This window comes from Papaver somniferum, chromosome 9 (genome assembly GCF_003573695.1).
Source record: "Papaver somniferum cultivar HN1 chromosome 9, ASM357369v1, whole genome shotgun sequence".
Classification (NCBI taxonomy): domain Eukaryota; kingdom Viridiplantae; phylum Streptophyta; class Magnoliopsida; order Ranunculales; family Papaveraceae; genus Papaver; species Papaver somniferum.
The window spans coordinates 105568680-105640768 of NC_039366.1; the positions used below are offsets into that span (position 1 = coordinate 105568680).

The 72089-nt window shown below is 36.5% G+C and overlaps 4 protein-coding genes across 7 annotated transcripts; 2 read left to right on the forward strand and 2 right to left on the reverse strand.

Annotated features, from left to right (window-relative positions):
• The first annotated feature begins 10993 nt into the window (after positions 1 to 10993).
• On the forward strand, positions 10994 to 11356 carry LOC113312380. The gene has a single exon (XM_026561132.1). The coding sequence runs from the start codon at positions 10994 to 10996 to the stop codon at positions 11354 to 11356; it is 363 nt and encodes a 120-aa protein (XP_026416917.1).
• A 12296-nt stretch (positions 11357 to 23652) lies between these two features.
• On the forward strand, positions 23653 to 29001 carry LOC113310027 (probable inactive receptor kinase At5g58300). Of its 3 annotated transcripts, XM_026558568.1 has the most exons (4): positions 23653 to 24107; positions 24804 to 24865; positions 26228 to 27580; positions 27972 to 29001. In XM_026558568.1, exons 3-4 carry the CDS (start codon positions 26302 to 26304, stop codon positions 28598 to 28600), a joined length of 1908 nt encoding a protein of 635 aa, XP_026414353.1. In that variant the 5' UTR covers positions 23653 to 24107; positions 24804 to 24865; positions 26228 to 26301; the 3' UTR covers positions 28601 to 29001. The 3 variants fall into 3 exon arrangements, with proteins under 3 accessions (XP_026414353.1, XP_026414355.1, XP_026414354.1); XM_026558570.1 differs by lacking the exons at positions 23653 to 24107; positions 24804 to 24865 and adding an exon at positions 25375 to 25799; XM_026558569.1 differs by lacking the exons at positions 23653 to 24107; positions 24804 to 24865 and adding an exon at positions 25956 to 26114.
• A 100-nt stretch (positions 29002 to 29101) lies between these two features.
• Positions 29102 to 31662, reverse strand: LOC113312381 (pentatricopeptide repeat-containing protein At5g56310-like). Its single transcript, XM_026561133.1, has 2 exons — positions 31539 to 31662; positions 29102 to 31415 (listed from the first exon to the last, which is right to left on the reverse strand). Exons 1-2 carry the CDS (start codon positions 31660 to 31662, stop codon positions 30238 to 30240), a joined length of 1302 nt encoding a protein of 433 aa, XP_026416918.1. The 3' UTR covers positions 29102 to 30237.
• Positions 31663 to 31666: 4 nt separating this feature from the next.
• On the reverse strand, positions 31667 to 37736 carry LOC113310029 (binder of USO1 and GRH1 protein 1-like). 2 transcript variants are annotated; one of them, XM_026558571.1, is made up of 12 exons: positions 37566 to 37736; positions 37095 to 37382; positions 36495 to 36554; positions 36273 to 36335; positions 36033 to 36095; positions 35750 to 35812; positions 35544 to 35606; positions 34679 to 34741; positions 34536 to 34598; positions 34360 to 34419; positions 33832 to 33972; positions 31667 to 32447 (listed from the first exon to the last, which is right to left on the reverse strand). In XM_026558571.1, exons 2-12 carry the CDS (start codon positions 37302 to 37304, stop codon positions 31959 to 31961), a joined length of 1338 nt encoding a protein of 445 aa, XP_026414356.1. In that variant the 5' UTR covers positions 37305 to 37382; positions 37566 to 37736; the 3' UTR covers positions 31667 to 31958. The 2 variants fall into 2 exon arrangements, with proteins under 2 accessions (XP_026414356.1, XP_026414357.1); XM_026558572.1 differs by having other exon boundaries at positions 37104 to 37382; positions 37566 to 37734.
• Positions 37737 to 72089: the final 34353 nt, after the last annotated feature.

Below are 72089 nucleotides of genomic sequence, written 5' to 3' on the forward strand. Positions count from 1 at the left end.
GTTCGACAACTTGTATGGACAAAACCTAATATAATTGCAAGTAGACCAACTGAATGATCCTTGACAATATGTATATAGAGCTTATATCTTTACCTCTTCTCAATAAGTATGTATACAGACAAGGAGTCTGTGAATCTGATTGCTAAGAATAGTACTTGGACGATCTCAAAAATTAATATCCAAGATCAATCTAGTTGAAACCAAATATATAATTGGAATTCGGCCTAGTAATAAAACTTGTTATCTTTCTTTCAAGATATGAATTCTACAATAAATGAGTCTAGTAATCGATCATAATTAGATGGACGTAACTACTATGTTTGAATACGTATAACTTTCATAAATCCAATTATAAAGATAAACAATATAATGTGAAAAGGGAAAAACACAAGACACCAGAAATTTTGTTAACGAGGAAACCACAACTGCAAAAGAACCCCGGAGCCTCGTCCAGATTTTAAGACCAAACTGTATTAAGCTGCTACAGACACTAGCCTACTATCAGAATTCAGACTGGATTGCAGTTGAGACGAATCCACCCTGTAAGCGATTCAGTTAAAGTCGCGCTCATTACGTCTCTTGAACCTCGCAATGCTCTACTAAATTGATTCCCTTAGCTGAAGTCATTTACATCCTAAGAGTTGCTTCAGCCAAAGTGAATACTTTTGGTACCAATCTGCCTCTGACAGATAAGCCTATTTGATTTCCATTTAGATCAAATATCGAGGCATGAAAATCTGTTTGCAAAAGATAAAGCTACCAAACCTCACAATCCGTAACACTCACTTAGACGAGAAGCCTGGACCTTTTACCACCTCTCAAGAACAATCTTCAAAAGATCAATTAAGATAAGTTTTCAGATATCTATCTTGAGGAATCAAAAAGTCTGAGATGGAGAGAACTTTGTGATTACCATCTATCTTGCCTGAAAGAGATTATGAAAACATTGATAACAAAAAAGAAAGATTATGATACACGAAATATAAGGGTAAAGATAGTCGGACATGGCTTCACGAATCCCCAATGTGAAGTCTTTCATTCGTAGACCTAATTATGTTTCTCAGAGGAAGCCTAGGTAAATAGAGGAATATTCCAGCAATCAACTAGGACACAAAGCATCAGGGATTGATTTTCCTAGTTGATAGAGCATTTCTATTGACAGTTTTCCAAGACCAGGGGTTGTTTAGAATTCAAGCTAAGATAACTTGAGAATCAAGCATACGCCTTCTCGTTTAGATGAAATACTGGTTAGGGTTTCAATTAAACATGTGAGAATTAAGTATTGAAAATACAATAGAATAATATGCATTATGGTCCGGTTACGGAACCATGTACAATATTTGTTCAGTTTGGAAAGTATGCCATAAGAACTAAAAACAATTTAATGTTCATTTAAACACCTAAGAATTTAATCATGATGCACGCACATGAGTGTTTGAGTGAGAAATGAAGTCTTAGAAGTGTTCAATAGAGTTCTAGCAATGCTAATCATATTTAAAAAATAAGTCTTTGAGCATCTGTTAAATTCTGCTGGGACCGTTGGTAGAACGGTCGTGAACCGTAAGGCTTTTTCACGAGTCAGGGTGCTACGGTTCGTGAATCGGGTTTGCCAACCCTACTAGACTTCCGAACTCAATTGATCGTGGTTCGTGAACCGATTTCGCTAACTGCAAGCCTATTATACCAACTTCAAAATTCAGTCACAACGGTTCGCAAATCGGGCTCGTGAACTGTTCCCAACTAAACTCACGGTTTGCTAACTGGTTCACCAACCTTCCATGTATTTCTGAAACTCATATATCTATAGTTTGCGAACTGGTTTGCCAACTTACCCTAAGCATAAATAACAGAAGTTATGAATTTCTCTCTTTTGATGTTTGAAACATTCCCAAGTGATAAAATCATTTGCATGGGCAATTTTCATTTGAACTACAAATTAATTCACAAACAATAATTGCTTAGAACTAATATCGTTAAGAACCGTTGAACATATTTACTAAAATCATATTTGGAGATTTTTAACAAGACAAGCTTGAATCGAAACTTCTTCTTTATAAATCTACTAGAAGTCATACGACATAGTCTCAACAGATATAATGGTAAGATAATGAGTAAAATAGAATGGTTCAGTCTTCACACACCTTATACAGAAGTTTTCCAAATGTCTTCGTCGAGCTTCAGTCTTCAAGGGTGATGTATGATACCCAACTACCAAATTCTAACCTAGTCTGAGATTTAACTTAGTAGACCAAAAATCAAGATATAGTTTTGATCATCTATCATTGACAACAAGTTTGAGAAAAAATTGTGGGTTCAACCAAGAATTTCTCTAACTCCGTTCTTAAAGCTAGATACTTCCTTAAAACTGATTTCTTGAATGCTAAATATCTTAGTACTTTCTCCTGGACTTGGAAATGCATGCATACCATTAAGGAGATGATTAAACCTTTTATCTACTGGATTGTGGGGGATGGGAAGATTATTGACCCATGGTGTGATAAGTGGATACCAAGTTCGGGTTCTGCCAAACCTAACCCCTTGGTCCTTCCAGACCTTAGTGTTTAATTTTCTTACTTCATTAATTCTGAGACTAGAACCTCGAATATTAGTATATTAAACACTCATTTTGATGATGCTTTTGTTAAGAAAATTGTCACTATTCCCTCAAACCAGTTGTGCACTCCTCATAGGAGGGCTTGGGAGCTTTCAAAGAATGACATATTTTATTATAAATATGCCTACTTGGGACTTAGAGGACTTATTTCTTCCCCTTGTAGTAAACTTTGGAAGTGCAATTCGGAAAATTAAAATTTCCACATCGTATTCAGATTTTCATTTGGAAAGATGCTACGAATGCTTTACCTGCTAGAATTATACTTCATTATAGAATGCCAATGAGTTATGTTGACTGTACTAGTATGTTGTTATTTTATGTCCCTTTGCTAGTCATGTTTGGTTTATGTCTTCTTTATCTGTGAACACTAATGTTTTCATGAATACATCTTTTATAGATTGGTTTTTTTTCTTCTGGTTAGTTGACCCTGCTTCTAAGTCACTTTTTCAGGTGCAATTAAAGGCCATGTGTACTTGATGTACTTATCTACAGTTGGTTGGTCATTCTTCTTTATGATAAATTACCAGTCACACACGCTTGTAAGCTTTTTTTTCTTCATCATTGTTAGCTTATTGGAGCATTAGAACTTCATTAGTTCCACGAAGCTCCAAAGTATCCTTCTTGGACTTGGTAACTAGATCACCAACTTGACTAGAGCCTCCCGCCTCCATCTTGATAATTCGTGAAATGCTAGGGTTTGAGTGAGACAATGGCAGAGACCGGGCAGTATTTCTTATTTTAGTATTGTGATTAGAGTTAATTAATGGAGAATATATGTTATATATGCTAGAAAATGTTATATATAGTTATTATCAAGGAGACAAAGTATTTTTACATGGAACTTAACTGATATAACTGCCTATTGACCATCCGGGAAGAAAAAAATATATTTTTATCTTGTAACTACTCTTTTGAAATTTGAATAAATTCAGAATTTGCAAAAAGCGGGTTCTTCTAATGCACTGGCTCGGAATAGAGTTGAAGAGGAACAAGGTTACTCTTCCACCAACCAAAAAACCAATGATTCCCACACATATGATACTTGCTTCCACTATCATGTTAAAATATGCAGCAAACACTATGACCATAACATACAGTAAGGCAAACACCATTAGTAACAAAACAAACTGTAAACACATTGGAGAAACAGATTAAGTTATCTACACATAATGTAGTAAGACAAAAGAAAATAGTTATAAAACAGTGAAGAAGTAAAAATTGATCAACACTAAGATGCAGTCAGTTGATGGATCAAGAATAAATAATTAAACATAGGAACATTACAAGGAAATAATAAGAAAAATAACGAAATATTGTAGAGAAAAATCTATATTGTTAACTTTGATAAACTTATTTTTTTATATAAGAAATCAAAAATCTATCCTTGGTAATATCTGTAGGAAATATCATGGGGAAATGAGAGCGCTACCCTTAGGCTCATAGGCTTCTGAAACATCTTCTAGATAAATTATCCTTTTTTTTAACAAAAAAAGAAGGAAAAATAATAATAATAACCGAAATATTGTGCTAAAATCTTCTGTAACATTTGTTGATTCTGAATTTATGAAACTTCCTCTAGTGGATGTAGGTGATATCTCATTTTGTAACTCATCAGGTACCTCTGTTGTAGTGACCGAATATGTAGTAAAAAAATAGTAATGCTACTTTCTTCTTTAGTAACACATCCCAGATATTTAGGAGATTCTCGTGACAGTGTTATTGATCTCTAAGTAGTTCTTCCGTTGGATGATTAATTTTCTCCACTTCTTCGGATCCCAAAACCTAATTGCCACAGCAGGAAATGGATAGGTCGCTCGAAGAACATTCCAATCACTTTTATGACGTGTACTCCCCGATGCATAGGTTTACATAAATCAATTTCTACACTTAGCATTTACATTTTAGATCTAAAGAATGATAGCCAACGAATCAAAAGCTCCTGAATGAAGAGATAAGAAAAGGAAGCGGCGCTGAAAGAGATGTTATAACCTTAGTTAGTCGGATTTACTATCTTTTTTAATATAAGTTTTCTTTAGTTTATGGTATGAAGTTTCATTTTTCCTATGATTGTTTGATAAGAATATAGGTATCGATATTCAAGTATTAGAAAAATATTATAATAAATAATCATGGAAAAACTATGTCTTTAATATAATTGTAATATCTTAAATATAATTTATTTTCCCGTTAACTTAATTATAAAACTACATGTCTCATATGTTCAAAAAAATAATAATTAAAAAATCAATTGATTTGAAATAATAATAATAATAATAGATATGGGTAATACTAATAAGAGAGAAAAATGAGACATTTCTATTAACTTTAAAGATGATTCTTGTACCAATATATTTCCTTTATTTAATTGAAGATGAAGTGATGAACGTGCATGGATATTTATAAGCGTATTGTTGTTTGTTTAGAAGATACGCAGATACAAGTTTCATATTGCTTACTACTGATAGGAAAAGTAGTATTTGTTTAGTTGTGTCGTTTTAATACCTTAATGTATGTGCTTTGTCTGTTAACACTAGCTTAATTATAAAAATATATCTCATATATTCAAAACAAAGTGGATTTAAAAAATAATTTACTTAGAAATCAAAAAAAAAAAAATTGTCTTAGATATGGTTAACTATTAATAAGAAAACAAAAATGGGAACTTTTTTTTTAAAAAAACTTTATAGATGATTCTTGACCCAATGTATTTCCTCTATCTAGTCGAAGATGAACAAATGAACCTGCATGGATATTACAAGCTTATTGTTATTAGAAAATATAGATACGAGTTTCATCTTGCTAAGAAAAATGAGTTTATCGCGTTTTAGTCTTTCAGAGCATTTCTGAATCTTTTGCAAACTCGTTATCATGTTATATATCTTCATTTAGACCATGGAAGGAAACTTACAGCTGGGTAGTTCATAGAGAGATTGGAATTCTGTTATATGTTATTCGCCCTTCTAGTTTGGTACGAGGGATTTCTCTCTTTGTACACTTTGCTTTCTTTAGATTCCATCGTAAAGATGTAGTTGGTATAGATTCTCCATCCTCCAACCTGTTAAAACCACCATGAGTCATTTTTCATCCATCACTATCTTTGAAATTCGTTTTATTATTTGGGTTTCCATATGGCACATTAATATTTTATGGAGATGATTAAAATAAATGATGTTTAGTTTGATGAAGTCATGAATAAGTTATCAGCAAATCGTAGGAAAACCAAGGTGTTAAATACTGTTAGGGAGAATACTCGGTTGAACCTACAGGCCTTGGTATGTCAAGTGTGTTTTCAAATTTGGATACCAAAACTATTTCTTGATTTATCATATTAAAGTCAGCTTCAGTTTGACTTTTTTTTTCCGGTTAGTTGACTCTGCTTCTAAGTTACCTGATGAATGTCAATGTATGTTTGTTACCATCTTATGGTCCCTTTGGAGTAGTAGAAACAATCTTGTTTCTAATAACATTAAGGAGACTCATCCTATTATTATCAATAGAGCCAGAGCTATGCTTTTAATTAGGAAACTCAAATTGCAGATCTGTTATGTTATTACTATTTGGTCTTACTGACAAATGGATGCCCCCAGCCTTTGGATGGATAAAATGTAATATTGATGGTGCCTTTGATGACACTTATCTGGACTATGGTGTAAGCTATGTGATAAGGGATTTTTCGAATAAAGCTTCTTTTTGTGCTTCAATAGTATTTGAAGTTGAATTTGCGGCTGAAGCTGAAGCCAGAGCAATTTGAGCAATTCTGAAGAAAGCGGTGGAACAAAAACTTACTCACATAATTATTGAAAGTGATGCAAAGGACCTCATTGACCAATTTTCAGCTGGAAGGTTTGATGCAGATCCTAGAACGGATGCTATCTATAAGGATATTCAGTTTTTCTGCTCTTGTTTAGAGGCTTGTTTGTTTACTTTTCAACCTAGACTTTGTAATTTTGTTGCTCATACCTTAGCATATAGGCTAAAACAAACAATTCTACTATGTACTGGTATGTACCTCCAATTTGGCTTCTACCAATTGTTGAGGATGACCAATTTGGGTTTGTAGTACTGCAGCAATCACGATAGAGAAATCAAACAACCTCAATAGGGAGCTCATAGTCATGGCCTCACGGGTGTTGTTTGTGGGAATGGAAATTACAAGCACATCAATCTTCTCACAGATGCGGATCCTATATATCAGTTTGAAATGGAAACACAACTAAGTTTTGGGTAGGGGTGTGCAACGGACGGACGGTTGCGGATTAGGGGTCACCCGCAACCAAACCGTCAAAACTGCGGATTTGAAAAATCAAACCGTGACCGGCCCAATCACCCGCGGATTTTACATCCGCGGATCCGCGGATTGTGCGGTCCGGTTGCGGATTAACCGCGGATTAGGGATAAAAAAAAAAAAAAAATTTGTGCATGTCTTTGGCATGAGGCCCAACTCTCTCTGACTCGCAAGTAAGTTGTTGGAAAGGTCCTGAATAAGCAAACAATTAGTTGGGCTTACTTGACATCAAAAATAGGTCCTGAATAAGCTATTGCAATTAGCTGGGCTTAGTGACCATCACATTCAATTAGCTGGGCTTAGTGGCTTATATCTAATGGAGAAGAGTCAGATGCGGTGCGGTTGAATCCGCGGTTTTCAATATTCAACCGCACCCAAACCGCTAAAACGTGCGGATTTGAGAATCCCATCCGTGTCCGGCCCATACGTCTTGCGGTTTGGGTGAAATCCGCAATTTTGCGGACGGATACGGGTCAAATCCGCGGTTCCGGTTTTTATGCTCACCCCTAGTTTTGGGAAGAGAAATTGTCTTACAGACAAGCTTCCCACAACTGGGCTAAGAGTAGTAATCACATGGTCCCTAGAGCTGAACTTAAAAAAGAAAAGTAAGAAAATAACCAAATAGAGTATCAGTTTCTCCCATTAACTTACACACTTAGCCCAATAAACCCCAAACGAGAACAATCTCCAAGCAAGAAAAGAAACGAATCTAGTAAACCTTAAACCCTACTGATAGTTAAAGAAAATAACACTTTAATCTTCAACGTAGATACCTTCTCCACCCAAACTAATCTCGATCCAAGAAAACAATAATTCTAAAAAGGTAATTAAAATTCTTAAAACCTTAAAATCTTAAACATAAACTCAATCGGAACAAATAAACACCAAGTAAGAAAGTTCGGTGTATGGTCATAATGTTGGATACCAAGCCTAATGTAAACAAGACAAATAAAAAGCTTAAGAAGTAAATCTAGAGTCAAAAGAACAAACCAACCAACTAGTGCAGCCAGAGAGCAAAATGGGATCGTTAAATATTCCAGGTACCTACTAAGTTCCCAGCGGGGTGCTCCGCCAAATGGATTATTAACATAGCTACCAGTACTAGGGAACCCTCCATCTCCATTCTTCCGACCCAAGCCAACCCTAAAAGAATTTGGTTTTGCCTTGAGAGAGAAGTTGTAATTCTGATCCAAACTCTTCCGAAGAGGTCTACATGGAAAAATGATAGAACGATTCAAAGAGTTCCGATATATAAGAGAATTTGAATTTGATGATGAGTTTTGGAAACAAGCCAAGCGAGAAAACGATGAAGAAGTCATTGACGAACTCAAAAAAGAAGCTATTGTGAGCGAATCGGATGTGTATACGCTGCTGACGAAGAATAACAAGGGATAGTCAAAGAATATTTCTATGGATTTTTATAGATTTTTATTTTGAGTGAGTCCCAGAGATTCTTTGGGAACCTAGAGAATTCTAGTGATTCTCTGAGAGAATTTAGAGAGTCTTTGTGACTTGTAGAGACAAAAATGAGATTTGTGGGGATAAAAAAATGAGACTTGTAGAAAATTTATGTGATTTGTAGAGACAAAACTGTATAGTATCCTCTGATTAATTCCAAACATTACCAATTTTTTTATTATTCACGTTACAGTAATAATAAAAGTGTCATGACCACCTAATGAAATATGTGTCAAGTGCCAAAATAAATCTCATTGTTGTCCTATGCCTAAATTTTCATTCATTGTATTCCACTCGTCCCACATTTTATTTTCTATGCTATCTCACCACTGATTTTCTATGCGGAGTTTTCGAAAAAACTTAAAATTGGAAAAAAAAAAAAACTCATAACTTCTAAAATATATATTTTAAAATCGATGTATATCACAAAAACTTACATAGCCGATTTTAAAATATATATTCTCCAATTTAAAAAATCACTTTATTCCACATTTTATCTTGATTACCCCTTTCCAAGTGGCCCTTAAGTGTATTACCGCACACAAGGAGAGAGAGAAAATGGTTCACTCCCAAAACCAAAAAATCTCCAAATTTCCAAATCTCCCGAAATATCACCTCTTGAAGAGAGATTTTTACCATGCCTATTTTCAAGAAAAAGTCACTCCAAATCTCTGAAAACAACAAATCAATGATTTTCAAATCCCCTACGAATAACGGAGTGTTGGAGTAATTCTTATGAAATCCTAATCCAATAACATGGAGTTTTAGAGAATTTAAACGACTTGAAAAAAGTCTCTAATTAATAACAAGATACATTAAGAGACTCTCCAAAAATTTCCATGGACTAACAGTAGATTTGCGAGCTTCTTACGGACTCCCCAGAAGTCATTCACAATCTCATTTGACTAACCCCGTAATAGAAAGGACTACTACGTGCGACGATTTTATATACACACATATCAGTGTGGGCCTTGTACTGGGCTTGCAACCAGACTAGAGAGGTTCTTAAACGATAAAAATTGACAAAAAGTTCCATTCATTTCTCGTTGAGTTGCAGTGCCTGTGCCGTAATCTCCACAAGTTAAAAGGTCCTTTGACTTAATTAAAGTACTGCCTTAGTCTCCACAAGTAATTTTCAGGCAAATAACACGAAAAGTATAAATAACACGACGGCCAAATTCTCATCAAATTAAGGGAAAGATGGAGCCAGTGAAAAATGTTTGATTTTCTAGTTATAGTTTGTTTTTGTGTATCGAGGTCAAAATAACTTAATGAGCTCAACTTTTATCATGGTCCATGGAGCCCGGAGGACTAAATTATTCTTAGACAAGCAGTCGAGCGTGCAGCGTACCATATGGCTTTGCTAGTGCTGTTGTCCACATTGGTCGTGTAAGTATAACTTGAACATTTGTGCGAGCGTTAGGACCTTGCTCCAAAGTGTTCGACATTCATGGCCAACCCCCAACATGAACTCTAGTATAAAAATAAACTTACTGACCTTTGCCTTCCTTGCATGCAGCTATGTATTAGCCGCCATGAACGAACAGAAATAGTGGAGAAGTCATATACAGTAGCATTTTTTTGTACTAAATGGTTGTGTACCCTCTTATCAACCATTTGGAAGGAGACCTTGTTGAAAGATACCAAACTGAGGTACTAATAGTCAATCCTTCTTTTACGAGTGGAATATCACACAAATAATAAGTATGCGAAGTAAGGACTATCTGATGTAAGTGAGGACTATCGTACATGGCAAAGTTGAAGTGACGTATTGGGTGATGTCAGCAAAGTCACGAGTAAAGTGTGATGTTCTGTGCGAAGTATAAGCTGTGCGAGAATAAGTGAGTGTAAATGAGCGAATGTATAGCACAATGATTCCGAAAATAGTGGATCTCTTAGCTGTCATCCACTATGAGGAATCACTATATAAAGGAAAGAGGTCATCATATAGGAGAAGGATCTTTTAGTGTGTGTAAGACAAGAAACTATGAGAGAGAAAGTTTATTTGGAGACCAAGTAAAGTCATTGTTATCCATTGTATCCAATTATAATCATTGGAAATTAATAAAGAATTCATTATGATTACTTGAGTGATTGTTTAGATACATTGGGGTGTGGTTGTTGGTTTTCCTGCAACTACATTTTTGGCGCCAGAAACATCTTTGGTGATAAATCCTGTTAATAAGTTACCAAATCTTCAAAAGATAGATCTGAAATTTTTGGAGAAAGTACAGAAGAATAATAAAGAATCTATGGAGAAAGCAAGAACCGTAACAATACAAGGAAGAGGTAGAGATATACAACGTAATTCTATAACTAAAACGTCAATCTCTGATGCAAATTTTCAAGAAAGAATAACAGGTAGAATTCACAAGCGAAATTATGAAGGAAGGAAGGTGGAAACGGTGGAAAAAGAATCTTCATTAAAAGAATGGGAAAAAGTGGAGATTACATTTGCAGCAGAAGAAATTCCAGCAGAAAATTTAAAGATGACAGATCCGTTGGTAATTACAGTCACAGCTGAGCGAGGAGAAAACATTGTAATGAAGAAGAAATCAGAAAAATCGGCGGTTGATAGAACACTGATAGATACAGGAAGTGGAGTTGAGGTCTTATTTTATCGCACATTCTAAGCAATGGGATATGAAGATGCAGAGATGACACATCCAACTTACAATGTTCATGGATTCAATAAAGCAATCACAAAGCCAAAAGGAGAAATCGTGATGCGAATATTACTGGGAGAAGTGGTAACAAAGATAACACTGTGTGTGATTGACATAGAATCACCATACAACATGTTATTGGGAAGACCATGGGTGCACGCGATAAAAGTTGTAGCATCAACACTACATCAGTGCATCAGGATTCCAATCCCAAGTGGTATAGGTGAAATCAAAGGAGATGTAACGAGTGCGAAGATTTGCAATCAGGTAGATGTAAGAAATTATGAAGGGAAAACAAAGAAGCGAAAGGATCGCTGGAGAAAAGAAAAATAACTCAAAAAGGAGGAAGAGTTTCGGATATACATGATCAGAGCGAAATAGGGAAAAGGAACACCAAGTGAAGCACCAACGAAGGAAGGTGAACAGATTAAGATGATTATGGAACCAACACCAATGGGAGAACTGAAAGCAAATTTTACCGTAGTAGAACCAACGAAAGAAATAAACGTTGGATCTGAAGAAGAACCAAAAATATTAAAAATAGGAACCAAAATGGATAAAGAAGAAGAAGAAGAAAAAACGATAAATATCTTGCGAGAACATAATGATATCTTCGCGTGGAGTATGGAGGCAATGCCAGGGATAAATCCGTCTGTGGCATGTCATAAATTGAATATTAAAAAGAATGTAAAGCCATTTAAGCAAAGAATAAGGAAGGTCGCAATTGATTATCATCCACAAATAGAAGCGGAGTTGCAAAAGATGCTGGAAGCGAAATATCCAGAATGGATAGCAAATATGGTGGTAGTACCAAAAAAGAATAACGGGATACGGATCTGCATAGATTTCACTGGTTTAAATAAAACGTGTCCGAAAGATAGTTTTCCTTTACCAGATATACCTCAAATGGTAGAATCAGCGTCAGGAAATGGAAGAGTCTCAATGTTGGATGGATATAAAGGTTATAATCAAATTCTTTTGGATGAAGAAGATCAAGAACATACTGCTTTCTTCGCACCAAGAGGTTTATACTGCTATACGAAATGCCATTTGGATTGAAGAATGCGGGTGCGACATATCAGAGAATGGTGGAAAAAGTATTTGAAAAGTGGATACATAAAACATTAGAAGTCTATGTCGATGACATGTTAATTAAGAGTAAAGAGGCGAAGGATCATGTTGATGATTTGCGAGAAATCTTTGAGCAGATGCGAAGATTCAATATTAAGGTGAATCCAGAAAAATGCGTATTCGGTGTATCATCAGGGAAATTCTTGAGTTACATAATATCCAAGAAGGGAATAGAAGTTGATCCAGAAAAACTACAAGCAATTAGAGATATGTTGTCCCCTGCAACAGTGAAAGACGTTCAAAAGCTAAATGGATTAATAGCTTCGTTGGGAAGGTTTATCTCACGTTATTCGGATAAGTGTAAACACTTTTTTAGCATATTAAAGAAGGGGACCAAATTTGAGTGGACGGAAGAATGCGATAAAGCATTGCAGAGCACAAAAAATTATTTGGTGAATTTATCCATTATGCAAAAGGCCAAACCGGGAGAAGAATTGCTACTCTATTTAGCATCAACGTCGCATGCGTTAAGTGCAGTATTATTACGCTCGGATGATGGGATAGAAAAACCAATATATGACATAAGTAAAACATACAACTCAGCAGAGAAAAATTATTCAAAGATTGAAAAGCTAATTCTCGCATTGGTGTATGCATCATTCAAGCTTCACATTTACTTTCAAGCTCATAAGATTAAGGTATTAACGAAGGTACCAATTGAACCAACAATGAAGAATTCAAAAAGATCAGGGAGAGTTGAAAGGTGGAATGCACAATTAGGAAATTAGGAAATTATGAAATTGGTTATGAGATTTTATCTTCACCAAAGTCTCAAGTTATCGCAGAGTTCCTCGCAGAGTTTCCATTAGAAGAAGATGAATATGTAGAAGAAATGATGGATGTGGATGAAGACTACGGGAATCCTAAAGACTTATTAACTGATCGGAATTCAAATAGATTGGGAATATTAGTGGATGGATCATCCAATGGAGAAGGGAATGCTATTGGTATTATATTCATTTCACCAACAGGAGCGCGAATGGCTTATTCATTCAGACTGGATTTCGCATGCACAAATAATGAGACTGAGTATGAGGCAGTTGTACATGCACTAAAGCTAGCAATTGAAATTAAGATAGAATATGCATGAATAAATAGTGACTCACAGCTAGTAATTCGCCAAGTAGAAGGTACATATAGTACAAATGAACCATCTTTGCAAAAATACAAACAGTTGGTTATGGATTTAGCAACACGAATTCCAAAAATAAGTTGGAGACACATAGGCAGAAAGGACAATAGACTCGCAGATGCATTGGCCTTCATACCTTCCATGTTAATAGATCCAGTTGAAAGGGACATAACAATACAAACACTCTTTTTACCATCTATAGAGAAATGAGAAACAACTCAAACAGATGTGATGACAATAGAAGAAGAAAGTGTGAGCGAAGATAAAGATTGGAGAACTGAAATCCATTTATACTTAGAGAAGGGAGAAGTAACAAGAAAAAGGTTGGAGGCACACAAAATAAAAATTCATGCGACGAATTATGAATTGAGGGAGGGCATTCTTCATAGAAGATCATTCCTGGGACCTTCGCTCAGATTCTTACGCGAAAAGAAAGGATAGAAATTTTAAAGGCATTACATTATGGAGATTCCGGTAATCATAGCGGAGGAAGGTCACTCGCATATAGAGCAAAGATATAAGGCTACTATTTGCCATACATGCATGAGGATGCGAAACAAATCTCAAGAATATGTGAAGAATGTCAACGTCATGGCAAAAAGATATATGCACCCGGAGCAATGCTAAATTCATCAACAAATGCGTGGCCCTTTGGAAAATGGGGGATCAGCATTGTTGGACCATTTATACAAGGAACGAGACAAAAGAGATATTTAATTGTCGCAACAGACTATTTTACAAAATGGGCAGAAGTAAAAGCAGTTCAGCATATTCGTGATAAGGACATATTCACATTCATCTTTGAGAATATTATATGCAGATTTGGTATTCCTGCACAGTTAGTATCTGATAATGGAAAGCAGTTCGAGGGTGAGAATATAGAAATGTTATTGAATGTGTTCAAAATTCAAAGCGGAAAATATACTCCTTTATATCCACAAAGTAATGGACAAGTAGAAGCAACAAATAAAACGATCACAGATAACTTGAAGAAGAAGTTAGAAGGGCACAACAAAGGATGGTGCGAACAAGTACATAATGTCATATGGGCTTACAGGACAACAAGGAGAGAAGCAACAGGGATATCACCTTTCTGTTTAACATATGGGGTAGAAGTCGTATTACCAACAGAGGTTATCATTCCAACAACAAAGAAAGAAGCTTGGGAGAAGAATCTAAGTGCAGATCTAATTCTAGCAAAACTTGATGACTTAGAAGAAGCAAGATAGGTCGCTTTACAATATATGGAAAATTATCAACAAAGTCTAGCTCGAGAATACAATAAACGTGTTAAGATAAGAGAATTTCAACCAGGGGAATTGGTGTTGCGAGAAATCCCAATTTATCAGAGAGGGGGTGATGGGAAATTAGAAAAGAAATGGGATGGACCCCTATATAATAAAAAGGATAGTTGGAAATGGAGCTTATGAGTTAATGGATCCCGAAGGGCGAGATATGGGTCGAAGATTAGATCGTCCTTGGAATAGACAATATTTGAAGAAATATTATCCATTGGAGTTTGCGAATTTCATCGCACAAGTTAACACATGTGAGAGGTTAAGAATATGAATCCTCATCTTTGAACAAGGATTTAGTATTTGATTCAGTAAACAAGTTTGAAAAATTCGCTCATATTTAAGAAACTCTTTTTAAGAAAAAGGCACATGTAAGACATCAAAATAAGACCTTAATAAAAGGCATCAGAATTAATTTTTAATCAGATAGACTAGGAATTTGAATATGGCGTGCAACCTAGTTCGCATACATGCAAGAGGCAAAAAAGTAAGACCTATCGCACGTCATAGTCGGAAAACCTAGAAAGCATGACTCAAGGGAAAGTTATACCGACCCTGGAACTTGAGTCATGGAGATTTGGGGTGAGAACAAACGAAAATACCCATCCGGGAGAGGTACCTTAAATTTTCAGTCTAAGATAATAATCTTGGATTGAGAGACTAAGGTGAGAAAGTCTCTCCTAAGGAGTGCAGAAACTCGATCAGGGCGCCGAGGTACACTGTTGAGTCAAGAGTTCTCGGGGCGTCTGGAGCGTACCTTGCCACTCTTGACAAGTCCTGACTATGATGCACTCGGTCCGAAGATACCCCACTTAGGATGCGGTCTCGCAACCATAAACCTCATCGGTAGTGGGATGTGAGACTGCGAAATCAACTGGTTGTTGAATTAACTGGATGGGAAGAGCCATAATCTTAACCCGGTAGAGGTAAGCTTCCTTGAAGGGGCAATCAAGGGGAAGATAAGGACGACACCCTCCATTAGGGAGCTGAATTGTGTCAAAAGACGTAAATGTCATAAGACTTTTTACTCAAGGGAGTATTAAGACTTATCATATTTATGCGATAAAACCTGAAGAGGAAATAATACAAGAAAAAGATAAGATGAGATCAATGGGTCGATACACTAAAATGTAAAGACCGCCTGCGATCTCATCACACAGAAATAAGGCAAGATAAGACCTTTACATATGAAGGCAAGATAAGACCTCATGAGAAAGAATATATACAAACTAATGACTGTTTTGCAGGAAATTCAAAATTCATTAGATCCCACACTTGTTTTATACAAGAAATATAATAAGAGGCAAGTATGGGAATTAAAATAATAAAATATTATCTTCCTTGTAACAAACAAGTTCAAAATGTATTAAAACAAAGAAGGGAAATACTGGATGAAAAGAAAATTGAACATGTTCAGCAGCTACATTTTGTTCGACCAAGGATTTTTTAGCATCAGTATTGGGCCCAAGATTCTCAATTTCAGCATTAGTCTTATCAACAGACTTGTCCTTCTCAATTTGATCCTCTTCATCCTCTTGATCATTCTCATCATTGATCACAAATTCATAATCACTATCTGGTTCAGGGTACTCTTCATCTTCGCTTACATTAAGAGGAGGAATCTTTACTGCATGAAGAGAGTTGCTTAGAAGAATTCCATTAACTACAGATTGAGCACTAGCATGAGCCTTGTGAATAGCTACCCTTTCAAGGTTTCTACCATTGATCTCTAAAAAAGATTGTTGATGTGCGAGTCTTCTTCTCGCTCTGTCTCGAGAAGTAGAAAGAGAAAGTTCAAGGTTCGCATGAGATACTTCCAGGTTCAAACGCTCTTTGCGAACTTTGGATAAATCAGATCTCAACTGAGCAATAGTAGATTGATGTGACTTTTCAAAATCTGCGAAGAATAATAAACTATCAAAATTGGAAATAAACCTCGCATTAATGAAATTCAAAGAAATAGTTAAACAATAACAAGGCAGTCAACTCTAGCTCACTACCTTCGCAGAATTTAGAAAAGAGAAGGGTGTTATTCTTCATACTTTCCACAGCTTTATCAAAATCATCACCAACTGAACCATTAAGACGGGAGCGAATCTTCTTTTCATCAGCAGAGAGTGACTTTTTTTTTTCTTAAGAGCATCATAAGATTGCTTTAATTGATTATATTGTTCTTGAAGCTGATTCTTCTTCACAGTCAAATTTATTTTACTTTGAATGATTTTTTCATTCTGGGTCTTTAATTCCTTAAGTGATGTCTCATGCTGTACTTCAAACTGAACGAAGAGCTAGCGCTTGATCTTCGTTTATTTTCTGAAGAATTAAATATTGATGCGAAAACATTGTTTCTTTGCTTAAGAAAGAATGCTTCTCCCTAGAAAGAGTATGATTTTCTTCTGACAATGTTTCATACATTTGATCGGCATTACGTGACAATTTAGAAAAATGGAATATTTGACTATTTAATACTTCAATTTCTTGAATGAGATGGTTATTCTCATGGGTTAGATTATTAATCTGATCAAGTGAATATGAATGTTGATTATTTAGTTGGTTTAACTGAGTCTGCAACTTCTCGTTATTCGCTTGAGTATCCTCAGCAAGATATTGAAAAGTATATCTCTCCAAAACTCGCCTCTGATTTAAATCTTAATAAATGCATGAAGAAATTTAAGGAATGTTGGTAAGCGAAGAAATATATCATAAGGTACAATAAGCAAAGGAGAAAAAGTCACCTCTAAGTTCTTGGTTTCGGTTGCGAAGGTTTTCAGCCTCAAGATTTGCAACTTGAAGTTCTCCCCTCAATTTCTGGACCTCTTGAAGTTCTACTTTCAACCTATTGACTTTATTCTCCAAGGAAGCATTTTGTTGCGAAAGTTCCAATTAAGAGCAGCTAGATTCAAAACGCCCTTCGACAAGAATCATTCGACGATGAGAATCCTAAAGAAGAAAGAAGATAAGGATAAGAGGTTAAGATATTAAAGTTGGGCCAAAACATGAAAAAGGGGACTTACCAAGACATCTAGAGCAGTATGGAAGCTTGGATCAATTTGAGAATGGATCTCATCTCTTGTAGCTCTATCAGAGAGAAATTCGCACAGAAGTTTACTGAAAGCAGAGCAAATGTGAAGTTTGCAAGGGTTATTAGTAGAGGATTGGGCAGAGTTGATGATGTCGGACAGAGTTTGGGAAGCAAAATTCACACTATCCAAAGCTTTTTTGCTAAGAGAAAGGGAATTTAATAACATAGAGGAAGATGAAGAAGAAGGGATGGATATAGAAGGAGAAGGAATTGTAAAATTTGTAGGGAATGATACATTAGCAGAATTTGGTTGAAGATCAGTATGGATGAATGAAGAAGAAGTCTGATTCGCACCTGATGAATTCGCAGAGGCAGTAATAGGGATATCTTTCATCCCTTGATCAACATCAGTTTCCTTTTCACCAGGAAAAATTTCTTCAAAGGTGACAGAAATATTTGCATCAGAAGTTTGAATTGGGGTGATAGAGGCATTAGCATCAGAAGTTCGAATTGTTGCTAAAGGGGTGACGTCTGCGACATCAAAGTCAAGAATAGAAAGATTTGACTTCATTGTTGTGGGCTTGCGAACTTTCTTAGCCTTTGGTTTCTTGACCCCACCCATCTCACAATCAGAAACCTGCGAAAACAAAGTAGATAAGAAATAGAGGCAACAATATTGTTTAGTTACAATTGGATATTTCTTACTTCTTTGTTCTGCGAAGTTTTCCTCTTATGAGATTCTTTATTTGTATCATCTGAAGAAGAATTAGGGTTTGGAACGGTTATCCTCCGGGCGCTTAAAGAAGAATTTTTCCTGGAATAGTATGGGAATTGGGTTAATTAAAAAGATAACAGTTACAATCAAGAATCATGATTATCAGAAGAATAAAAGGATAAATCTTGAAAGAGGAAAACAAACTTTGCATTTTTATCCATGGCAACAGTAGCAGAAGAAAAATAGCAGTAGAAGCAGAAGAACAGTGCAGCAGGAATGAAGCAAACAGCGGAAAAAAGAAAAAATTTAGTGAAGAAGAAAAGAAAAGTTTATTCTTCTTAAAAGAAGTATATAAATAGGTGGAAGAGACGACCGGTTATAAACGGTTTGAGCCGTTAAAAAGGTGAAGGATCGACACGTGTGAATAAATAAACTGAAATTCCGGAGGAATGTCGGCAAGGTAGAATACGAAAAGATATACACATGCGATATTATAGGATGGAAAATTCTCATATCGCTCACTCCACAATGTAAGCGAAATGAGAAGAGGAAAAATGTAGGAGTGGAATATCGCACAAATAATAAGTATGCGAAGTAAGGATTATCTGATGTAAGCGAGGACTATCGCACATGACAAAGTTGAAGTGACGCATTGGGTGATGTCAGCAAAGTCGCGAGTAAAGTGTGATGTTCTATGCGAAGTATAAGTTGTGCGAGAATGAGTGAGTATAAATGAGCGAATGTATCGCACAATGATTCCGAAAATAGTGGATCTCTTACCTGTCATCCACTATGAGGAATCACTATATAAAGGAAAGAGATCATCATGTAGGAGAAGGATCTTTTAGTGTGTGTAAGACAAGAAACTAGGAGAGAGAAAGTTTATTTGGAGAGCAAGTAAAGTCATTGTTATCCATTGTATCCAATTATAATCATTGGAAATTAATAAAGAATTCATTATGATTACTTGAGTGATTCTTTAGATACATTGGGGTGTGGTTGTAGGTTTTCGTGCAACTACACTTCTTAAAGAATCTTAACTGCATTAAAAAAAATAAACATTTCAAGAATTTTATGTGTATTCTCCTTGAAGTAATTCATGAATTGTAAATATCGAGTCCTACCTAATATAAATATGAACCGCTACATTTATACATAACCTGCACCCATGTGCTCTTTTATTCTTTCCCATTAAAGAAAAGGTCTAGTCGTGGTTGTGGCCCTAATTAGCAATTCGGGATTCGGCAAACGTACGGAACGGCAAACGTACGAGTATTATACGGTTTTGTAAAATCCAAATTCGGTCCAAAATTCGGTCAACGGGACGTGATTCGTCATTAATTTGGAACGGCATACGTACGTGTATAATTCGATTTGTAAATGTGAGTTCGGCTCTGAAAATTCGGTATCTATATATAACAAATAATTTGTATTTATAAGGTCATAGACCAATTTTTATGCATGTGTGAGTTATTTAAGGAAAAAATAAACTCAATATGATGATATTAATAATATATACAACATTGGTTATCCAAGAGGACGTCGTATGGTGGTTTAGATACTTGGTTAGTGAGTTTGAGATCTCTCTCACCTTCACCTTCAAATTTGTTCAGTCGTTTTTGTTTCTTAAAAATTACAACACGTCTAATATTCGGTCGTGTATGCTCGGGAGGCAGTAAAGCCCAAAAAATGGAGTCTTTGAAAAGTAAAAGCTAAAGAATTTATGGCGAATTATGCGGACGTATCATTCGGGATACGTAAAATTCGTGAACGATTCGCGAATAATCCGGAAATGCCACATAATACGTGACTTAGGTTCGGAGTTGCAAACGTACGTGAATAAGACGGTAAAATTCGTGATACGGAAAAATTCGCGAATGATTCACGAATCATTCGCGAACTTACTAACTAGGGTTGTGGCTATCAACTGAAAAGCTATGGATATTACTTAGAAGTGTGCTCTTTTTTTACAATGGCTTCACCAATGTATTTTTTGATCTCCTTTTTTGAGAGAGTGAGTCTACTCTAGCAGACTTCGGCTCCAGCATATTCGACAACTGGTTTATCTACTTGTAACTTAGAATTTCGGACAATAACTCAGTGGTCAAAGTTTTTGTTGACTAAATATAGTTAATACTGACATCGCTCAATTCCATGGTTATATACTCCAAAACTATTAAGAATCTCTTTGTCAGAAAACTTAAAATTTTAGTAGTAATTCTTTAAAACTTTGAAGAATGAAGAATCCCTTCAAGGCTTCTACAGCTTTTACATCCTTATTAAAGAAGGGTTTACTGCCTAATTACATGTTGGTACGCTACCAAACACTATCTTTCTCATTAAGCTAATCTTATAATTTCTTGTTAGGATTAATACAAGTTGAATTAAAAAACCTTTGCATGACCCTCGAAGTTCTCATAGCCTCTACCAGACTACCCACCTTACAAGTCAGAAATGATTATTCATTATGTCTCGACAGAGACATTCGATATAATTATTAGTATATGCAGAGAGGCTCTTAGCGTCACTCAGAACTTAGAGACCAGCTGCCTAATAACAATTATAAAATTCAAAATTTGGTTGGAGAAAAATGGGCTTCCAAATTTGTGTAGTTTAATTATAGTGTTTCGTAGGAGCTGCAAAAAAGATTTACGTATACCCTATCATTTCTAAAATAAATTCTCACTAGTTTCTTTTCAACTATAAAGAGTGCAGTTTATGTTTTGAACTTAGTCCTTGTTATGGATAATTAATTCTAAACCCTATCCTAAGATAAAACCTAAAGATAACAAATTAGCTTTTAGCTATAATTACAAGTAGTTTTTGAAGATTAAGTATAACCGTTCCTTAATAAAGAATGGTTTTTTAGGGACCATGGTTTTTTTTGAGGGGATCATGATTTTATTAGGCCACCTTCCCTATAGTGATAAGGGGTGTCCTAAAATGTTGAAATGACTAACCTACTCTTAACCTAATTTAATTTAAAACCAACCTAATAACCACCTATATATATAACCACCACCTCCTCCCACCACCACCGCCCACCATCGCCGATTACCACCATCGCCACCTCCGATTATCACCACCACCAACCACCGATTACCACCACCACCAACCACCGATTACCACCACCACCACCTCCGATTATCACCACCACCAACCACCGATTACCACCACCACCTCCTCCCACCACCACCACCACCGCCTATTTAAGAAATGTAACAACATCAATGCAATCACAATTAAGTTCTGTTACATGATAACTTTATCGAGTATAAAAGACGCCAGCCGCAGCCTGATTCTGCCATGGGACCACTCCGGAGGTATTTTCCAACAAACCCTTCACTTTAATTTGATTTTGATTGCTTCAATCGAATATAAATCATCAAAATAGGGTTTTAGTAGGAGTTACAGAGCCATGTTCGTTTAGGCCGATTTTCCAAAAATACCCTAGTTTACTAACCGAACTTCTTGAAAATGAAGAACACGAAGAACAGTTCGGTTCTATTGGATTTAAAACTAAGTCACCGAACTCTCTTTTCGGTTGTTTCGCAAAAAATTTTAAAACTACAAAGTAACCGAACTCCACCCTTAGAACCGAAAAAAAAATAAATCCAGTCTAACCGAACTGTGTTGTTGTGGCCACTATCTTGAGTTCCAAAATAACCGAACTTAGCCAATAGAGTTCGGTTTTTTCGCGAAAAATTTTAAAACTACAAAGTAACCGAACTTATCCAATAGAGTTCGGTTGATTCGCAAAAAATACTTTTAACCAAACTCCTTGTATTAGAACAACAGAAGTCCATAAGTTCGGTTCCTTCGCAAAATAAGGATATCACCGAACTTTAGTTTACGAAAATAATGAGAAGTCCACAAGTTTGGTTCGTTCGCAAAAATGTTAAGTTTTCTTTGTAACCGAACTCTACCTTTGAAACTTCGTAACCGAACTCTACCTAATTCGCCAAGAAATAAATTTCGTAGTAACCGAACGTTTGCCTAATTGCATATATGCATATATAAGCCCAGTTCGGTTGATTCGTAAAATATATTGAAGTTTGCGAACCAACCGAACTTCTAACACTAGGTTACTTTTAACCTGCAGTTCGGTTGGGAACTTGGTTGCGTTGAAGTTTGCGAACTAACCGAACACACAAGATGTACCCAAATAAATTGTTAAGTTCAAAGTTCGGTTACCTACCATTTTATCTTAGGTAACCGAATATTACACTGTACGACCAAAACCTCCATTAACGAGCGAGTTCGGTAACCTGCGTGTTTGGAAAACGTAACCGAACTACACTTTCAGGTGTGTTCGGTTACATGTTCTTGACATATGGTAACCGAACTGACCCAAATCTACATAAAATTTTTCATTTTTTTTGAAAGTTGGGAGCAATTCAACCAACATTATCTAAGTTTGAAGCACACCTGGGTACCCAAATACCCTTCCTCCGGTTGTGTTTGGTAAAATCCATCGGTTTTCATGTTTTCCTTCTTCATCTTCTCTAACTTTACTCTCTCAATAATTCTACTTCTTTAAAAAAAAAAACATCTGATTTTTTAATCTCACTAATTATCTTTAACTTAATCATCTCAGTAATCATTACACTAACTATTATTAACACTAACTAATCATCGCCCAAAATTAATCAGGAGGGTAATTTAGGTATTAATATAAATATCCAGATAAGGGGTGACCTAAATTTACTTCTAATGTCTTTACCAAAAAAAAAACCATGGTCCCCATAAAAGCCATGGTCCCAAAAAAATCGTTCTTAATAAAGATCACCTATGTAGATGGACAATGACCCAAACTTGCTTACCTAAAATTACTTTTAGCTATAAGTACAATTGCTTACCTAAAATTCAATCGGCCAATAGTATTTGAGGTCCGTCGTATTAAACAACTTTTTTTTTTTTATCTAGGACCCTCCTCATATTATTTTTGGTGGTCCAGATTCCAGAATCGCAAATTACTGAAACAAACAAGAAACGCATTGACCCTTCTTTCTACTTTTAGTCTGTAACTAGTAATTCTACAGTCATAGTCAACTTTTTACTGTGGTACTGAACATGCCCAGTCAGTGTTCTTCTGCGAGCGAGATGAGGAAATCAATGGCACTCATCGCGTTGTAATAAGTACGGCCCACAGCATTGATGATCCATCCATCTTTATAGCCTGCGACCTGCGTTGTCAAACCAGTGATGATGATGAGTAAAACCGTAAACTAAGGGGTATGGTAATGTTGATAATTTTAAGACAAGGAGGGGTATTTAAATAGTAAATCATTAATGCAAGATTGGAGTAGCAGTAGCTCTCACTCAGCTCAGTACCAGCCAGCTACCTAGTCGTTCGATATAACCTAATTCAGTTATTCTTTCTGTAAATTTCTTGTTTTCTTCTTCTTCGTCTTCTTTATTCTAGTACTCACACAATAATTACCTCTAGGGAGAAAAGAAAAAACCCTAGAAGTAAAAAAAAATAGGATCTAAGAAAATGCAGTTAATGGTGATGGAAGTCTGAATGCGCGAGTTTCTAAAATCTCGAGATTGAAGTTACTTCTCTCTCTCATTTAGTGAAATCATAAGTATTTTTGATTTCACCAAAATAATTTGACATTTTCGAAGCTTCTTTTTCGTTACTCGATTCAAAAGACTTTCAAGTACTACCGAGAAGAAATTAACAAAGTGTTGGAGATTAGTTATCTCTTCGACTTCGTTCTTTGTTGTTTGAGCTTCAATTTCAGCTCAAAATTGGTGAATGCATCAAAGTTCGCGAGAATATTAAGGTTTGTTAGACATTAATTCAACAATGGTGTATTTATTTGTTCATTTGCTAGTGATTCTTCGTAGTAGAGTCTAATTTTTAGTTTATTAGCTTCCATACCACTGATTTACTATGGAAAATTTCAAAATCTTTGATGAGATTCTAGTCTGATTGTTGTTAATTTTGTGGTAACTTAAGAATTGAGTCCTCTGCTACACACATTTGTTGTTGCTTTTCTTTTTGTTACTTTTTTTTTTAGCTCAGTGGAATTGTTACTCTTTCAAGCTTTATTCTCCACGGAGATTCTTTTAATCTTTTAAAAAGATTATGTAGGTTTAATGCTTCGTTATGCTTTCTGATACTCTTTTTTTTTTAACAGCTTTAATGTTTTATTCTCTGATTTTTCAACTTTCTTTCTAGGTAAATAAATATTATCTGAAAGTTTTATCATCAAGTACTGTTAAGAATTTTAAGTCATAAAGAGCAATAAATGAGAAATCACCGCCAATGTAGTACACACATTCATCAGATGATTCAGATCTTACTCTTAGTTCACTACTTCAATGAAACTTTTTCAGCAGAAGAAGCTGTACAGAAACCATTAATGCTGAAACTTAGAGTTCTTCTTGGAGAAAATGTTGGGGGGAAATTGAACTAGATCTGATTCTGATTAGTTCAATTTCAATCTTTCACCATCTCTAATTTTTTGTTCTTACAGATCTGCTGGAACTTTACTAATGGCGGGTCCTAGCAGAAGAAATTCCGTCAAGATTTTCTCTGGTAAAGTCACATTCTATTTCTCATGTATAAAGAAAAAATTGTTGGGGAATTAAATTTGAATTAATTATTAATTTATTTTTGTTGGATTTAAAATACTTTATAAATTAGTCATAATTAGGGATGTGTGTGAATGTGACTAACATTCACGTATCGTGCTGGTTAACTACCTGGCTGGCATACATATTCAAATCACTTCTTTTGCATGCTTCAATGTCTGTTACTGTTTGTTGTTCAGTCAATTAGGGAGTTGGGGAGGAGTGGTTATATGGTTCATACTGGGGTCATGTTATATATGACGTTGGGTAGGAATTTAATATACATCGGTAGGTGAATACATCCTGGAAAATGTTTTGTTTGGATTGTTTTCTTAGCTAATTGACATTAGTGTTCATTTAAAGTTTGTACAAAGGTAGGAGTATGCCTTTTCTTTTTTAAAGAAATAAAGTTGTTGGATTTTTATTCAACTTTTGTAATCAGTATACTTTGAGCCTTTATATGGTGTATTAGTCGTCTGATCTTTATTAGAGAGAAAAGATAAGATGTGTTTATAGAAAAGATAAGATGGGTTTTCATGGAAATGACTACTTTTCATTTCAAGTGTCTTTTAAGCTGAATTGATAATGAGACATCCTCTTCTCTGTAGTATGATGTATTACCCACAAAAGGAATTTCTGTTTGACTCTTTAAGAAGTCAAGAGTTATTCAATTTGGTCCTAGAGATAAAATTATATCTTGATTGAGTTTTTTGGGTTGCTGGATTACTTTTGATTATAGTTTATATTTGTTTGTAATCCATAAGAGTTGGGGATTTGTTTTCTGTGCTTTCTGCTTCTAATCAAGACGTAACCGACAGTTTCGTGGGGTTTTCGCGATGTAATGTTTGGATTTCTCTTCAAATTTCTGATGTTAAGTGGACTGAGTAAAACAAGAGAAGGTGAGAAAGAATCTCCTTTATGAGGAAGTTATCATGGACATAAAGACAGATTAAGATGGCCTACTACCCTCGTAATGTCGCTTTTTTTCTTCCACATCTTCCTTTTTTCCTTTTGTGTCTTCTGTGACTAATATCTGTATAAAAAGAAATATGTTCCCTTTCTTTCAAATGTTTGCATTATGAAGCTTTTAGTTCACTACTAACATGACTAATAGTAGTTTCTTTTTACTCTCATAATGGATGAAGAAGCAATACTTATGTCGCTAACATTGTTTTATAATTCCAGAGAATTGCACCATACTTGTTTCTTTTGAGGTGTTTATTTTCATGTTTACTTCTCTTTTCCAATTTTTAACGCTAATCCTTCTGTACTTTCATGTATTTTCTCCATGTTAATGGTTATGTATCGTCTTTTTCTTTTGGATCAGGGGAGCAGCTGGATCTTGTGTGACATTCTCCCTTAGACAGTCACTTCTATAAACCCCGTCGACGAGCGGGCCCAATGAATCATCCGACTAGCAATCCTTTCACTTTCCTTCTCCTGCTACTGTCTCTCCTCGGTGCGGTCATTGGTGACTTAAATTCTGACAGACAAGCACTTCTTGACTTTGCTGCTGCAGTTCCACATGGCCGAAAACTCAACTGGAATACTTCTACACCCATCTGTTCGTCATGGGTTGGTATCACTTGTACTTCTGATGGCACTCGTGTGATTGCCCTTCGCCTCCCTGGTGTTGGACTCGTTGGCACAATCCCTCCCCAGACTCTAGGAAAACTTGATGCTCTCAGGATCTTAAGCCTCAGATCGAACCGTCTTAGTGGGAGTCTTCCTTCCGATGTCTCCGCCCTTCCTTCACTCATGTACCTCTACCTACAGCATAATATCTTATCAGGTGAAGTCCCTAGCTCCCTCCCACCTCAGCTCAACGTACTTGATATCTCCTTCAACTCTTTGACGGGTAAAATTCCATCCACAATCCAGAACCTTACTCAGCTTTCTGGACTAAGCCTTCAGAATAACTCCTTATCAGGGCCTATTCCTGATCTTAGCCTTCCAAGGCTTAAGCATTTGAATATTAGCTACAACCACTTAAATGGATCAATTCCATCTACTCTTCAGAACTTCCCCAACTCTTCCTTTGTAGGAAATTCTCAATTGTGCGGACCACCTCTCAGCAAATGCATTACTAACCTCCCGCCTTCGCCTTCTCCATCACCACCCCCATCAGTAAATCCTCCTCCCCACGAAAAGAGTTCCAAAATGAAACTTTCGACAGGGGTTATCATTGCTATAGCAGTTGGGGGCGCTGCGGTGCTGTTTCTTCTAGTGTTATTGATCGCATTTTGCTGTTCGAAGAAAAAAGATAAAGAGGATGCCGGTGGAACAAAAGGGAAGGCTGCAGTTGGTGGAAGGAGTGAAAAGCCCAAGGAATTCGGGAGTGGGGTAGAAGAGGCTGAGAAGAACAAGTTGGTTTTCTTCGAGGGCTGTTCTTATAATTTTGACCTGGAGGATCTATTGAGGGCTTCGGCTGAAGTGTTGGGTAAAGGAAGCTACGGAACAGCATATAAGGCAGTCTTGGAGGAGGGGACAACTGTAGTTGTAAAGAGGTTGAAGGAAGTGGTGGTCGGAAGAAGAGACTTTGAACAGCAGATGGAAACAGTAGGAAGAGTTGGCCAGCACCCCAATGTTTTACCTTTACGTGCTTACTACTACTCCAAGGATGAGAAGCTCCTTGTTTTTGACTTTGTTCCTGTTGGTAGCTTGTCCTCGATCTTGCACGGTATGCTTTATACAATCTTCATCTTTTCCGATCTCATTTTATCCTCATATATGTCATGCTCTATATATTTACAAAGCAATGTGAAATATGTAGTGCTTGCGTTCCTTCGCATTACTATGACCTCATAATTTGTCTCGGCTAAATCAGTAGAAAATGAGAAAACATGTCATTAAGAAAAAGTCCATGACACCTGTTATACCAACTATTGTTATATCAAAATATAATCCAGTAGTAAACATAACTTTGACGAAATAATGATTGATCACCTCTATCTTGAAAGACGATTTACTCTCAATCTGCATTGTCATAATATGCAGTTATCAATTTACGCATGCACGTCAAGTTAATGATTCCATAACTGTCTCTTTCTTGCTCCGAATGCTACCTATAGGAAACACAACCACTGGAAGAACTCCTCTAGACTGGGACTCAAGGCTAAAGATCGCACAAGGAACTGCAAGAGGAATTGCTCACATCCACTCTGAAGGTGGTGGCAAATTCACCCATGGCAACATAAAATCCACCAATGTCCTTCTCAATCAAGACCTTGAAAGCTCTGTTTCAGATTTTGGGTTAACGCCACTTTTGAACTTTCCTACCACCCCATCTCGATCAGTAGGTTACCGTGCTCCTGAGGTAATTGAAACCCGGAAACCAACTCAGAAGTCAGATGTTTACAGCTTTGGCGTTCTTCTCCTTGAAATGCTAACAGGTAAAGCCCCACTCCAATCACCGGGACGAGAAGACGTGGTTGATCTTCCAAGGTGGGTTCACTCAGTAGTCAGAGAGGAATGGACAGCAGAGGTTTTTGATGTAGAGTTGATGAAATACCCAAACATTGAAGAAGAGATGGTTCAATTGCTGCAAATAGCAATGGCCTGTGTTGCAAAGGTGCCAGACATGCGGCCGAAGATGGATGAAGTTGTAAAAATGATTGAAGAAATCCGACAATCCGAATCCGAGAACCGTGCATCCTCCGAGGATAACAAGACCAAAGATTCAAATGTGCAGACTCCATAAATAAAGTTCTCAAAATTAGTTTCTGATTTGGTGTCAGATTCTTACTTCCACTTCAGGTATCCTTTCTCACAAATAGTAGCGGTATGATTCAACATATGCAATACGTACATGATAGCGGAACATATGGGTGTGGAAAGGTCGGGATCTGTGCAACCGTGTCTATTCCGTTAACATCTAATCTTGTTTGTGTTTTCTCCTCCTATTTCGTATTATCTGCTTGGTAAGATTCCTTTCCATGATTTGTTGTAAAATGCTCTAATACTATTGTTGAGTTGATTGCTTATCAAGCTGACCAGAAAAAATTACTCATTTTCTGATTTCCATGAAGCAACCCATTTGATGATTTTCATATCTCTGTAATTTTAATTTTTAGTTCTATGAGAAGATTGAAAAGACTTCGATAAAGACTGCCATTAGAAAAAGGACAGAATGTTTTTACATTGATAATAATAGAAGTTGTAATTGTAATACATAATGCAATGCGGTTCACATCTAATGATTGACCCAAAAGTTCATAGGCCATAGCTACCTTTTAACGAGTGATTTTTGACCATCCACTACCACTAGGGAACTGAGCAGTGAGCACTGGTTAAAATAACATGCAGGCAGGCCATATGACCTACTGCATTGTACTTGGTAACTAAAGGTTATAGTTTTATTAATAGGAAAGAAAATAGGCATTACAAAGATTCATACCTACCAACCATGATTACAAATGTCATTGACTTCATTAATCAGTACATCTGCCCCTCTCCCTTTTTTGTGTGCCATAACCCTTTTATTCGAATATCACCCAGCAAACAGCAAAGAAAATAAGAGGCTATGTCTTCCTACCTCTATCTTCAGCCTTTCTATATTCCCATGCTAACAACTCATGCAACAAATTATCTGCTTGCACCCACTCCTGGTCAAAGCTTGCCAAGAAATAATTCCAGATTTGTCTTGAGAACTTAAAAATGCAACAGCATGTGACTAGCAGTTTCTTCTTCTTCAGCACATAAATAGCTATGCTTTTCCATGATATTACAACCTCTTCTGTTGAGATTATCCCCTGCTGGGATGGGATTGAGTAATACAAACCATATGAAGAAACATGTTTGTGAGGAAAAATATCCTGTGACATATTTTCAGATGTATGTAACCAATCGTAAATAGATTTTTGACAGTAAAGTTGTGACCTGAGGAGCTGACAATTGTATCTTTCTGATGAGATAAAGATGGAAGCATTGACATCAGTCTCATCAAGTTTGCAGTGTCCATCAGTTCCACTGAATTTGGAATCTTCTTGTATCTTATGTTCCAGCAAATGTTAACAATTTGGTCTTTAATCCCTGCCTTCCTATTGACTGCCAATCTGTAGACTCTAGGGAATAAATTCTTTGGTGTATCAGCTGCTGCCCATTTGTCTAGCCAAAAGTATAAAGAAGAACGGTTCCCAATGTTTGCTGCTGAAGTCTTCTCCGTCAGATGTTTACGCTTTTGAATTCCTTTCCTTGAAAGACCCTTTTCCATAGAGTATGTTTCTCATATTTTGGAACCTCCATGTCCATTTTGCCAACAATGCTTGATTATTGTTCTTTAAACTTCCTGGTGCCAAACCCCCTGTACTCTTTAGGTCTACATAACCTTCTTTCCATTTAAAGTATGTGCTTTCTGGCTAAATCCATCCAGGTATCCATGAAACCCCATCCCGGTATCTTCGTCGAAGCTTTCATCTTTTTCCTTAGCTTCAGTTCATCCTCCCAACGTCCAACACCTGCGTACATGCTAGACAAAACATCGTAAACCCCATGATTCTGAGGTTCCAAATGGAGCATCTTCTTTACTACTCTCTCTGCAATTGCGATGTTCCCATGATTCTTACATGCATCCAATAAAGCTCCCAATACAACTATATCAGCTTCACAAACCATCCCACTTATTAACTCCTCAGCTTCAAGTAATCTCCCACCTTGTACAAGAAGATCAACCATGCACCTATGATGTTCAATCTTGGGTTCATTTTCATGTACCTGCTTCATAGACAGAAAAATATCCCGACCATCCTCAAGCAAACCAGCACGGCAAGTGATATCATCGGGCATAACTTTTTCCTTCCCCATCTCCTTAAACAGCTCAAGAGCTTCTACAGCATGCCCAAGATCAGCCAATCCACATATCATGGCATTCCATGTTGTAGTATTCCGCTCTGGTATTTTGTGAAATAAACTTCTAGCCACAGAAATCTCCCCTCTCTGAGCATAAATGTCAACTAAAGCAGTTCCCAACATTAAACCCACTTCAGTCTGCTGCTCAGATTTCAAAGACAAAGATCGAGCACAGGCACAGAGAACCGGCAACAAAGTCTCACCATTCGGCTCAACTCCTTTAGCAAGCATCTGATCGAATAACAGTAAAGCCTCATTCGAGAAAAAGTTCCGAGCGTACCCACTGACAATCATGGTCCGGATAATAAAGTTCCTTACAGGAACTTCTTCAAACAGCTTTCGAGCATCACTCATATCGCCACAAGCACCATAATAACGAATCAAGCTATTAATAACATACAAATCCAAATCTAACCCAAACTTAATAACCTGTGTGTGAATTTGTTTACCAGAATTAAGCAAATGACAATCTGTTTGAGTTGGTTCAAAGAAGTACTTTTTCCTGCAAGAAGAGGAAGCTTTTGAGGTGTTTGTGGATGAGAAACTAAATTCTGGGCATGAAATGATGAGAGAAAGTGGAGTGGAGGTCTCTTGACCAAAAGACGCAATTTTGACAGGAACATCAGTGACGCAGCGGAGAACAACTCTCCAGATTTTGATTATCAGCACTCAGCAGCAACCCTATTAGCCTTGTTACTTGTAGCATAAGATTCGCTCAAGTAAGTTGCAGTATTATGTTTTCGCACTCTGATATAGCTCCTTGCAATTGGCGAGCAAAAAATAAAAAATACTTGTACTAAATTTTTGTATTCTGGTGACTGAAACTTTCAGTGTGGCTGCAATTTGCAAATGTACCAACGCAGTAGCTTCCAACTGATAGCTAAAACTTTCAAGCGTTGGAAAGAAGATAACCATTTCATCAGTTCAGTTAATCACTGTGATATCAGAAAGATGATCCATCAAACAACAAAAAAGGTTCCGTCTTGGACTGTCAAAAGTTTTCAAGAACAAAAATCACAATTAAGTACTATGTTACATTTTCTGTGGTTCAATTTGTGTAAAAAAAATAACAAATTAAAGGTGTTGGTTAACAGGCCCTATAATTACTTCTTTGGGTTGAATCTTTCAATCCCCACAAGAGGTTATTTCATCTTTCTAACAAAAATAAATATAAGGGAGTTTTCAAATTCAGTCCCACGAGGTATCAACAATTACCTGCCAGAACTAGATGTATTTTTGTCAACCAGGTCTGCACCACTGATGTATCTTGCAAAAAATGATATCAGCCTGAAAGGGGCTCCAATCAATGGAGCATCTGATAGTGGGATACCAGTCTTTTCATCAGACTCGGTAGCTTGTGACTCCACCTCCTTAATTTCATTATCATCCAAGGGAACTTGCACAATTTCCTCAATCTCACTCGCTTTGTAAGGTTCTCCTGATGATTCTTCGCTCTGGCTTACAGTAACAGGTATAGATTCCATCTCTCTGTTATTAGTGGTATTCTGTTTGTCTTCGTTTTGATTGCTCAACGAAGACCCCAAAGGCACAACAGATTCAGGAGCTCCCTCACTTGACTCTGGCACATAATCAGGGACAGCGACTGTTTCAAGTAATACTACTGCCGAGTCATGATTAGGAGGAATTGAAGAGGATTCACCATGGGTACTCCCGTTATCATGCTCGTTCAGTTCAGTCACCTATATAAAATAAATAAATAAATCAGTGATGAATAAACAAATTCAGTAATATTTTGTCAACCGATGAATATGGTGGCTGAGCGAACAACTATCATCATGCTGCCGAGTGTTATACTGTTACAAGATGGAAGGCCTACATCATATAACTACCTAGCCATGATACGACATTCCTCACCTATCATGTTAATGGAAAGGAAATCATTCTACAATTTTGTGCTCAAGCCTAAGGCCCCATTGGGGTGCTTTACTTTCCTATAGAAATGCTTAGTAACCAACTTTTAGTCAATAGATGACATTCTGGAAAATGCCTTACAAAATGCTTGTGTTTTGGCCCAGCTTATAGAAGCTACCAAAAGTAGCTTCTTAAAGCAGCTTCCTACTATTGTTTTGAAGATACTAAGATATGACATTAACAACACAATTTGGCTGGTTCGTAAACTCGTACAACTTGTCAACCCACATTACCAAACATGTAAGTGTGTAACTGCTTTCTTTCCACAGCATATCACAACACTGCTGAAATATAATTTTTCAGGTGCCATGGCACTACCAAACTCAACCCTGTATTGCGGGCAATTTTGAAAAAAGAAAACACTTCTACTGTGCTGTGTAGCGCTACGTTATGAAAACAAAGCGGTTGACTTTATTTGGTAAACTTAATTGGAAAAAAAAATAATTGGAAGAAAAAAAAGACATAGAATTGGTGCTAGGTCAACTTAGTTTTCAAAAGTATTTTTCTTTAAAAAAAATAGACAGCTAACAAGATACTCAAGAGCAGCTTCTAAAAGCTGGGCCAAAATGGAAGTACTTTTCATAAAAAGTGCTTACTGAAAAGTTTGCCAAACACGATTCTGACCGAAAATCAGTTACAAAGCACTTGCATATGAAAAACAGTAAACTTAAACGTCCGAAAATCTCTAGATCTCAAGGAGTTATCTTGTTAGGCCAACTTACCAAGTTTTGGGTAATTTAGACTATGATAAAGTGTGTATTCAATTTTTTAAAACCTTCAAGAGTTCACGCCAAATTTCATGAAACACTGCTCAATGCAGACTTACGCTTCTTAAATATTGTGCATATGACGATTCGTAAGAAAAATCCCTACCCAGATGGCCAGATAACCTCAAATCCCAAAGATAATCAGAGTAGAATTCTCATCAGCTTATAAAAGCATCAATTCTATTCCAACATTTAGCCCTGAGCATGTAATGCATACATGGTTCATGGATGATACAAACACTAAATGATATCGACTGGGCAATAAGGAGCGCCTTAGAAGTCAACAAACTATCGTTAAAGGGGAACCTAGGATCTTTCCTTCAATATAAGAAATGTAACACTTTCATATTGTCAAAGATGAGAAAAAATAGAAAAAACACTGTACCATCTCTGAAGTTGAGGCAGCAGCAGCAGCAGAAGAACCCTTTGCAAGGGTTTGAATTTCTGACTGCAGAACAGATACAGTTTCCTTCAACTGTTGGTTCTCTTGCGCGAGATAGTCTCGGGATTCTTCCAACTCCTTCACCTGCCAGGCTTTGTTTTTAATATCCATATCAGAAAACATTGGAAAATATAGAGTCTTAGTGTCAAGACTCAACTATGGAGGATCATTGACAACATTCGCACTACTAGAACATTTCTTTTTGAAGTGCAAAATTTAATTACTAATACTTTGCTATGTACTTAAGATTTCTCACAAGTTTTGCACCAGGACTTCTAGTTTACTTTTAGACAGCAAATAAGAAACGGGAAGGGCTTCGGAAACAGGAAGTTAATAACCAATGCCATTGACATGATAAGAATACAATCGCCCATTGAAAGTGTACAGCTCTGTGTATCTATGTAAATACTTACAATCTGGAAATCTAGCAGTGGCACATACAAAACTTGTTCCAAATTATTAGCTATGTACCTTTGCTTGTATCTCCATCTTATCCGCATCCAGTCTAGTTAATGTTTCCTGCGCTAAGTTCTGTCAAGACAAGGAAGCCTCTAAGTTAATGTTGAACTTATTTGTGGCCGTCTTCTAGTTGGACATTAAGAGCTTGAATGGGACAAACAAAGCATCTAACAATGAAAACTAATTACCTCCTTTAAGGCCAATGATTCTCTATCATTCTCCAAGTGCTTGATTTTCTCCTCCAAAGTGCCCTGCAAGTGAATTTCCAAAACACTTTCATGACTTGATTTGGTTGGGAACATAAAATACCGTTGAAAAATGGATATTTTACCTCCTTACAAGCCAAAGATTCTACATCACTCTCCAAGTGTTTGATTTTATCCTCTAAAGCAGCCTGCATATCAATTAATTTCTAATTGGTCACGAAACGAAAAACACACACAAGGACACAAAAACATGCAGAAAACACAAAATGCTTTATAGCCAAGTCATTACTGCCAAGTCGGAACTAAAGAAGAAGAAAAATGCAATGGGAAACCATATAATGTGATGCTTTATAGCTGATCAGCTAAGTACTGCAAATTATAAAAGTTTACATGATAGATCTCTGTCTTTTATGAAAACGTATAGCCAGAAAAGCTACAAGGTGCATCTTTGGAGGGTAAGGGCATTTGCCGCTTTTCAATTTCACAGTTCTTTGTGGTGCTCAGATTACAGAATCCTTGGAAATGCAAAATTATGTCATATTATCACTCGAAGTGTGTCTTGCTCTTACCCCTGAATGTGTTTTATATGGCTTCAGTGAATAGCGACTTCTAACTTATGACAGTAAGTGTAGCTCCTGAGCAGAGCTGGGCAGAGCTGAGCAGAGGGGGAAAAAGAGGTCTATGATGCCGGATAGGAAAATTCAAAATTGGTTATATGTTGTATACCCTAACAATTCTGCTAAGAAGCCTACCAACTGCATCTTTACTCCAACAACTAAATCTAAAACAAATAATAGGAGAAGTTAGAGCTGGTACCCTTACTGTGAGGGAGACGCGAAAAACCCTCCCAAAAATTATCCAATATTTAACTAGTTATGTATTTATGCTGATTCACTTTATCAACAAAATAAAAGGAAAGGCAAGGAAAAGATGGAAGAATGATATGGAAAAAAAATCAACGAAGCTTCTGAAACAAAAGACAGTAGTTACCTCCTTTTGAAGCCAAGAATCTTTTTCACTCTGTAACTGCATTATTTTCTTCTCCAAAACATCCTATAACGTCATCCGACATTCCAATTAATGACCCAAAACTACAATCTTACCAGATCCACGAGAAAGCTACTCATAGTACTAAAAAATAATTCATATACATAAATATAACGAACTTCGGACAGAAATAGAAAGAAACCAAATACCTCTCTCTGAACAAGTGAAGCTTTCTCATTCTGTAATTGTTCAATTTTGTCATTTAAGCTCGCCTGCAGAAACCCCAGACAGCCATTAGTATGGGGTAAACTAAACCAACTGGAATGACGAGGATATTTGACGAACTTGATTTTCCACATTTCAGCAGTATCAGAAACCATGAAAAGATATCCCTCATTCTTACCAGATTTATGAAAGTTATCATGATACTGGAAATCATTTATGCACAACAACAAAACGAACTTCAGATAGAAATACAACGAAATGAACTACCTCTATCTGAACAAGTGAAGCTTTTTCATTCTGTAATTGTTCAATTTTCTCATTTAAGTTCGCCTGTAGAAACCCCAGACAGCCATTAGTGTAGGGTAAACCAACTGGAACGACAAAAATATTTGAAATAAAGGATATGAAACTTGATTTTCCATATTTCATATATTTCAATTCAGCAGTATCAGCAACCATGATAATATATCCCTCATATTAACTTTTCTATTAATCGTAAAGCATTACCTCCCTCTGTGTGCAGGAATCCTTTTCAATCCGTAACTTTGTAATTTCCTCTTCTAAGTTAGCCTGTATAGAACCAAGTTTGTTACTCTCGTCATCTCATGTTGGAAAGGAACGCCAGATAATTAATCTTAAAGCCAAATAAATCAAACCATATATATCTAGCGCATCTGCAGGAAACAATATATATAATCCATGTAAATTGAGTTAACATAACAACATTACCTCCTTCAAACTCCATGAATCCTTGTCCAGTTGAACTTGCTTTAGTTCTTCAACGCATTTCTAGAAGCCAAACCAAAAGCATTAAACCAAGTATAAATGGAAAACAAATTTTAGCGGGAAAAGTGGTCTGAAATAAAGGATGTCACAGGTTCCCTGATGTAAAAAAAGGCGTGCCTCCCTTAAAAATAGAGCTTGTTTCCATTTTGAAGAACAATATCAAACATAAGCAAATGAAATCTACGGAAGAAAAAACGTACAAAAATGGAATTGGAATAAATCTGGAAACATTTATTATAGCATTGTAATTTGTTCATATTCAAGAATAACCATGTACCTAAGCATAAGGAAGCCGTTCCAAATGCAGAACAATTGAACTGTTGAGACAAGTAGCAGGCTCTATCGAAATGATGTTCTCCTAATATTATGGATACACAACTCAGTTTATCATACTTGTATTATATCCTTAGCTAGTGCACCGGTTTTTGAATCAATATATCAATGTAATCTTATGTACTCAAAATTACTTATATGCAAAGACATCAAGAATGTTAACTCTAAAAATAAGAATATATAAAACTGATGTTATTTGAATTTCCATACTTGACTTACATTTTCCGCTCCATTACTGTGATGCATGTCTAGTCTTCCATCAGATTCCAGTGCCACAGAAGAAGTCTGAGAATCAGCAGTCCCTGATGTCTGTGTACCATTATTAGTATTCTGCTCCACAGAAGTGGTTTCTACATCTGGAGTTTTATTTTGTTTTCCTTTCTTTTTCTTATTTCTCTTCTTCTTTTTATCTTCTTCCATCAATTACAACACTTCAATGCTCTTGCTCTTAAAATATTGATATACCCAAAATTAAGTTCGTCAACTTAGAATATAGATCTGAAAACAAAGAAAATAACTTTAGACTCGCTAAACAGAATGCTATAGATTTATCGAATTTTCAGAGATGAGAATCAGAATCCCTAAAAAAAATGCCCTAGAAATTCAACTGTATCAACCGAAACGTATAGAAAAACTAAAGGGAAGATATGAAAGTGATTTAAAACGAAATCTAATACTTACCGAATCAAATGTCTTTGCGTAGAATTTCAACTTTGCAATTCGTAGATTTCCGTTTTCCGTAAAACAATTTTGTTTGGTTTTCTGATCAAAGTTTTTCTGGTCTGGAGTCTGGAGATACTAAAGACTTTGGGGGCGAAGTGCATACGGACAAAAGAGTTTCAACGGTTTACATTTGTAAAGTCGTGATTCGTGAAATGAGTTTTTTTTGTTTTTTTGGCAATCCTGTTAAAGGGGTGGGTGGTTCCATTGGAGGGGCGGCAAGGATGATGGCAATATCCCTATTATTGGTTAGGGGTGTTCTATAGAGGTTGTTAATTGACTAGATTATTCTTTTCATCTCAAATGGACTAATTTATCCTTACTTTTTTGGTTGAAAAGAATGAATTATCCTTCCCCATTATTAACTCAATTGAATCTGAAAATCAAAACAGTTTTTTTTTCAACTTTACTTCTTCTCTTCTCCTCCTCTCCACCATTAAAACTGATTTTTCATCGTCCTCTTCGATTAATCGGCGATTTGAAAAATTGATAATCGTTGATTGGAAACTATATTAGAGATGCCGAAGAAGAAGGTTGACGAAGATTGTAGTTGTTCTAATGAACCAAATCCTCCATTAGGTCAAGAACATCAATTTGAAACTCCTCAACCGTCAAAATCAAGCACAATGACTTATTTGAGGTATGTTTCGAAAAATCCGGTTAGGATTTAGTCTATTGTTTGATTTAAATTAGTTTTATATAAAAAATTAGGGTTTTGGATCGAAATTGAAACTGAAATTTGTGTGTTGCATGTGAGTTACGGTTGATAATTACTCCAATTTCAACCGTAACTATGGTTTTTGTTGATGATACGGTTCGTAATAACTGAAATACCAACCGTAAGTTCTTGAATTTATGAGAAATTGTTCAGTTACGTTTTTTTTTTTTGCAACCGTAAGTAGCTTACGGTTGGTCTAGTGTGTTGAGTTACGAACCGTACATTGTTCTGTAACTTTCATTTTGGTTCTACGGTTTGTAATTCCATCAATGTTATCAACCGTATTTGAGTTACGACTTGTAACTCAACATTCATTACCAACCGTAGAACATCCTGTATGTTAGTATTTGGCCAAAGAAAACTTACGGTTAAAAACTAAGATAACATACCAACCGTAGAACATCCTGTAGTTTAGTTACGGTTGATCTCGATTCACTATTTACCAACCGTGTGAGTGGTACGGTTGGTCTCTGTTCATTAGTTACAAACCGTAACTATGCAGGCTCACCATTTTGTTTTGTTTTTTGTTGTCTATATTATTTGTTTTACCCTTAGTAAATCAATCAATTGTAATGCTTGTGTAGGAAGAAAAATAGAGGAAATGACTTAACCCCGATTGATCATACGCCCACCCCTCGCGGTGACAAGCATTTAGGGGTTAATAATAGAGGGATCCACGAGAATGAGAAGAAGATGAAGAATAAGTTTGAAATTAAGTTGAGGGAACAACCTGTGGCTGAATCTGGAGTTGAGCTAGAAGGAGTGGAACATAATGATCAAGAAGAGGTCGGAGTCGAAACTAACCGTGAAGGCAACAAAAATGAAATTGTGGAGGAAGAAACTAATAATGATGAAGATGAAGAAGAATTTAAAGGAACCGATGATGATGGAGAGCGAGGCCCTAGATAAGTGTTCAATCTTATTTGGTTATACCGGTTCCTGGTCCGCAAAAGTTTGTCAGACAAGGGTATGTATTTTGTTACTTTTCTTAAAACATTCATTATTTTGATACATTTTGTTTGTTTATTTCAGTTCACCATAATATGCTTATATTTTTGTATATTTGTTTTCTTAGGACCATGCAAGATGCATTAAATTGCTCAAGCGTCAAAGGGGTAAACATTGGCCATTAAGTCAAGAATGTGCTTCGGTTCGCAATCTAGTGGCTAGTACAGGACTAGGGCCTGGAATTCTTCACCTTCAATCGGAGTATGATAGTGTTGTGGTCTCTGCCTTCAGGGAATGATATTGGCTTGAAACCGATACGTTTCATTCCATTTGGAGAGATGAAAATAACACCGGACGATGTGAAGCAAATTACTGACCTTGAAGTTGAAGGACAATCTGTGTTTGAAGGTTTCGACAACAACATGTCTTGGACTGACCTTTATATCCTTGTTCAAGAAACAATTGGGTGGGAGAAAGATGAAACTGAGATGGAGTTTCAGTTGGCTGGTGGTTATGACCCTGCTGAACCACATAAACCAAAAATCATCAAAAAGTTATTGTTGAAGAATCTGAGGACCAAGTTTGAAGGAACAACAGCAAAGGAAAGGGAAGGTCAGGTGATGGATGAAACAACAGTTAGGCGTACAGCCACAACGTATTTGTTGTATTCTCTTGGGACCGTATTCTTTCCCGATAACTCGGAAAATAGGGTCAATGTTCATTATCTACAACTGTTGAAGAATTTGGACAACATCAAAAACTATTCGTGGGCCACTGCAACCCTTGCATATTTACTTGACAGCCTAAGAAAGGCCTCTAGGGTTGGAGCTACTGAAATTGCCGGGAATGTTGCGCTTCTAATGGTAAGTTTGGTTACATTTTTCTTTGTTTGTTATATTTTTAATCATGTGTCAATTGTTTATACTTAATTTATTTTTTAGGCATGGGTTTATGACCACTTTCCGAGCCTGAGACCTCCTACTGAGTGGGAAGAACATGATTATGGCCCTACGGGAAAGAAGTTCAAGTTCACTGGCAGATAACTAAGGAACAAAGAGGAGAAGCTCATTCACATGAGGGAGAAAATAGATGCTTTCACTGTTGAAGATGTTATCTTTGACCCTTATTTGAGGATTGAAAATGGAGTTGATGTTCGTAGGTTCACAGAGACCGCATGTTACAATGGACCATTGTATCATCCCACAGGTTACGTTATGACCAATCCTCGTCGAACTCTACGCCAAATTGCTCATATTCAACAAAGGGTTGTAGAGGAAAACTTCAAATTATCCAAGCAAGGATCCGAGACAAAAGGCCCCACCATTGTGCTCAACTACAGGCCAACTCCAACGGTTGATGCTTGGAACAACCGCCATGAAGAAAGATACCAACTCGCAGCGGGAGAGGCAATTCCTTGTAACAACACGAAAGAAGCCACTGCTGATTACATGGGTTGGTATTCTCATTTTGGTCATCCATATGTGATCAATAATGATCCGGAGGCCCAACCATATATTCAAGAGGCTATGGCTCAAAGGAAGGCGGTCGACGAGACTAAAGAGAAAAAAGGTACGTAATTATGTTATCCTCATGACTTTGGATTTTAAGATTAATGATTATTATGAAATAATCTCTTAACACTCTTTTTGATATGTGAATAGAAAGAGCGAGGACAAGCTTTGGCAAATAGCATGACTTCATGCATCCGTCGTAATGGTGTGCTTAAAGCTCGTGAACAAAAGATCTTGCAAGACCAAATAAGGAACATGCATAATCCAAACATGGCAGAAATGTATGAGGGGTTGGTCAAGGACGAAAGAGGCTTAAAGAGGAGTAGAAACTCTCTTGGAGGTGAGGGTAGTAGCCGTCATCAACCTTCATCTAGTAGCGAAGAGACAAATGATGAAGAGGTGGTGCACGGTGTGGGTACTAGCCAAAGAGGTGGTCGTAGTCGCGGTGGTCGTCGTGATGGTCCTAAAACTCGTGGTGGTGGTCCTAAAACTCGTGGTGGTGGTAGCACCAACAAAAGGGGTCGTGTTGGCCGCCATGCTTAGTTATGGATTTATGTTAGCTTACGAAATTTAGCATATGGATATTAATTATGAATTTGAAGTTATTTGTATTAGTTATGGATTTAAACTTATGGATATTATCTATGAATTTGAAGTTATTTGTGTTAGTTATGGATTTAAACTTATGTATGTTTGTTTGTGACAGTTTTTGTTTGAAATTTTGAGTTACAAAGTCAATTACGGTTGGTAACTATTTTTTGTTATGAACCGTTGCACAGACTGGAATAAGCATTTTTTACTAACTTAAGTTACGATTCGTAAAAATTTATCGAGACGAACCGTAGAGAAAGTTACGATTGGTAACTCTTTCACCCTGACCAACCGTAAAACATCCTGTAACCAATAACTTTGATTACGGTTCATTTTGAGTCACAGTTACCAACCGTAACTCTGTATATTTTGATTTTGACAGGTTTACGGTTGGTAATCTTTCCGGCTAAGGAATCGTAACTCTGGGATTCAGTTTTCTCTAGAGGTACGGTTTATCATCTCTAAACAATTACGAACCGTAACTTTCGAATTCAAAATTTTACGTAGTTACGGTTCGTTATGTGATTACATTCACCAACCGTAACTAAACTTTTGACAAAAAAAAATAGTTGTTTGGTGCTTACAGTTGCACTGACATGTCCTTGTGCAATCCGAAAATATAGCCGTTGAGACCTTCAACAACTTCATTTTCAAAAAATAGATCCGTTATTGAAATGTCCTTGCACTAACAACTTCATTTTTTTTTGTTATAAATATATACTTATCCTCCTTGGTAGAAGTTACACTTCCACATGAATCATCTCTTACCTTAAATTAGATTATGGCTCTAAACCCTGAATTCACTTTGGAAGAAGATTTATGTATTTGCCGCAACTTTGTTCTATGCTATCCAAAAAGAGGGGAAGAACGACGTCGATGTGGTTTTGTGAGTACAAGTTATTTGAGAACTCTTTTTGAAAACTTTTTTTCCGAAGCATGTAACCCTAATCACCGCGATGGAATTATGTTGTATGTTCGATATGGAACTATTCGGGATAACGTTAAAGAATTTATGGCATTAGTTCGTATTATGGGTGAAATACGATTAAGTGGTGAAACTGACGCTGAAGTTTTAGAGAGCTATATTCAAGAATGGAGAAGTTGGAAAAGGTCGAATTTTCAATACTTACCTCATTTCAACATCCTTAAAGACTTCTATCGCACTCGTAGACCCGGATATTAGTATCCTTTTAGTTTGCATGAATGAATGAGTTGTAATGTCATTTATGTTTATAATGGTTTGATGGTTGTAATGTTGGTTTAGTAATAAACATGGTTTAATAGTTTTAAATTACTTATAATTGCTTTGTATTTGGTGTCAGGGTCAGTTACGGTTAGTAACTATATTATCGATACCAACCGTAAGTGCAAATGGCAGTTAAAATTTGTTTCTAAAGCTAGTTACGGTTGGTAACTGTATTATCGGGACCAACCGTAAATGCAATTGACAGATAAAATGTGTTTCTGGAACTACTTAGGGTTGGTGATTGAATCTAGTTACCAACCGTAACTTACTCTGAAACCTTGCCAATCATATCACATTTAGTCAAAATACCAAAATACAAAATATAAAATGTATTTCACCAAGACTTGTAAACATTTAAGCATCCTCTTCGTCATCGGTCATAACTATGAATTGCTTCGGTATAGACATCATTATGGCATTCCATAATTCAATCCTTTTCTCAAATCGATTGCACCAAGTCTTGGGAGTTCACCGTCACAAACAAATTCCCTCCACAATGGAGGTAATGGGCTTCCTTCATGCAATCGGAGGCCGATGTAATGATTTCCTTCCACATGCCCCATGACAATAGTTTTTGTTGTTGACAAATCTTCGAGAAACGGGATTCTTGTTGGTGCAAATGTATGGCTCATGGTTTTGGAGATCAAATGAATGACGCAATTGAATGCGTTGGAGAGTAGTTGGCCACATATAGGCATGCGCATCCAATATTCGCTTGTCAAACATATATTGTCGGTTAACCGCCTTTCCATTTTTGCGAAGCTCTCATTTAACACCTCATCAGTTTCGTCTCTTTCAACTCTCATCATCGGCTTATAGAAGTGGCGGTAACCACGTAGTTCCATTAAGCATTTTTGCCTTACGTAAGTAACTTGGTCACAACCCCACCCTATCGCGTCTTCAAAGGGTCCAAGTTGCTCCACGAAGACGTGGTAACCACAATTCCCATCACCATGAACATCCTCCGTGGCCTTGATATGATCACGAATAAAGTCGGGAAAAAACGAAGGTAATATTCATAGCGAATGTGATAGTTCCGTCTATATCGGCCATTCTCATATCTAGGTGGTGGTTTAGGCATTATATATATCGTCTCCTTCTCCTTCTCACCGCTTAACCGATTTTCTTCAACCATCGGACTCTTTCCATTGTTCCTTGCTAATTTTTTAACACCAACTTTACCAGCAAGTCTTTTTATTGAGCTATCTTGGGAGGAAACCTCGGGACCGACATAGGAACCTTTACCTTTAACTCCATCATTTGTTTTCCCACTTTCTTTACAACCATTTCCTTTAACAACCACTTCCTTTGAAACCTCGGTACCGACATAGGAACCTTTACCTTTAACTCCATGATTTGTTTTCCCACTTTGTTGTTGTTTAGAGCGAAATACCGGACCTTTTCCTTTAACATCAATTTTGCTTGTTGCACTTTCTTGAGTAGGAATCTCGATACATTTTTGTTGTACGTTTCGACGGCTTGGTTCTCCTTTATCCGCTTGACCTCTTTTTCGTTTGTTTCTACCTTGAACATCATCTTCTTCCATATCATCCTCCGCTTCATATTCCTTTCTCAACCATTCATAACCCGAAGGATCTCTTTTCTTTGATTCTTCCGCCAATTTCCTTGCTTTTTTATTTCCTACGTACCTCTTTTTTTTGGTAGGAGGCCTCCCCTTACTATTCCCCTTTGGTGGTTCCTTGATATCATACGTAAATTGTGGATATACGAAATCTCTCAAATTACTCAACCATATTTGCCTTTGGCCTTGGCTTAGTGTAGCATATTTCTCGGCTAGAGCTTGACCAATCTCGGTATCGGCAAACGTTCCTCCAAATTCTTGATCAAAAATTGTTTCACGGAATGATAATTGTTTCCAAAAGGGATCAAAATCTTGAATCGGGATCACTTTGTCTTGGTATGTGGCTATAACATGCCGACATGGGAGTCCCAAACTTGTCATGTTTGGACAAACACACTCTTCTTCATAATCCCCCAATTCATAATGTTGTACTTCATACATTATCTTATCAATAGCGCGGTGCGAAACTTGGTGTGTAATTCCCCTTAGCCACTTATTGTCTAACCATTTGGTGTGTTGTTTACTTTGGCTTTTTGAAAAAGACTCTGTAACTCTATCATGATCACGGCGGAAATACGAATCCATGGCTTCGAATAGCGTAACTAACCCACCATTACAACTATGAAGTTTCTTCTTCAACCGGTTGTGAGATGACTCCGCCGTACTTGTAGCTTGGTTGTCATAGTGCCTATATTGGTTAGTGAACGCCGATACGAACTTCTCTTTGTGCGGATCCAACCAATTATCCAACACTTGGATAACCTATTTTCCAATGAGACACTAATATACGAGCTATATCCTCATATTCATCCACGGTGATAGAATAGGTCAAGGCTCTCCACTCCGTTTTGAAACTTTCCCATTTTAGTTCCGCCAACTTGTCATCCTTCTTAAATTTCTCTTTGGCATCCTTTTGTTGATGTAACGGTAGTTTCTTTATTCTATCCATTTCGCTTTTTTTGGTTGGACGTGCAAGGCGCATGCACTTAGTTTCAATACTTTTCCACAAGTGGAACGTGCAAAGAAGGTTATGAGCTTCCGGGAAAACCCTCCTTATTTCATTCAACAAAGCTTGTTCCTTGTCGGTAATAATCACCTTTGGAGTATATCCCTCTACGTAGAATTGCTTCACTTGGTTTAATGCCCACACATAGCTCTCTTCGAGCTCATCTTTCAAGAAGCAAAAACCAACACTAAAAGGAGCATTGGTAGAAGTTTGCCTGACAAAGTTCAACAACGGCATCTCAAACTTGTTGGTTTTGTATGTGCAATCCATTAGAAGTATTTGATGAGAGCACCGTGCCAACTTCACAAACTCAGGATTAGCCAACAAAAGATGTCTTATTCGTCCTTTCTCATCATCATCGTGGAAAACCGAGTAATTATTCGCCTCCCCCAAATGCCTTAATTGTTGCATTTCGTTCCTTTGTTCCCATTTCTTAGTCTTTAATTTTGTTCTTGCGTTGTAGATGTTAGCCAAAGTAGAAGCATTTTGTGGGTTTCTTTCCTTTAAGTGAGCGAGGATATCAACGGGCTTCATACGAATTTGTGTCAGTGACTCTACGATCTTCTATTCTTCTTCGGTAAGGCGTCCAGCATACGAATGTGATAGCAAACTCTCCGGTATAGGGTGGTTATGACTACCGCATACAACTTTCTCCAAAAACTACCTTTTTGCCGCGTTCCTTTTAAATTGAAGCTTGAAGGGGCATCGGTTTCCTCTTTGCCTTTGCTACTTGCACGGTACCCTTTTTTGCATGACTTCTATGTTGTCCACTACACTCGCAAACCATTTGAAAGGCACTTTCACTAGTGGTATCATTACAAACTATGATACACATAATCAACTTGCCTCATTCTCTAGCCCAATGCTTTGCATCATCTTTTTCCTCCCATGTCAACTCGGTTAAATAGTGAGAGCTAGAATCTTGGGTGAGAATTTGATTTGCTAAAGGTTGTTCATCCATTAGGGGAGGTACACTCACGATCTGGACAACAATACACCCACATTAGTCTAAACAAGAACAAAACGAAAATATATATAAAGTTACGGTCGGACACGACAAGGAAATACAAACCATAACAGAGATACGGTTCGTAATTACAATCACTTGCAAACCGTAACACAACTACGGTTGGTAATGGACCTCCCGTAACAAACCGTAAATAGGGTGAAATGAAAATGAAAACATACAGATCATTATACGATCGGTAAAAAACACAGATCACAAACCGTAACACAATTACGGCTGGTATCTATTTACATATTACCAACCGTAAGAAGTGCAGTAAATACTGCCATGCACATGATGAGTTACGGTTGGTAACTACTGAAGAACGTAACCAACCGTACTGAAATTACGGTTCGACTCGAAAATTTTATACTAACCGTAACTGGTATTACGATTGAGTTTTTCCCCAAATTGAACCAGTTACGATTGGAATTGGAAACTTTACGAATCGTAACATTCAATTACGGTTGATAACTAGCTAATTACCAACCGTAAGTTCTTCTGAATTTTTTTAAAATTTGATTTTTTTACGTACTTTAGAGAATTCAACAAAAAGCTAATGAGAACTAGTTTAGAAGTATACCTGGTCATTTTCAGTTGCTGGTTCTTCACTTTGTGGCTAATTTCTTCAATTGGTTGAGATTGACCTTCACTATGGGTTAAAACATCTCTTCCATCTAAGAAATACTCCATATCAGGATCTCCATCAAGGGGTATGTAGTATTTGTTTTCTCTATCGTATAGAGATTCACCCATCTCAAATTTGCCACTAGAATCACTCATTTTGGTTGAGGGAATCAAAATCTAGGGTTTCACAAATATCACATAAGTTTTCTTTTTCTTCTCCTCTAATTTTTTTTTATAACTCTAAAAATCTGATTTTAGAGTTATTGTAAGTGAAAATTAATTAACAACACTAATCTTGATTATCATCACTAATCTTGATTATTAATAATAAGGGTTAATTGGTCATTTCCATATTTTTTTTGATAAGGGGCACTTGAATTACCACCTAATGACCCTTTTTGTCTTATTAGGTTTGCCGCCCCTCCAATGGAACCACCCGCCCCTTTAACAGGTCACTTTTTTGGGTCGTGTTACGGGGATACACAATTTTTGAATGATGGACTATGAGGATCCTGATGTATTCAACGAGTATATAGCCTTAGCCGACAGGCTCGGGTAATCTTCGAAAATTTCATCGTGATGGGAATAGATCATTGCAATGACCTTTGTCGTGACCAGACTACCGGACCCTTCAACAATGTTGAGCGTTAAAACCGTCATTGCATCAGCATCTGGTGACATGCCCATCTGGGTGGTAAGCCATATACATGGATTCTTGTTCATGTGTACGGGCCAGTCATCAGGGTCAACTTAGACGATGGTCATACCCTCAGCATGTGAACTTGTAAAATCACCAGTTGGCAGACTTGCTCTGCTTTCTGGGCAGGGATAAAGTGAATATGCTACTCTAACGGTCGTGAATACGTAAACCCAACTAGAGCGGTGTGCTCACTCCATGTTCATCACAACACGACACGGAATGTGTTAAGGATTACTCCTACCAATGGGTGGGTTGCGCCTAGGCCTGCAGGCAGCCGGTGTAAAAACTTTAGCCGCATCTCTAGAGATAAGATCATTATGCGTTTTATCTTCGCTCGACCTGGTAGTTGTTACTGGAAAACGAGATTCAGTTCTCGGTTCTCGGACTATGAGGATCCTGCTCATGCCTTTGTGCAGATTGTGTCTAGGAAGGCAAGCCGGCGTAAAAATTTCACGATTTATAAAGGGGATACCAGTATTATTTGGGGGTGATACCAATCCATATAGGACAAAAAATTATTAAGCGATCCTGACCGTCAGATTTCTGAATTGGTATCACCCTCGCTAATAGTGGTATCCCCTTCATAAATCATGAAAAACTTTACCACACTTTTATGAGATAAAATTTCTAGCCTACCCGGAACTTGTTCCTTTACAAACGATTTTCGTTATCGATTAACAGACTATGCGATCTTGTACGATGGAGATGTGATCGGCGTCCGGACGTGCGATGGGGCTTCAAGCGATTTTCCAATCAAGATAGGGTTACACCAAGGATCAGTCTTGAGTCCTTATTTATTTTCTATAGTGATGGTTCAAGTAACGAGGGACATACAAGGTGAGATCCCATGGTGTATGTTATTTGCAGATGATGTGGCGCTGATTGGAGAGTCCAAGACAGAGGTAGAGGAGAGACTAGAGTGCTGGCGATAAACTCTAGAATCAAAGGGATTTAGACTCACTAGGACCAAGACCGAATATCTGAGGTGCGACTTCAAAGATTTCAGGCCCGGTGATGGGGACGTTTTGCTCGACAGACAACTAGTGCCTAGGAAGGATTCTTTTCGATATCTGGGAATGTTCCAAAGCGATGGTGGAATTGAAGAGGACATTCGGCATCGGATCCAAGCAGGTTGGGCGAAATGGAGACTGGTATTGGGCGTCTTATGTGACTGTAAAGTCACCCTAAAATTGAAAGGAAAATTCTCCAAATCGGTGATTCGACCGGTGATGTTGTATGGTGCGGAATGCTGGGCGACGAAAAACTGGGACATCAGAGTCAGATAGCTCCATGCAACTGAGATGCGTATGCTGAGGTGGTCATGTGGGCATACAAGGCACGGTCGAATCAGGAATGAATACGTACGCAAGAAACTGGAGGTACCACCAATCAAGGAGATGCTCACCTAACATTAGTTGCGCATGTTTGGGCACCTGCGGCGAAGACCGCTTGATGCACCGGTTCACTTAGGACGCATCATCAGTGCAAAAGGTAAAGTGAAATGTAGAGGCCGGCCGAAACTTACTTGGGACGAGTTTGTGAAGTGGGACCTGAACAAGCGAAATTTAGCAAAGGAAACGGCGTTGGATAGACACACGTGGAAGAGGTAGGATTCATGTACTTGGACTGATTTTTCCCCGTTAACTACAGCATGTTTGCGCACAGTGTTTTCACTCAAAAGAATTTGTCTTGGGTACTCGTGCTTCTCTTGTCCTCATTGACCTGAGTTGCTAATTCTACTTGAAAGTTGTTGCTCGATGGAAAATATGTGTTGGCGTATGAGTGGTGTTTGGTTCATGTGTGCATGTTGGCTCTCCGCTCCTAGCGGTGAACCACAAGCCCGATTACCTCTTCAGTCCCGCCTCATGTTTGCCTTCGGGAAAGATCCATTTGGCTCATGTGTTGCCTACCTATCAAGAAGGTATTGATGATTTCCATCGTTTGTTGTTATATTTTACCTCGCTTGGAATGATCTGTCTCTGGTGCTCATGCTTCCCTTGCCTTAATTGGATTGAGTTGCTAGTTTTACTCGAGAAGGTTGTTGCTTGATGGAAAATACGTATTGGCGTATAAGTGGTGTTTGGTTCTTGTGTGTTGGTTGTCTACCCGCTAGGCGCGACAAATGGAAAGCCCGATTACCTCTTCAGCCTCGTCCCATTTTCCTTTGGTAAAGTCCTGTTTGGTTCATGTGCCTAACTATCAAGAATGTAGCGATTATTGTCCCACGAAATTGTGAACATGTGAAACCATCCTGGCATATTGTGAAGGGGGAATCTTCCTCGCATCTATGCAGGATCGTGAAAGAGGGGAATCCCCCGTAGCCCTGCATCCCGGGAAAGGATGGGGGTATATCCGCCTTAATGGTCGTGAATGCGTAATTCCATTGATGTGGTGACTACCATATCCTCTGTACCAAAAACGAACCCGGAACGGAATATGCCAAGGATTTTCTCCCTCCTTAGTGTGGGTTGTGTCTGGGCAGGCAAGCTGACGTAAAATCTAGTCATACTTTTATGAGATAATTTCTCTAGCCCTACCCTGACTTGCTCGGAACAAAAGGACTTTCGGTTTTCGGTTTACGGACTATGGCGATCCTAGACAGAGGTCGGATGAAACTGACCTGAGATGAACTGGTCAAATGGGAACTGAGCCGCCGGAACTTATCGGAAGACTTGTCATTCGTGGAGAGCAGCGATCCATGTAAAAGAGGCATGTGAACTAAACTTGGACATAGGATCCACCCTTCAACCAGTAAACGTGTAAAGCCATCATGACAAATTGGGAAGGGGGGACTCCCTCCCGTAACTCTACAACTAGTAAGATTGTGAAGGGGGACCCCTCCCCCCTCTCCATAGCCCTGTAGCCGGGGAAAGAATTAGGTGGATATGCTACTTTGATGGTCGTGAACGCGTAAACCCATTACAGGGGTATGCACATTCCCTGTACCAAAACGAACGAAAGTGTCGAGGATTGTTGCTCATGCTTGTGTATTTTGCACAACCTGTACCCAAGCTTGGATCATAGGAGTAGATTGTGTCGAGGCTTGCAAGCTAGCTTAAAATTTGTTATACATTTATGAGATAAAATATCTAGCATACCCGGTATTTTTTCCTGGACAAAAAGATTCAGTTATCGATTATCGAATCATGGCGATCCTGGTTTTGGAGGAACGCAATTCTGAAAAGTTACTATCTGATTATAAATTTCAGTTCGTTGATATTAGTACAGTACAGCTTCATGGTCTTCCCATTAGTGCTCTCACAGTTGAAAATGCCTCGCTCGTTACAACTAAAGTTGGTTCTCCGTATCTTATAAGTCCATAAGATGCTGCTAAATGAGGAAGATATGCTAGGGTTCGTGTCAAACAAGACATTAAAAAACCAATCAAAAAATAAACGAAGGTTACTTTGGCTTCAAAAAAGGTGGTTACAGTTCAAGTAAAATATGAAAGGTTGCCTAAATTTTGTTATTATTGCGGCATGTTTGGACACTTGATGAAGCAATGTCCAATTTTATCTCTAGCTTTTGATAAGGTTTTTGCAAGTGGATCTGAGGAATTCTTTAAGCAGATGTCTGACAAGAGCAATGCTAGATTCTCTTCTGATATTAAAGCCATTCCAAAAACAAAAATTCCTTCCATTCAGATCCCCATTGAACCAGAAAAAACCACCATTGCTAAACTTCTCATTTTTGTTCATCTTGATCAATCACAAACACCATTGATTATCATTCCACTGGCATTTACGGATTTTACACATACTTTTAGAGCATAGCTCGGTTGAACCCACAAAGCGTTGATATGTCAAGTTTGGTTGTCATATTTTAGTGAATCAAAACTCAATTAAAGAGTCGCTTTATTATGTACTAGAGACAACTTCGTATAGGTTAGGCTAGAAAGATTAGGATTATAAGATATACAAGTATTACTCGAAGACTTGAAGAATGTGAAGAAGTAACAAGCTACATCGACGACATCATCCTTCCTCTTGAGGTTAGTAATATTGTGGCTTGAATTGTTTCATTCCTAACATATCTTTCAAGTCGTGCTATATTGAAAATATAACTGCGAAGCTGTGAATGATTATACTCTAGTAGACATAGTGTTGAGGAATTAGAATACGAAGTATAACGCTTATCTTTTAAACTTCATATATAAGACATCGACATAATCGTATAAATGCTATTGTGATTATGTGTATGGGTAAAGGTGAAGATTTCATCCTAGGAAACAATGTTTACATTTATTTAAAGGAAGTATATTCATGAACTTGTTTTATGAATCGAAAGGGAAATCACTAGGCATATTGGTATTGTTATTCATTGCATATCTTTGGATTACCAATATGTGTGAGTTAGTAGAACCGATCATAACTAGTTATGTTTCTTGGTAAACTAGTCACAATGCCTGACTTATGTATTGGTATGACTTTTATTAGTATAACCGATCCTTAGTAATCACCTAAGATGGTATGATCGATATTTGTAATTGGTGTAACCGATCCTGGTAATTGGTATGAACAATCAAAAAAGAGTTGTGTAATCGATCCTTGTAATTGGCGCAACCGGTCCTGGTAATTGGTGTAACCGATCCTAGTAACTAGTGTAATCGATCACATGTAATACCATGAGAATATGGTAACCGGTCCTGGTAATTGATGTAACCGATCCAGGTAACTGATATAACCGGCCCCAGTAATCATATTAAGGTAGAGTCGATCCTTGTGTTTGGTAGAACCGTAAATTCATGATTAGTGTGTTTGATCAATCACATAGTTATTCTTTGGAATACAGATGAACAAATTCTAAACTTATTTGGAAGTGTGGTATAATCGGTTCCAATATTGTAAATATGAAAAATGATTTACAAAGAAAAAGATGTCGACATACTTTGAACATGTTCAGTAACTCTTATCTTTTATTGTTCAAAGATATTCCTTAATAACTCAAGGAGATCCCGTACCGAAATAAATTAAGAATCTACTAATTAAGGTTATTAATTTTATATGCTTTTAATTACCAGCAATTGAAATTCATATCTCTGGAAAATAAAAATTGGTAATGTGCATTTACTAATTGGAGATTTTCTAGTGAGATTTCGGTAATATTGGATAGAGCATTTCCAGGAATTATGAAAACCGATTTTGGGCATTTATTGCATATATTAAGAATATTTCGGTTTTGGAAATTCCTTGGTGTCCAAACATCCTTGGTCTATAAATATCCAAGTTTGCATTTTGAGCAAATGATCCCAAGATCCAGCAAAACTACCTTGTTGTATTATTACTGGTGGAACCGTCTATTCGGAGAGGAAAGTACCCTAATTAGGCGAAATCTCTTACAACTGCTTGTTTAAAGACTTTTGTGGAATCAAGAAGCTCTACGAGTACCGTTGGTGGGAAACTAGATAATTGCAGTATTATTAGTTTCCGATTTGATTTGATTGACTAACGATTGTTGAACTTTGATTGCACCTAGTTTGTTTATTCTTGAGAATCTTCTCTTCTGATATAAGATTCACTCAAACTAGATCAAAGTGTCGATGGGATCTTTAGAACTGTTTGTAGATCTAAAGACGTCTTGTGATAATCCATTATTAACAGACTCCGTTCTGTGTGTGATTGATCACAAGAGATTCAAGTTGTGTTGTGCAAGTGTTTATTGAAGATTAAAGAAGATTTGAAGACAAAGAAGATTTCTTATTGGTTTCATATCTTTGGTGTGCACAAAACTTGATTGGCTTGGATCCAACTATAATCGGTTTATCCTTGATAGATTTGATTGATTAGTTGTGTAGATCGGCATCACTATATAGTATCTTGGTAGATTTTATATTTGATTGCAATATCTAAACTCTGCTACGTTGGTAGTTGTTGGATAGATAGATCTAAACCCGACAAAGGAGTTTATTGGATTAAACAGAAGAGCCTTTGTCTAACTCATATCAATGAGATTGAATAGAATTGTTACCGAACAAATTTGTTGCTCCTTTACTATTTGGAATAAGATAAAAAGGAATTGTTCTAGTGCGTGCACTTACCGAATGTCGGAAGCGAAGGGATACTAAAGAAACTAGGTGAATTATAGTGCTTGGTCTCAACTATACGAAGTTGGTTTGATTTTGTATAGCGGATTAATTCTGAGAGTATTTAATTCTGGACTAGGTACCAGGGTTTTTCTGCATTTGTGGTTTCCTCGTTAACACGATCTTGTCGTGTCATTTACTTTTGTGTTCCGCGATTATAATTGTTGTTATTATAATTTAAAGTAAACTACACAAACATTAACTCCGTATTACTTGATAGTGATCCTATAGAGTTTAGTTAAGTCTGAACCTATTATCAAGTAATCACACTTTGATTATTGTATTATATCGAACTCGTATCCATAGACGATCACAAAAAGTGTGAATACTGATTCGTTGTATTGTCTCAACTCAGTCCATAGACAATCACTTTCGACAAGAGGGCTTATAGGTGGAAAATTTTAAGATTGTGGTATATTTGGGTACCCTCGTCTTTTGAATTGGTATCAGAGCATGCAAACACGAAAATATCTAACAATCTGTGTTTGGTGCGATCCAACCTATAAGATATGAGTCAAAATAAGAAAAGCAAATCTAAACTTATGAAGAACTCAGTTAACGTACAACAAGATGCTGAGAATAAGGTCTCAGAAAAGGTCAATGGAAATTGGTCTCGTAAGTCTTTTCGAAAATCAAGAAGAAAGTCTAAGACTGTTAACTTGATTGGGAATCAGGATTCTGATCAGAAAAGAATGAATCCAAAACTAAAGGAACGTGTTTTGGATCCGACTCCAATCACTGGTGAAAAATCTTCTGTTTCAAAAAGAGAAAAGAAATTTGATTCACTGGTCTGCCCAAGTTCTGAATTTCGTAAAGTGTTAGAAAGGTTTTTCAAACATGTTGAAAATTATTCAGAAGAAGGAAAAACCATTGACAACCTAGATGATGTCCTAGAACTTATTGTTCAATTAAGTGTAAGAATCTGTGAAGGAAAGCGAGAAACACTCAGTCTTCAAAGTAATCTAACATTATTTGGAACAAAAATTGGCCTTGTGCAATGAAGCATATCAACAAACTTCAGAGTATGGAATTATTACTCGATCACTGGAGCATTCAAAAATAAGGAACAAAATCCTTATAGAAAAACTTCTTACAGAGACATGTCGAAAGGTATACCTTGATAAGTGTTCAGAAACACATTTTCAACAGGGAATGGATACCTTAAAGGGACATATAAAATGTCTTGAACAAAAGACATATGCAATATGTTTAATGGCAGATCAAGATCACACGGGTTCTAATTCAAAGAACATACCATCCTGGGCACAAGATATAATCAAGTATATAGCATCACGCAATATTCCTGATAAAGAGGATGAATCCGAAACCCACACAAGGGAACATGATCGTGTACCTGAAGACAAGAAGGAAGAAGTTCCTCAAAAGGTACTCGGTGAGAAAGGTACTTCTCACCCCAATGCTTAATTGTGTTGGAAATTGCATCCTTACAATGCCCGATATTTTGATGTAAGGAAACACAAGTACTTGGGCATCGTGTATCCTGTAAATATCTCTTATTAAACATAGAGAGAATACACAATCTACCTAAAAATATTTTATTGTCTTCATGTGTAGAGAAGTTGTCTTACAACAACTTGTGTAACCAGGATAAGTTTACTCGTGTAATATATCTTCTGATACCTGATCTAGAAGATCAATTCTTTCCAAAGAATACTTGAAACGCAACAACACATTAGATGCGAGAATATTTTCAAATTTGGCAAGACTTATTTAATTAAGGCTGGCACCTATGTTCGGTATGTGTTAAACAATTCTCAAGTATATGTACTCATCCTGTTTGAGAACTTATACTAAATAATCTATCCTCGAACCAGATCTCAAGCTAAAATTTTGAAAGCGTTGAGTGGAATGGCTTCTAATGAAACTATTAATCTTGATGATTCCTTTAAGAAATATGGTTGTAAAGAAAAATAAAAGGAAGATGTGACTCATCTCCTTGTACAAAACAGCTTGGATGCTAAGATTGATATTCTCAATTTACGACAAGTCCTCCTCAGTACTATTGAAACACATCATAGACATGCAGCATTACTAAGAATTGTTATCCGTAACCAAAGAAAGTTGATCAAACTTGGAATCGGTAATAGGGAGTATGCTCGGAATATTAATCGTAAGGTTAATGCTTTAGCTTGTGAACATAATCAAGGTATTGTGAGCAGAATCTGAGAAATCAGTCGAGGTGCGGTTGATGAAGATCCTGAAAAATTTGAGGAAATTGAAGATGATCTTTGAAAAATCTGTTTGAAGATTAAGTTGCAAGAAAAAATAGGCATCAGTTTTTGATTTAGTTCAATTATTGTGTAAGGTCTATTTCTGAATAAAACTATCTATTATTTATGAATAAAATTATTATTGTATAATTTTTCTTGTGATAGTTTTTCGATTACATAGCATGTGCTTGAATGCTTTACAGTATTGCTATGTGTTTATGGGATGTTTGATTTCGGTTTTCTTAACCTTAATATTCGATCTCATATGATGTGTGAACCCTTATGGTTTGTGTGTCTTTTTGATTTAGCGGGATTAAGTTATAGCCCATGTTGGTAGGATTTATCAAAGGATCATAAGGTGTTCCGATTGAAACTCATATGTGAAAAAGTCACAATATATTGAAACGATTTGTGTTTAACATAAAAGCATATATGTTTCGGGTTTTCAACTTTTGTTATTGGCACGCATTAGTTAAAACCGATTCAACCTTTCTCTGGTAAAGGTTGCTTTTGTTGTTATTCTTTTGTTCTTGCGAGAGGATGGAACACAATGGGAGAGAGTTCTAACTTGAACTTGCGCTTAATGATATATCTTTCTTGAGAGAAGAGGATGCGGAATCTGAGGTAACGAATTTGTTAGTTAATCGTTTTTCCTGTTTAAGAAAAACATGAGTTTATTCAATATATTTTGCTTTTGCTTAACAAAATTCGGTACAATTGATGTTGATTCCATTATGTGTATGTGTGTTTCAATTGTTTCCGGTTAAGAAAAACTGGTTTGATATCTTTCTTTATTGTTTGGTATCAATTATTTTAGACTTAACGAAATTTTGGTGCAACTGCAGTGCTTTAATGTCTGTGTTTGTTTCAATTGCTTCCGGTTAAGAGAAATGATTGTGCAAGTCAATTTATCTGGTTTGTATGTATTGTTTATGAACCATTTGTTGTGGGAGTGCAAGTTCAGTTTACATATATGGAATTGGTTGTGCTTCATCTTCAAATTCACCCTGCCCAATTCTTTTGATGATGTTTGGAAATGTGCACAGTCTAAAAGCCCCTTGATTCAACAGGTATGGATCATTGCATCTTGCTCTACAATAAAATAATTATGGTTTCAAAAGAATAAGAAATTCTTTGAAGGTGCAAAGCCTGATATTGCAAGGTTTAAATGCAAGATTATGAATACTGTTTATGAAAACAACATCAGAATTAAGGGTAGTAAATGTAATCAAGAGTATGACAATCATATAATAGCAGTTTTCAGGCTGGGTACAAAATTCTCCAAGTTGCAGAAAATCACAGCTTGTCAGTGGGTAGCTCCAGATAATGGCTTTACTATGTTTTGTTGTGATGGAGCATCTTTTGGCAATCCAAGTGCAACTGGTTTTGGTGTTGTTGTCAGAGATCACTTAAGTATGGTACTAGGAGAAATCACTGGTGGACTGGGGACTGCAACTAATTACATTGCTGAAGTTTATGCAGTGATTCATGCTGCTGAATTAGTAGGTATATGGGAACTGCAGAAGATAATCATCAAATCAGATTCTGAAACAGTTTTGAATCAATTTGCAAAGAATCAAATTCCATGGTTTGTGAAAAATAGATGGCTAAATGCAACAAAGAAAATCTCAGTGATTAAATTCATTCATAGTTTCAGAGAAACCAACTTCTCTGCAGACTGTGCAACCAAAAGAGGTGCAAAGTTAAAATTTGGGGAAAGGCAGATCTTTATAGGAAGGCCTGAATGGTTGAAAAGAATAGAAATTCCCGGAATGACATACTACAGGTTCAGTTGAAGATGCAATAAGATTCAGCTGTTGATTTTTGTTTCAGTTTGTTTTAAGAAAATTAGCATTAGCAAGTTTACTTCAGTTTTTGTTTCACAGAGTTAGTTGTAGCTCTATTTTCATTCTCTGAACTTATTATAATCACCAATTTTATCAATGAATATATATGATTTAGCCAAAAAAAAATGGCTTAACAAAATACCGGATCATTTGTTTAGTCCAATTTAATTCCGGATAAGAGAAACTAAGTTAATTCTGATCTTAGTTAGACTTATCAAAGTAAAAGATTCGGTTATTCAAGTCTAATCGAATGCCTTGACAAGAATTATTAGTTAATTAACCTAGTATTTGTCTTGTCTAAAGTGTAAGGTCTAAGTTATTATCTGAATAGTTAGAGCCTGATGAGAAAAATAAAGTTAATTCTGATCTTTATTTTGGTCTTATCGAAATAAGTGATTGTATTTGTGCAATCGGTTTAGCAAGGGAACTAAGTTTCTTAGTCAAATTGCTAAACTATTAGGGAAAATTTCTTCGAGTAATTGTTTCCTTGATAACATATTAAAACCAAATTACTTTTAGTTTCGGTTTTGATATTGGTTATCTAAAATGGTATGTGAAACCTTCATGCTTAACTCTTATAGGTTGTACAATTCTTTCAGATTTGTAAGATCCTTTCGGTTTTGGTATTTTCTCGGACCTTTGTCATTTTGTGACAAAAAGGGGGAGAAATATATGGAGTAAACAAGTGATTTATAATCACTAAGGAAAGGAAAATTGTGCTTAAACGTTATATCTAACGAAAGAGTAAAACATTGACTAAGGGGGAGAAACATATCATATGATGATTGTAGTTATTTGGACTAAAAAAGGGAAATAACAAAGATGTGTGGATTGGAAATCTACTTATCTCACCTTTAGGGGGAACATTAGCTTTGTTATTTAAATGTCAACAACGACACTTATGGATTGAATATATGCAGGTTATTGTGCTATTGAAACTTGGAATCAAGCGTATGTATAATGAATTTTTGTAATTTGTTTATCCATATGTATTAAAAGTTTTGTCACTAAAATTGACAAAGGGGGAGATTGTTAGAGCATAGCTCAGTTGAACCCACCAAACGTTGGTATGTCAAGTTTTGGTTGTCATATTTTAGTGAATCAAAACTCAATTAAAGAGTCGCTTGATTATATACTAGCGACAACTTCGTATAGGTTAGACTAGAAAGATTAGGATTATGAGACATACAAGTATTACTCGAAGATTAGTGTTTGGTAGAACCGTAAACCCATGTTTAGTGTATTTGATCAATCACATAGTTGTTCTTGGAATACAGATGAACCAATTCTAAACTTGTTTGGAAGTGTGGTATAATCGGTTCCAAGATTGTAAATATGAAAAAGGATTTACAAAGAAAAAGATGTCGACATACTTTGAACATGTTCAGTAACTCTTATCTTTTATTGTTCAAAGATATTCCTTAATAACTCAAGGAGATCCCGGACCGAAATAAATTAAGAATCTTTTGATTAAGGTTATTAATTTTATATGATTTTAATTACTAGCAATTAAAATGCATATCTTTGGAAGAAAAAAATTGGTAATATGCACTTACTAATTTGAGATTTTCTAGTGAGATTTCGGTAATATTGGACAGAGCATTTTCAGGAATTATGAGAACCAATTTTGGGAATTTATTGCATATCTTAAGCATATTTCGGTTTTGGAAATTCCTTGATGTCCAAACTTCCTTGGTCTATAAATACCCAAGTTTGCATTTTGAGCAAACGATCCTAAGAGCCAGCAAAACTACCTTGTTGTGCTGTTACTGGTGGAGCCGTCTATTCGGAGAGGAAAGTACCCTAATTAGGCGAAATCTCTTACGACTACTCGTTTAAAGACTTCTGTGGAATCAAGAATCTCTACGAGTACCGTTGGTAGGAAACTAGATGACTGCAGTATTATTAGTTTTCGATTTGATTTGATTGACTAACGGTTGTTGAACTTTGATTGCACTTAGTTTGTTTATTCTTGAGAATCTTATCTTCTGATATAAGATTCACTCAAACTAGATCAAAGTGTCGACGAGATCTTTAGAATTGTTTGTAAATCTAAAGACTTCTTGTGATAACCCATTGTTAACAGACTCCGTTCTGTGCGTGATTGATCACAAGAGATTCAAGTTGTGGTGTGCAGGTGTTTATTGAAGATTAAAGAAGATTTGAAGACAAAGAAGATTTCTTATTGGTTTCATATCTTTGGTGTGCACAAAACTTGATCGACTGGAATCCTTATCCTTGATAGATTTGGTTGATTAGTTGCATCGATCGACATCAATATATAGTATCTTGGTAGATTTTATATTTGGTTGCAATATCTAAACTCTGCTACTTTGGTAGTTGTTGGATAGATAGATCTAAACCCGACAAAGGAGTTTATTGGATTAAACAGAAGGGACTTTGTCTAACTCATATCACTGAGATTGAATAGAGTTGCTACTGAACAGATTTGTTGTTCCTTTACTGTTTGGAATAAGATCCAAAGGAATTGTTCCAGTACGTGCACTTATCGAATGTCGGAAACGCATGGATACTAAAGAAACTAGGTGAACTATAGGTTTAGTTGCTTGGTCTCAACTATACGAAGTTGGTTTGATTTTGTATAGAGGCTTAATTCTGAGAGTATTCTATTCTGGACTAGGCCCCGGGGTTTTTCTGCATTTGCGATTTCCTCATTAACAAAATCTTGTTGTGTCATTTACTTTTGTTTTCCGCAGTTATAATTGTTGTTATTATAATTTAAAGTAAATTAGACAAACGTTAACTTCGTATTACTTGATTGTGATCCTATAAAGTTTGGTTAAGTCCGAACCTATTATCAAGTAATCACACTTTGATTGTTGTATTGTCTCGATATTGTATCCATAGACGATCACACAAAGTGCGAATACCGATTCGTTGTATTGTCTCGACTCAGTCCATAGACAATCACTTTCGGTAAGAGTACTTATAGGTGGAAAAGTTTAAGATTGTGGTATATTTGGGTACCCTCGTATTTTTGCATACCTCATCATTGGCCCCCCGACCCAATAATCATGCCATAACTGATGAGTTGAATGCAAAAATCATAGCAAGTAATAATTCTTCTCATGCAACTAAAACTTCGGCAGTTAATTCCTCTTAAATTAGAACTACCCTTACATCCACCATTTCTGCACCACTTTCAACTCCCCAACCATCTGAACCTCTATCTGTTCAAAAAATCCAACCCTCTATTGAAACAAAAACCGTTATCCTAAAACCCATCCCACCACATTTAATCCATAACCCACCCCTGTTTGTCCCACTAACCCACACCCAATCAAACAAAATCTCAACCACACATGACCCGAGTCCATCTACTAATACTCAACTGAAATCAAACTCCTCTCCCGACCAAATTCAATCACATTATTCACCTTCTCATTCTCCAATTCAATTCCCTGTCAATTTACCTGAAGAAACTCTCATCACTTGTCTATCAATTAGCCCCGCTAATCTCAATCGAAAATTCCATCATAAAAGGGTTGGAAGAGGGAAGCTCGAGTACCCCATGCTAATTACAACAATGACCAGTTCCTATCAGCTGGCTCAAAAATATCTGGGACCCAATGGATTGTGATCCTCCAACAAAGTTTCAAATCATAAAATGGGATGTAGTGGCAGGACAGTCCAAACCCTAAAATCATTCTTCTCCGCTTGCAAACCTTTTATTCTTTTTCTATATGAGACTCTTCTGAATGAGAAAAATAACAAGAAGATTTGCAACTCTCTCGATTTTAGGCATCACAACTTTGTTCCGGCATGTGGTCATAGTGGAGGCTTGGCCATCTTGTGGAAGGACAATATTGAGCTGTCAGTTAAGTTATCTTTTGTCAACTTAATCAGATGCTCTATTGCTAGCCATCTTCATATCCCCAGTGGGAACTTTTATGTGTGTATGATCCTCCTGATCATTAATAAACACTTTCTGCAAGGTGTGTCTTCACTTATTAGCACAATTTAAGTCACATGGTGCCTTATTGGTGATCTTAATGTATTAGCTTCTAAGAAAGATAAATATGGTGGATGTCTACCTATGTTAACTTCCAAGAGTTCAAGAATATGATTAAGCATAGATATGTAACATACTTGGGGTATATTGGTCCTGCTTACACCTTGTCAAACTGTTAGACTAATGCTTGGTTGAACCCACAAGTTTTGTTATCTCGAGCTTGTTGTCAATGTTAGATGATCAAAACTATTTCTTGATTTCTAGTCTACTAAGTCAAGTCTCGAACTAGGTTAGAATTTGGTAGTTGAGTATCATACATCACCCTCGAAGACTGAAGATCGGCGAAGACATTTAAAAAACTTTTGTATCAAGTATGTGAAGACTGAAGTATCCTATTTTACTCACTATCTTACCACTCTATCTAATGAGACTATATCGTTTAACTTCTCGTAAATTTACAAATAAGAAATTTCGAGTCAAGCTTGTCTTGTTAAAATCTCGAAATATGATTCTAACATAGTACACACTCGAACTGTTCGGTTACAAAATTGTACAATCTATATGTTCGGTTACAAAATTGTATTAAAGATTGTTTTAACAAGGTAAACCTAGTACACACTCGAACTGTTCACGAACCGAATTCCAACAAGAACAAGTCTTGTAAGTTCCTTACAATTGAGTTAATACTATCTAGGTTTAAATATGTATGACATGTGATATTTCATTTATAAAGATAAAATAATATGATACAAAAAAGAAATAACACAGACACCAAAGATTTTTATTAACGAAGAAAACTACAATCTTGTAGAAAAACCTCGGGCCTAGTCCAGATTGAACACACACTGATTATAAGTTGTTACACCAATTACCTACTACCTATCTGGACTAGATGTAATACCTGCTTCAATTGTATTTGCGCACCCGTAAAACTCCTAGCATAACACTAATTTTCTTTTGGAGTTCTTCTAGTAGTTCACAAATTCTCTTTAGAAGATACTCTTGAAAATCTTCTGGAAAAACACCAATTCTCTTCAAAAGATACTCCTCAATAATTTGGGTTTACGGTTCTGTAACCTAATTGATCCTTCTCACAAGAACACCTAAAAAAATCTAGAGATTTCTTGATGTATGAAAACTAGGGTTTATGAAAAACACCTAGGAACAGGTTTCATTACTATCAAAGAAGATAGCCTCCCTGTGCTTTACGATCCCCAGGTAAAGTCTTTTGAAATCTTACTCTTGTTCATAAAGAACGAATATATGGAAAACAAGCTTATGCAACACACACACACAATTTTCAAGGGATATGTTGTGTGGTTACATGAAAAACTTATTTATACTGAATGATCAAGGCTAGGTTGCTTGTGAAAACGCGGGGGTACCATAATACGCCACTTTTTTCTTAGGAAATATGTATGGACAAACTCAATACAACTCCGAGAGTTAAACCCAACCAAGAAATAATATCTAGAGTTATATCTCTCTCTTGATATTAGAACGTTTACAGAAACAAGTCCGTGAACCTAATCACAAAGAGGTTACTTGGATGGTACCAAAGACCAATTGTCCAAGAATCAATCAAGTCGTATCCAACAAACTAGGTCGGATGTATCTACTGTGATTGATCAACGTACAACCTGTGATATTTCAATTATAAAGATAAACAATATAATACGGAAAAATAAATAACACATACACCAAAAGTTTTGTTAACGAGGAAACCGCAAATGCAGAAAAACCCTAAGACCTAGTCCAGATTAAACATCAAACTGTATTAAGCCGCTACTGACACTATCCTACTACCAATTAATTTCATACTGGAATGTAGTTAAGCCCTAAAAGTTACCCACCGATTAAGGTACAGTCGCGCTCCTTACGCCTCTTGATCCCCGCAGGACTCCGCGCAATTGATTTCCTTAGATGACGTAACACCAACTAAGCTTCAACTCAATTGAAGACTTTGAACCAATCTGCCTCCACAGATTAATCCTATTTATATGATTCCCTTTACGATTAAAAATATTTTTATCAAGGTGATATGAAATTCGATAGTAATAGACAAAGTCTAGGTAATCTCAAAATCCGAACTTATGCAACCCGAAGTGCAACCAAGAATATTATTCACCTCCCAAGTATAAAACTTGTGGAATCAACAAATTTTGAGACGGAGAGAACTTTGATGATTTCTATCGATCTTGATCGGTGGAGCAAGCTCAACAATCAATCAAGATCAGGATACACGAGTTATCAAGGAAAGATAACTATACCTAGCTTCACAAATCCCTATGAAGTATTTTTAGTCGCTAAACCCTAAAAGGGTTATGAAGAGGACGAATCTAGATACAACTAGTACACACCAAGAAGCTGTGTCGGGATTCAAAAATCCCAGTTGCTTGAAGTTTCCCTTTTATAGACATTCAAAGCATATGTTGCTTTAGGTTTAAGCTAAGATATATTTGGAACCAAGCAAACAATATCCACCGTTTAGAATCTTTGAATCTGATTTACATAAGCAAGATATACACTCTGGTTAGGTGAAACCGTAACCGAATCGTGTACAAAGACTATGTTCAACATGGTTAGCCGAAACTAGCCAATTTGAACTTAAAAGCTTAATACTCATTTTCATGAACACTTGAGACATTAATATTGAGTCACAATCATGTGATCAAATAAGTATAATATTTTTAGAGAATCTATCAAATGATAATTATCTCGTAAAAACACTTTAATCACACTTGAAGATAACCGACATGGTTAGTATATACACAAAGTACAAATACATAGTCGTTTGTGACTCAGGTCAGTCAGATTACGTGTATCAGTTTGTAAGTATTTAACCAAATCAAGTTTCGGTGTCAACAATACTTTTAAAGTATACGTACCGGTTTGGAAACCTTAAGACTACGACCAGTTCTGGAGCCCACATAACTATTTTGGTTTGTGTATCGGTTTGGGTACTTAAACCGAGTTCAGGAGCAAGAACAATTTTGGTTTGCGTAACGGTACGTAAACTAACCAGGTTTCGTAACCACAGTTCCTAAATGGTTTGTATACGAGTATGCATACCGATCCGGTTCACAAGTTGAACAGATTTTCACATGATATACATAAGAATATGTGTACCAAAAATCAACAAGTCGATATATAGCTACTCCGCTACATGTATGAATACATGTAATACGAGCTCAGACTTATAACAACTTTCCCAGTTTGTAAGACTGACAACACTGTCTTGTATCCAAATCTATAGTAGTTTCGCATTTCTCTATAAATCGATTCAAAACATTCCTGAATAACATCAATGATACATATCACTATTCCAGGCTATTTTTGAACGATAAAACTTGAATCATGATTTTGATTCGGAACAATAAATTGTCCTTAACCGAAATTCGTCGAGTATGAACAAATATTCATTAAGCTTAGTCATTATATTTCGAGAACTAATTATCAAGATAAACTTGACTCGAAATTCTAGTATATGCATAATAGTTTAATTAGTTATGCGACATCGTTTCAGTGATAGAAAAGTGAATATAACTTGAGAAATAGGTGGTTCAGTCTTTACTTACCTTTTTTTAATGAAGTTCTCCAAAAGCTTCGGTTGATCTTCGCCTTCAAACAGTAGAACGCAATGATGACTGCCGTGATCCTGTGTTTCTCAACTACATTTCTATCCTAGTCCGAGTCTTAACTAATTGTAGACTAGAACTCAAGATATAGTTTTTGACAACTAAATTTGACAACAAGCTTGAGATAGAAACACTTGTGAATTCGACCGAGCAATGCTCTAACAATCTCCCCCTTTGTCAATTTTAGTGATAAAACTATCAATACATATGGATAAAAAAACAAATCTTAGAAAACTTCTCGAATCCATCATGTCTTGATTTTCTTGGCTTCTTCAACTCCTAGAACTCTTCGTAATCTCAAGCTACAATGATTCTGAACGTGTTTAACTCAGTATCGTTGTTGTTGAAGAACTGTATCCATGGCGACAACAACTTTTGAAAACAAATATTCCCAATCGTCGTTATGCAGAAACATAGTATTATTCCTTTCTCCAAAGTTCAATTGTATCCCAACCCTGAAGTAATACTATGGTAATATGCCCCCCACCCCCACCCCCACCCCCACCCAACCATCACCACCACCAAAAATCAATACTTACATCTTTTGCATAGTAGGTGAAACCTATAGATTATTGATTCACTCCCCATTACATAATGATCCGTAAACCATATGTCTCTAGTATGAAACTACTAAATGATTTCCCCATTTTTGTCAATAAAATTAACAAAGGTACGAAAATCATCGGATCGTAATAAATACAATCATAAGATATATTAATTTTAAGGAAGTTTTGAGATTCCACATTATAACATAGTTAAAATGCAACTCCTCATATCAACTTTTTTAGATGATATCACATAGGAAAAATTACTTAGCGCTCATCTAAGATATTTAAGATACAAGTATCACCTTTCAAATCCCACAGCCACACTCCCCACAAAGATATAGCAATTAAGCATAATTTCATTTAAGAACTCTCCTTCATTTGATATCATTCCCAAGAAAACAACATGAGTGACCTTGCTTTACAAAAAGAAGGATTTTATAAGATGACAACAATTCCTTACATGGAATTCAAGTTTTATTTCCCAAAAGATATGAATAAACTCAGGGGAAATGGCTAGAACTTGATTTAATGAACCAAAACAACACCCATAGACTTCTGAAGATGTTGAAACGTTGCGATGTCTAGAGGTTCGGTGAGAATATCAGCCAATTGTTGTTCTGGTGGCACAAACTCTATGTTGACAATACCATTTTCATAGAGATCTCTAATAAAGTGATATTTGTTGTCAATGTGCTTAGTTCTTGAGTGCTCAACAGGATCCTCAGTAATTCGAGTCGCACTTGAGCTATCACAAAAGATTTGCATTGTTCTAGTATTGATACCATAACCAGAAAGCATTTGTTTCATCCATAAAAGTTGAGTACAACACGAACCTACAACAATGTATTCCGCTTCGCACATCAATAGAGATTGTGAGTTTTTTTCTTGCTATGCCAAGCAACAAATTTAGTCCTACATAGTAGAATCCTCCTGATGTACTTTTCTTGTCTTCTACAACACCTGCCCAATCTGCATCAGAATATGCTGTGAGGTTTGTGTTAGTATCAAAAGTATAAGAAAGACCATAACCGATAGTATGTTGTACATATATTATGATCCTTTTAGAAGCTTCAAGATGAGATTCTTTTGTCTTAGCCTGAAATTTAGCACAACAACCAACGCTAAAGGCGATATCTGGTCTTGTTGTTGTTAGACATAAAAGATTTCAAATGATAGAACTGTAAAGTTTTTGATCAACATCAACACCATTCCCATCCTTATACAACTTCCCAGTAGTGTGCATGTGAGTTAGTTTGGGAGTACTTTTCTCAAGACCAAAACTTTTAACAAGATCTTTTGCATATTTTTCTTGAGAAAATGTAGATTTCATTCTTATGTTGTTGAATTTCTAGACCCAAAAAGAATCTTAGTTCTCCAACATTGCTCATATCAAATTCCTTGCCAAGAGAGGTTTGAAACTCTTTAGCAAGTTTATTTGAAGTAGATCCATAGATTATGTCATCCACATAGATTTGAGCAATAAGGACGTCCTTCCCAATCCATTTGGTAAACATAGTCTTATCTTGTCCTCCTCTTGAGAACCCTTTTCGAAAAAGTGAAGAAGTAAGTCTTTCATACCATGCTCGAGGTGCTTGTTTTAATCCATACAATGCCTTCTTGAGCTAAAAGACATAATTGGGATATTCTGGACTTTCAAAACCTTTAGGTTGAGCAACATAGACTTCTTCCTTCAAATACCCATTCAAGAATACAGATTTTACGTCCATTTGAAATAGCTTAATATAGAGAAAACAAGCATGAGATAATAGTAGTCTTATGGACTCAAGGCGCGCAACAGGAGCAAAGGTTTCGTCAAAATTGATTCCTCCAACCTGTGAATATCCTTGAGCGACAAGTGTTGCCTTATTTCGGATCACTGTTCTGAATTCATCTGACTTGTTCTTATATATCCATTTTGTACCAACAATATTAATGTTAGAGGGACAAGGTACGAGTTCCCATACTCTTGTCTTTTGAATTGATTTTGTTAGAGTATAGCTCGGTTGAACCCACCAAGTGTTGGTATGTCAACTTTGGTTGTCATATTTTAGTGAATCAAAACTCATCTAAGAGTCGCTTGATTATGTACTAGAGACAACTTCATATAGGTTAGACTAGAAAGTCTAGGAATATGAGACATACAAGTATTAGTCGAAGACCTGAAGAACGTGAAGAAGTAACGAGCTACAACGACGACATCATCTTCCTCTTTAGGTTAGTAATATTGACTTGAATTTTTTCATTCCTAACGTATCTTTCAAGATGTGCTATATTGAAAACATAATTGTGAAGCTGCGAATGAATATTTTACTCTAGTAGTGAAACATGATCATATGATCATAGTATTAAGGAATTAGACTGGGAAGTATAAACGCTTATTTTTTGAACTTCGTAGATATGACATCGACATAATCTTATGAATGATATTGTGATTATGTGTATGGGTAAAGGTGAAGATTTCATCCTAGGAAACAATGTTTTACATTTGTTTAAAGGAAGTACATTCATGAACTTTTTTTTATGAATCTAAAGGTAAATCACTAGGCTTATTGGTATTGTTATTCATTGCATATCTTTGGATTACCAATATGTGTGAGATAATAGAACCGATCGTAACTTTGTTATGTATCTTGGTACAACTAATCACAATGCCTGACTTATGATTTGGTATGACTAGTTTTAATTAGTGTAACCGATCTTAAGTCATCACCTGAGATGGTATGATCAATATTTGTAATTGGTGTGACCGATCCTAGTAATTGGTGTGACTGATCACAAAAGAGTTGTGTAATGGATCCTTGTAATTAGTGTAACCGGTCCTAGTAATTGGTGTAACCAATCTTAGTGACTGGTGTGACCGATCACAAGCAATACCATGAGTATATGCTAATCGGTCCCGGTAATTGACGTAACCGATCCTGGTAACTGATGTAACCGGTCCTGGTAACTTGTGTGACCTATCACAAGTGTTACATATTAAGGTATAACCGATCCTAGTGATTGGTAGAACCGATTGAACCCATGAGTGTGATTTGATATTTGATCAATCACATAGTTGTCTTGGAATATAGATGAACCGATTCTAAACTTGTTTGGAAGTGTGGTATAATTGATTCCAAGATTGTAAATATGAAAGAGGATTTACAAAGAAAATATGTCAACATACTTTGAACACGATCAATAACTCTTATCTTTTATTGTTCAAAGATATTCCTTAATTACTCAAGGAGATCCCGATCCGAAATAAATTAAGAATCTTTTAATTAAGGTTGTTAGTTTTATATGCTTCAATTAACAACAATTAAATGCATATCTCTAGAGAATAAAAATTAGTCATTTACTAATTGGAGATTTTCTATTGAGAGATTTCGGAAAATGTTGGACAAAGAATTTCCTGGAATTATGAAAACCGAATGGGCATTTATTGCATATCTTGAGAATACTTTCGAATTTGGAAATTCCTTGGTGTCCAAACATCCTTGGTTTATAAATACCTAAGTTTGAATTTCTAGCAAACTATCCTAAGAGTCAGGCAAACTTCATCTTTTTGTTGTTTCTGGTAGAGTCGTCTATTCGGAGAGGAAAATACCATAATTAGGCTAAATCTCTTACGACCACTCGTTTAAACACTTCTGGGATCAAGAAGCTCTACGAGTACCGTCCGTGGGAAACTAGATAATTGCAGTTTTTAGTTTTCGATTGATTTGATTGACTAACGGTTGTTGAACCTTGATTGCACCTAGTTCGTTTATTCTTGAGAATCTTCTCTTCTGATATAAGATTCACTCTAACTAGATTGAAATGTCGACGAGATATTTAAAACTGTTTGTAGACCTAAAGACATCTTGTGATAATCCATTGTTAACATACTCTGTTTTGTACGTGATTGATCACAATAGATTCAAGTTGTGTTGTGCAGGTGTTTATTGAAGATTAAAGAAGATTTGAAGACAAAGAATATTTCTTATTGGTTTCATATATTTGGTGTGCACAAACCTTGATCGGCTGGGATCCAACTAATATCGTATTTATTCGATTGATTAGTTGCGTGAGATCGGCATCACTTTATAGTTTATTGTTGGAATCTATATCGATTGATTGTGAATCTAAACTCTGTTACTTCGATAGTTGTTGGATAGATTGATCTAAGAGTTTATTAGTTTAAACGGAAGAGCCTTTGCATATGACTTGAAATATATTTGTCTTAAATAATCAATAGAGTTTTTACCAAATAGATTTGTTGTTCTTTTACTTTTTGGATACGATCCAAAGGAATTGTTCCAGTACGTGCACTCATTGAATGTCGGAAGCGCAGGAATACTGAAGAAACTAAGTGAACTAGGGTTAGTTGCTTGGTTTCAACTATACGAGGTTGGTTTATATTTTGCATAACGGCTTAATTCTGAGTGTATTCAATTCTGGACTAGGTCCAGAGTTTTTCTGCATTTGCGGTTTCCTCATTAACAAAATCTTGCTGTGTCATTTACTTTTCTTTTCCGCAATTGTAATTGTTGTTATTATAATTTAAAGTAAATTACACAAACGTTAACTCCACTTTACTTGATAGTGATCTTATAGAGTTTGGTTAAGTCCGAACCTATTATCAAGTAATTACACTTTGATTGTTGTATTGTCTCGATCTCGTATCCATAGATGATCACACAAAGTGTGAATACCGATTTGTCGTATTGTCTCGACTTTGTCCGTAGATAATCACTTTCGGTAAGAGGACATATAAATGGAAAATTTAAAGATTGTGGTGTATTTGGTACCCTCGTCTTTTCAGATTTATCTCTTCATGCATACCATTCACCAAAAAGGGATCATTCAGAGCTTCATCAACATTTTTAGGTTCCACTTGCGAGAGGTAACAACCAAAAATGCAAATATTTCGGAGTTGCTTTCTTGTCTTACCTGTGGATTCTGTACCTCCAATAATATTGTCAACATTATGATTCCTTTGAACCCACAAATGTCGTGGAGTGGCACGTTCAACAGGAATACCCTGAGTAGGGATTTTCTCCTCGTCACCAGAAATATCGGGATTAGCAACCGTTTGAACAACTTCCACTGATTTCGAAACTTCTTTGATTTTCTCAGTTGTCTCCAAATGAGGTAACTCAGCAGGAGAGTCATCATAAATTCATAATGAAAGTCTTTCGAGTCATCAATGATAACATTTTCCGATTCCATCATAACACGAGTTCTGAGATTACACACTCTAAAACCACGACTGTCAGATGCATAGCAGGAAAATACCTTCATCGTTTTTTGAATCAAATTTTCCTTTTTGTTCTCGGTCCTTGAGAATGTGGCACTTATTGCCAAACACACACAGATAGTGTAAGTTAGGTTTATTACTATACCATAACTCATAAGGAGTATTTGGGGTTCGCGAGCTCAAATACACACGGTTGATCAAGTAACATGTTGTAAAAACAACTTCTCCCCAAAACTTTAGAGGTAAGTTTTTGTTGTGAAGCATTACTCTGGCCATTTCATGTATACTTCTATTCTTCCTTTCTACAACTCCGTTAGCTTGCGGAGTGATAGGTGGTGAATATCGTTGAATAATTCCTAGTGATAAGTGTATATTTCACATACATTTGGTGTTAATTCCATGATAGTAATTGCTTATATTCTTGCAAATTACTGTATATTATGTTTGTTTTCTTGTATTTGTCTTTAATTAGGTGAATCATCCAAAAGAAGTGAAAAGCGCTACAAAAGTGAAGTTAGCTACACGTGGAGAAGGGCCAAAGACCAAGAGAAACTCGTTCAAACCTAGGAATTCTTTGCTATCACACTGAATAGGACGAAAAGATGAAATCAATGGTGAAAGAACGGAGTCATTCTGAGTTAGTATGACAAAGTTATGAGCAAAATAAGAACTTAGAAGACTTAAAGGCAAAATGGTCATTTCGTAGGACAAGTCCTATCGGCACTCCTGTGTACTTTAAGGGGTAGACTGTTTTAAAAGAACTGCTAAAGGAAGTCATGTCATTTACTGAGGGGTTGTTAGAATTCAAATAGTTTTAAAGGCACTCGACCTATTAACTCAGAGCACCACCACCTTCTTCCTCGACTTCAACAGAAAGAAAAGAAAATCACCGGCCGGTGATGTTGTTGATCGTGATGATCAAGATGGTGACGGTTTAGAGTGATTCTCTAATTCGAATGGATCAATGAGTTGTTATAGCAGTTAGAAGAGATGGGTCGCGTTTGGAATGG

Excerpts from the sequence above, each read along its gene's own strand:
- LOC113310029 (XM_026558571.1), bottom strand. The coding sequence starts at position 37,304 with ATGGAAGAAGATAAAAAGAAGAAGAGAAATAAGAAAAAGAAAGGAAAA. Across the intron at positions 34,742-35,543 it reads ATTCTTGGCTTCAAAAGGAG|GCTGCTTTAGAGGATAAAAT; the intron begins GTAACTACTGTC and ends ATTGATATGCAG. Across the intron at positions 32,448-33,831 it reads CTGCCTCAACTTCAGAGATG|GTGACTGAACTGAACGAGCA; the intron begins GTACAGTGTTTT and ends TATTTTATATAG.
- LOC113310027 (XM_026558568.1), top strand. The coding sequence starts at position 26,302 with ATGAATCATCCGACTAGCAATCCTTTCACTTTCCTTCTCCTGCTACTG. Across the intron at positions 27,581-27,971 it reads CTTGTCCTCGATCTTGCACG|GAAACACAACCACTGGAAGA; the intron begins GTATGCTTTATA and ends TGCTACCTATAG.
- LOC113312380 (XM_026561132.1), top strand. The coding sequence starts at position 10,994 with ATGGGATATGAAGATGCAGAGATGACACATCCAACTTACAATGTTCAT.
- LOC113312381 (XM_026561133.1), bottom strand. The coding sequence starts at position 31,662 with ATGGTTATCTTCTTTCCAACGCTTGAAAGTTTTAGCTATCAGTTGGAA. Across the intron at positions 31,416-31,538 it reads AATACAAAAATTTAGTACAA|TGCTGATAATCAAAATCTGG; the intron begins GTATTTTTTATT and ends GTTGCTGCTGAG.